This window comes from Hemiscyllium ocellatum (assembly GCF_020745735.1).
Source record: "Hemiscyllium ocellatum isolate sHemOce1 chromosome 27 unlocalized genomic scaffold, sHemOce1.pat.X.cur. SUPER_27_unloc_16, whole genome shotgun sequence".
Classification (NCBI taxonomy): Eukaryota; Metazoa; Chordata; class Chondrichthyes; order Orectolobiformes; family Hemiscylliidae; genus Hemiscyllium; species Hemiscyllium ocellatum.
Window position 1 is genome coordinate 55,774 of NW_026867483.1, and position 68,597 is coordinate 124,370.

General features: G+C 46.9%; 1 protein-coding gene and 11 non-coding genes across 13 annotated transcripts in view; 9 read left to right on the forward strand and 3 right to left on the reverse strand.

Annotated features, from left to right (window-relative positions):
* Positions 1-61, reverse strand: part of trnaw-cca (transfer RNA tryptophan (anticodon CCA)) — a 72-nt gene extending 11 nt beyond the window's left edge. Inside the window, exon 1 of the tRNA in view lies at positions 1-61. This exon is cut by the window's left edge and continues 11 nt beyond it. This is a non-coding gene — a tRNA (tRNA-Trp).
* Positions 62-2,444: 2,383 nt separating this feature from the next.
* Positions 2,445-2,516, reverse strand: trnae-cuc (transfer RNA glutamic acid (anticodon CUC)). Its single transcript has one exon. It is a non-coding gene; the product is annotated as a tRNA-Glu (tRNA).
* Positions 2,517-8,151: 5,635 nt separating this feature from the next.
* trnan-guu (transfer RNA asparagine (anticodon GUU)) lies at positions 8,152-8,225 on the reverse strand. Its single transcript has one exon. It is a non-coding gene; the product is annotated as a tRNA-Asn (tRNA).
* Positions 8,226-13,687: 5,462 nt separating this feature from the next.
* Positions 13,688-13,759, forward strand: trnae-uuc (transfer RNA glutamic acid (anticodon UUC)). The gene has a single exon. It is a non-coding gene; the product is annotated as a tRNA-Glu (tRNA).
* Positions 13,760-22,812: 9,053 nt separating this feature from the next.
* On the forward strand, positions 22,813-22,884 carry trnae-cuc (transfer RNA glutamic acid (anticodon CUC)). Its single transcript has one exon. It is a non-coding gene; the product is annotated as a tRNA-Glu (tRNA).
* A 655-nt stretch (positions 22,885-23,539) lies between these two features.
* Positions 23,540-23,611, forward strand: trnae-cuc (transfer RNA glutamic acid (anticodon CUC)). The gene has a single exon. It is a non-coding gene; the product is annotated as a tRNA-Glu (tRNA).
* A 655-nt stretch (positions 23,612-24,266) lies between these two features.
* Positions 24,267-24,338, forward strand: trnae-cuc (transfer RNA glutamic acid (anticodon CUC)). Its single transcript has one exon. It is a non-coding gene; the product is annotated as a tRNA-Glu (tRNA).
* A 655-nt stretch (positions 24,339-24,993) lies between these two features.
* trnae-cuc (transfer RNA glutamic acid (anticodon CUC)) lies at positions 24,994-25,065 on the forward strand. The gene has a single exon. It is a non-coding gene; the product is annotated as a tRNA-Glu (tRNA).
* Positions 25,066-30,572: 5,507 nt separating this feature from the next.
* Positions 30,573-30,644, forward strand: trnae-cuc (transfer RNA glutamic acid (anticodon CUC)). Its single transcript has one exon. It is a non-coding gene; the product is annotated as a tRNA-Glu (tRNA).
* Positions 30,645-31,299: 655 nt separating this feature from the next.
* On the forward strand, positions 31,300-31,371 carry trnae-cuc (transfer RNA glutamic acid (anticodon CUC)). The gene has a single exon. It is a non-coding gene; the product is annotated as a tRNA-Glu (tRNA).
* Positions 31,372-32,026: 655 nt separating this feature from the next.
* On the forward strand, positions 32,027-32,098 carry trnae-cuc (transfer RNA glutamic acid (anticodon CUC)). Its single transcript has one exon. It is a non-coding gene; the product is annotated as a tRNA-Glu (tRNA).
* Positions 32,099-48,409: 16,311 nt separating this feature from the next.
* LOC132807376 (zinc finger protein 239-like) lies at positions 48,410-59,055 on the forward strand. Of its 2 annotated transcripts, XM_060821595.1 has the most exons (4): positions 48,410-48,506; positions 49,204-49,294; positions 55,473-55,630; positions 57,797-59,055. In XM_060821595.1, exon 4 carries the CDS (start codon positions 58,139-58,141, stop codon positions 59,033-59,035), a length of 897 nt encoding a protein of 298 aa, XP_060677578.1. In that variant the 5' UTR covers positions 48,410-48,506; positions 49,204-49,294; positions 55,473-55,630; positions 57,797-58,138; the 3' UTR covers positions 59,036-59,055. The 2 variants fall into 2 exon arrangements, with proteins under 2 accessions (XP_060677578.1, XP_060677577.1); XM_060821594.1 differs by lacking the exon at positions 49,204-49,294.
* Positions 59,056-68,597: the final 9,542 nt, after the last annotated feature.

Consider the following 68,597-nt stretch of genomic DNA (forward strand, 5'->3'; position numbering starts at 1 on the left):
TGACTTGAACACGCAACCCCCTGATCTGGAGTCAGACGCGCTACCGTTGCGCCACAAGCGCACGGGGAGCTGGGGGTCTCTATTCATGCTTAAGGGAAGTGATTGCACTACAATGATTTTACGTCTGCGAAACAACTGAGATCAACAGTTCATGTCTGTTCTGTCTCTCCCCCTCTCCTTCTGTTTCTCGAAACAATTTCGAACTCTACCTCAATAAAAAGCTGAAAGAACTGTGGATGCTGTATATCAGAAACAAAACACGAACAGTAGTTGCCGGTGACCCTTCCATAGAACTGATGGTGATTGGGAAAACGTTGGTTTATATGCAGGAGATATTGTGGGAGGAAGGCGGATGCAGTAAATGATAGATCAGGACAGAGACCAAAGCGAGGGAAGAACTGTTGGACAGGAAAGGGAGTTGATAACGTTCTGTGTGGGAGGGTGAATGGAGACGGTTCGTGGCAGTCATAGGTAGTGTGTAATGACGGACTATGGGATAACAAGGCTTGGTGTGTGTGGTAGGGACGAGGATACGATGGATTTCAAGCCCTAGATTTATTGAATTCGATATTGGGACCGGAGGGATGTATGGTCCACAAGTGTAATATCCGGTGCGCTTCGTTCTGCTGGTGCTGGGCTTCGCTGGGACAATACAGCAAACCTGAGACAGAGATGTTGGTCAGGGACAGGTGGGGTGTGGAATTGGCAGGCAACTGGAAGCTCAGGGTCTTTTTTTTGCGGGCAGAACATAGATGTTCTGTGCAGCAGTCACCCAGTTAATGCCTCGGTTTCCCCAATGTAAATGAGCCCATATTGTGAGCAGCAAATGCAGTAGACTGGGTTGTGGGAAGTGCAGGTAAAGTGCCGCTTCACCTGGAAGGTAAGTTTGGGCCCTTCGATAGTCAGGAGGGAGCAGGTAAATGGGCTGGTGTCAAACATTCGGCAGTTGCAGGGGAAAGTGCCGTTGGACTGTTGGGGTGGGAGTGGAGTTAGGGTTGGTGGGAATGAAGGAAGAGTGAACCCAAGGTATAACTCCTGCCCATTTACTTAACCGCCAAATAGAGGAATTTGTTACGTGTGGACATGGAAGTTTTCTAATTCACAATGTGGATGTACATAAACAAAAAACTAGGTCTAAAGAATAAAACAAGCAAAATGCAGCACTGACCTGCTTCCCACAACGGCTCTTGTTATTAGGTTAGAGGAGGAGGGCGGGTGGGAGGCACTACCCCTGTAGTGCCTCGGGTTTCTCTCCTGCGCGCCTTTATTGGGGAAAAAAAACTACCCAGGTAATTTGCGCTACACCAGCTTCCGGGTCCGCTCCGCGCTTTTTTCGAAAAAGATATTTAAATTTAAACCGTGAAACAAACGTAACCGTGTCTACAAACAGACACCGCCAAACAGCCCTTACCTGCTCCGCCGGTAGAATGAGGATTGTTCACTCGTTTGTGGGTGTTGGGATGGTTGCTTCTGCGGTTAAGTATTTGGTTTGCATGTGTTGTTTTTCTGTCGACGCTAGTTTGAAGTTTCTCATTGACTGTTCGCTCTACTGTGACATCTAGGAATGGCACTTTGTTGCTGTTCTCCTCCTCTTCAAACCAGGAGCCCCCCTCAGGCCACAGTCTCACCACTTGGAACACCAATATACAGACTAGTCAAAGACCTCCACTGAGACTAAAACACCAAGTCGAAGACTCACGCCACTCCAGTTACTCCATCCAAGAATTCTTGAACACCAAAGACAACAAGATAGAAGACGATGGAATAATACTGTCCTTTGGCATACAGCCCTGTTCACATCCATTAACATCAACGTGACCAAAGAAAACTGAAGACACTACTTGAAGAACCAAAGACATAAACACCAAACAGCACCAACTTCATCAACAAAGATAACACTGTCAAGCTCGTGGAGCTGTGCCTTAGCTCCCACTTCCTATTCAGTAACAAGACTAACAAACAAATCAACGGAACACCCATGAAACCACCAATATCAGGATTCCTAACAAAAGCAATAATGCAGAGTTTTGAAAAAACAGCCCTTCCAAAGATCCAACCCAAACTTTGGGTCGGCTACAGTGATGACACTTTTGTCATTACAGCGTGAAACAACTTAGAGGAAACCTACAACACCATCAACAATCTCCTTACTGGCATAAAATTCACAAAAGACGAGAACAACAAAAAGTGCTGGTGTTCTAGATGTCACAGTAGAGCGAACAGTCAATGGTCAATTCAAAACAGCGTCTACAGGAAACAACACACGCGAACCAAGTACTTAAGCTGCAGAAGCAATCATCCCCACACATGCAAACAAATCTGCATCAGGATGTCATTTCAACGAGCTACATCACACTGCAGCACCCAGGTACGGTGAAGATCAAGAAACAACTGTAAAGCGCATTTCAGAAGAATGGACAGCCCGTAGGCCAGCTAAAAACTGCTTCCCTGACCGGGAATCGAACCCGGGCCGCGGCGCTGAGAGCGCCAAATCCTAACCACTAGACTACCAGGGAGACATAAAGCCGCCCTTGTAGCTCTGCTGAAAATGGCCTCGCTGCCCGGGAATCCAACCCGGGCTGCAGCAGTAAGAAGACTTTCACCGGTGCATCCATCAATGTAACTTTTTTGTTACATTGCGATCTCTATAACATTGGGGAGACTTAGAGTCAAGTCACATCTCCGGGACTCTCCTGCGCGCCTTTATTGGAAAAAAGCGCGGAGTGGACCCGGAAGCTGGTGTAGCGCAAGCTAACCTGGGTAGGTTTCTCTTCCTATAAATGCGCGCAGGAGAGTTTAGTTTGGCCAATTCACCAGAACATTTTTAGATTTTGGAAGTAAACGAGAGCACCCGGAGAAAACCCACGCAGACACGGCGGGGAGAATGTGCAGACTCCAAACAAACAGTCGCCCCAAACCTGGAACCGAACACGGGTCCTTGGTACTATGAGGCAGTGCTAATCACTGAGCTATCGTGCTACTACTGTGGGCAGAACGAGATTGGGACAGGGGTCTCTGTTAATTGTACCACACAGTGGATTGTTGAGTAAGGATAAATCTCACGGGATCTCGGGAGAGCTAACCAACTGGGTACAAAATTTAGAAGCGCGTTGTTGTAGATGCTGGAATGCTTCTTGAAAACAACCAATGCTGGAAATCACAGTTGGTCAGGCAGCGCTGTGCTACTCTATGACTGGATATTGTGGATGTGGAGATGATGTTTCCACTCGGAGAAGGGATGCCAAGTCATTGAGGGCATTTAATACAGAGATAGGTTCTTGATTAGGAAGGGGTCAAGGGTTATGAGGAGACGGCAGCAGAATGGGATGGAGAAACATATCAGCCGTGATCGACTGATGGAGCAGACTCGATGGGCCAAATGGCCTCATCCTGCTCCTGTATATTATGGTCTTAAAGCTGGGCAGATGACTTAAGGGGTTCTCACAAACTATTTCAGAATCCTGAAGAGGAGTTGTTGGACTCGAAACTTTAACTCTGCTTTCTCTCCACAGATGCTTCCAGTCCTGCTGAGTTTTTCCAGTGTTCTCAGTTTTTGTTTCAGATTTCCATCATCCACAGTTCTTTGTCTTATTTATCACAGTCATTTCTTGCCCTTCCCAAGTGTTTGGAACTTCATCTCCCTGATCTACAAACTGTTCACTTACCGTAGAAATGACCACTACCTCCTTATCAGAGTAGATCACTTTGTTGCAAAATGATTGCCCAATTCTGTGACCAAAATAATTGCATTCGTAATTACTTACACCAGGGACTCTCAATGTCTCAGGCAAGAACACAGCCAGATTGTTTCAGACAGTACATTTATGTGATTTGATACAATTCCTTATTCCCTACTTTACCAGGATGTTGCTGGGAATGGAGGGTTTGAGTTAAGAAGAAGCTGGGACATTTTTCCAACGGAGCCTAGCAAGTTGACAGATAACTTTATAGAGGTTTTTAAAATCAGGAGAGGTATAGATAAGGTGTCATTTTCAGGAGGCTCAGAATATTTTATTGCCCCAGAAGGTGTAAAAGGGGGTCAAAGCTTCAGCAGAAATCAAGCAGAGCTGAGAACAGACAACATCCAGCTCTGTGGGAACAGGGAGATCAGCTGACAGAGAAATCAGGACCTGAAATCCGAGCTGACATCAGACTACCGTGTTATCAGTGTTTTGATTAGCAGTGCCCATCCTCTACCGTTACTGAGCTTCCCACTCGTCTTGGATGCCACGTATCCCCTCGATATTCCGGATCCAATCCTTATCATTCTGAAGCCATACCTCTGTAAGGAGTCTCAGATCAGAATTATTCTCTTCAACATATGCAGTCAATTAATTCGCTTTTATTACAATGCAGCACACATTCACATACTGAGCTTTTAGTTTTAATTTTTGTGATGGTTAGAATCCAGTTTTGATTGCTAGTACATTTATTCTCCTTGTCCCTTTCTCTCATTCTCTGATGTTTATTTTCCACATCACTCCATTTCTCACCGGCCTTGATTTGGATTCGCCATGTTAAATTGCCCAGTGTCCAGGGTTGTGCAGGTTAGGTGGGTTAGCCATGGGAAACGCAGGGTTATCGTTTCAAAGTAATAGAAGCAGTAGGCCATTTGGCCCATCGACCCTGCTCCGCCATTCATTAAAATCATGGCTGATCTATCAATCACCTCAGCTCCTCCTACTTGCATTATCCCAACTACACTTAATTCCCCTACCACGCAAAAACCCATTCAACAAGGTCTTAATGAAGCTTTTACTGCTTCCTTGGGCACAGAATTCCATAGATGCACCGACCTCTGGGAAAACCAGCTCCTCCTCATTTCTGTCCGAATTCTACTTCCCGCTAATTTTGCAGCCTAGTCTCAACCGCCAGCAGAAAAGACCTGATGGGATAGTGATGGTGGAATGGTTGGGAGGTGTGTCTGGTTGGTGTATTTTTGGAGGGCTCCGTGTGGACTCGAAGGCCTGAATGGCCTTCTTCCACACTGTAGGGATTCAATGATATACTGCAGTTATGTTTGCCCCCGATCACAGCACCCAGAATTCCCCATCTTCCACAAATCGAAAGACAATTCCCACCCTACCCTCTTGTATGTGTACTATCTAAATGCTTAATCATTTCTAGTGAATACAGCCCACACCTCCCACTGCTGCCAGCGACCTTTACAATGCTGATGAAACAATGCAATACCTGCAGTACTGAAAATAGTAAGGCTTCTAACGATACCAGTTACTGATTCACTGTACCTTCTGATTGACAGCATTGGAAATATAATGTTGGAGCCTGACAGAAATGAACAGTTTAAACAAAAACCGACCTGACCCTTCACTAGGCTCCCCGCTCAGCACACTGTACTTACTGCCGGTAAACCTTAAAACACTACATCCCCACAGTGCAATGAATTCCCGCTTTCTAACAAAGTCCTGGATGTCACTCACTCAGCTGCTATCTTACAAAAAAAAATGAAGATTTATGCTCCTCGTAAGGGCAAAACATCTTTGAAAGCTGCTTCTGAAAGTCCACTCTTCACAGCGACATTTTTGCTTTCAGCAAAGATCATTAGAGTCATGCAGTACGAAAACAGACCCTTCGTCCAACTCGTCTGTGCCAACCAGACATCCAAAATTAATCTCGTCCCATTTGCCAGCATTTGGCCCATAACCCTCTAAACCCTTCTTATTCATATACTCATCCAGATGCCTTTAAATATTGTTATTGTACCAGCCTCCACCATTTCCTCTGGCAGCTTGTTCCATGCACACATCATCCTCTGCATGAAAATGCTACACCTCAGGTCCCTTTAAAGTCTTCCACCCCCCCTCCCCTCACCTCAAACTTATACTCTCTACTTTAGCACTCCCATATCCTGGGGAAAAGATCTCCGTTATTCACCCTATACATGCCCCTTATTAACTTCGAATGGTCACAGACGCTCCAGGGAATACAGCCCCAGCCGATTCAGCCTCTCCCTGTAGCTCAAACCCTCTAACTCTGGCAACAACTTCCGAAATCTTTTCCGAACCCTTTCACTTTTCATAACACCTTTCCGACAGCATAACACCTTTCCGACGGCAGGGAAACCAGAACTGAGTGCAGTATTCCAAAAGTGGCCTTTCCAGTGTCCTGTGCATCCACAATGTTACCTCCAAACTCCTATAACTCAGTGTTCTGACCAAGAAAGGAAAGCGTACCAACGCCTTCCTTGCTATCCTATCTACTTGCAACTCCACTTTCAAGGAACTATGAACCTGCTTTGCAAGGTTTCTTTGTTCATCAACACTCCCCAGGAATTTACCATTAATCACATAGGTCCTGCCCTGATTTGCTTCATCAAAATGCAACAGCTCATATTTGTCTAAATTAAACTCCATCCGCCACTCCTTGGCCCATCGGCTCATCTGATCAATTAAAATTTATGTCAAACTTTCTTTCCTCTCTTATTCCCTCAAAGCTGAAAATCTCCATCCTACACACTCTCCCTCCATTCTCACTTTGTTGAACCTAATCCCTGCTGTCCTCATCCTGAAGGGTCTGGTTCATGCTGATTAACAGGCCCACACTCAGGGGGGGATCTAACTGAAACGTACAGAATATTGAACAGCCTGGACAGAGTGGAAATTGGGAAGACGTTTTCATTGGGAGGAGAGACTAATACCCATGGGCATAGCCTCAGCATAAAGGGAGAATGGAGATTAGGAGAAATTTCTTTAGCCAGAGAGTGGTGAATCTATGGAATTCATTGTCACAGAAAACTGTGGTCACTGAGTATGTTTAACACTGGGATGGAGTATCAGAGGTTGAGAGTTGCGGGGAGAAATTGGGAGAATGGGGCTGAGAAACGCAACAGCCAGGATTAATTGGGTGCAGGAGTAAACCACATGATCTTTCCAGCCTGCACCAGCATTGAACACGTCATATCTGGACATGAATATACCTCCATATAAGGTGGATAGGCTGGAACTTTTCTCACTGGAACATAGGAGATTGAGAGGTGACCTTGTCGAGGATTATAAAATCATGAGGGATACGGATGAGGTGAACAACAGGTGTCCTTTCCCTCAGCTGGGGGTTTCAGGATCAGGGAAGCAAATATTTTGAGGTGAGTAGAGAAAGATTTTATGAAGGCAGGACAAGGATCTTTTTTTAAAGAGAGTGGTCTGACTGCAGAATGAATGTCCAGAGAAAGTCATAGAGTCATAAAGATGTACAGCACAGAAACAAACTGTTTGGTCCAACTTGTCCATGCCGGCCAACTATCCCAACCCAATCTTGTCCCACCTGACAGCACACGGCCCCATATCCCTCCAAATATTTTCTTTTCATGTACCTAACCAAATGCCTTTTAAATGTTGCAATCGTACTAGACTTCACCACTTCCCTTGGCAGTTCATTCAAAAAAGGCACCATCCTCTGCGTGAAAAAGATGCCCCTTAGATCTCTTTTGCATCTTTCCCCTCTAACGCTAAACCCATGCTCTCTCGTTCTGGATTCCCCAACCCCAGGGAAAAGACTTTGTCTGTTTATCATATCTATGCCCTTCATGATTTTATACATGCACAGTTACAACGTTTAAAAGACATTTGGATAAGTACATGAATATGAAAAGTTCGAAGGTTTATGGGCCAAACACTGGTAGGTGGGACGAGTTTAGTTTGAGGATATACTCAGCATGGAGTTTAGTTTGAGGATATACTCAGCATGGATGAAGGGTCTGTTCAGTGCTGTCTGACTCTGTGACTGACCTGTACTAGCCTTAGAACTATTTTCTTACCTCCCCCCAAAACCATCCACTTCTTTGTTGTTCAAAACTCAGATGAACTTAGCCTTGAATATGTTCATTGACGCCACTTCTGAACTCAATTCCTCTTCGTAATATATCACTTGCCTTGCTCATTGCCTGCTACATCTGCCCGACAACTGGCATTGACTGGAGGGTCTCTGAGACCCCTTTGTACATCCTTACATCATTCCTGGTGAAGGGCTTGTGCCCAAAACTCACTGTCCTGCTCCTCAGCTGCTGCCTGATCTATTGCGCTTTTCCAGTGCCACATTTTTCGACTTTCACCTCTTCTCCTCACTTTCTGCACATTCCAATATGACACCATTTAAACAATTCACTGATTTTGTTTTAAGAAAAACCAAACACTCCGTCTCTGGGTGGTCTCGAACCACCAACCTTTCGGTTAACAGCCGAACGCATTGACCAATTGCGCCACAGAGACAGATACCAGCGATGTCCCCGCAGTCTCTTTGAGGAAACTACTATTCAATTCATAATTCAACTTGCCCCGCCCAGAATTACCATTGTCTTCTATCAGTTTTTCTTTTCCATAATAAAGCCTTGGACATTCATTGTGGAAACATGTGGACAGTCTGATCCCACCATCTGCAGGCACATCCATGTCACGAAGAATTAGCTCTCCTACATCGGGGCCATTGCCTTCCGAGCCTTTCAGTGTTTTGCCTCTTACCGAATTTTCTCATTGGCCCCGAGCCACATTGCGGCACTGCACTTGCCATGTGTTTGCCAATTGAGACACAGACCTGGACCAACTTCGGGAAGAGGCAAATCACTGAGTTCTGAACAAAAACCGTAGCACACTCAAAACATCGGCTTTGTTTACCTTTCCACAGATGCTGCTCGACCCGTTGGCTTTCTGCAGTATTCGCTGTGCTTGTTCTACACAAATGCTGCTTTCCATTAAAGAACTTCAAACCCTGTCCTCTGGTAACTGACCCTGGTCAGTGGTAATAGGTTCTTCTGATCATTAACCTGCCCAGTCCCACCACTTCTTCTCCCATCATTACCAACAGCCCCTAGAAATCTCCAGTTAACCTTCTTTGTTCCAAAGACAACATTCCCAAATTGGGAATGTCTCAACAAAATGGAAATTCCTCATCCCTGGACATGATGCAAGTGTTACAATAGGGAAGAGATTTTGGCAAAATATTGTCAGTTAGCAGGTGGAATAATTTTCAGGAAGTAAAAGAGAAATCCCAGTCTCCAGCTTTGTGAAGCTTTAGGAACTCTTTGGGAAGTGGAATTAGAGGAGAATGAAGGATGAACTGTCCGACTGAGCAGAGACAGTCCAGACACCGTCCCCTTGTTTAAGAGGCCGGGAGATTGACTCTGATATTCTCAATAAAAAATGAGGTCTGCAGATGCTGGAGATCACAGCTGAAAATGTGTTGCTGGTTAAAGCACAGCAGGTTAGGCAGCATCGAAGGAATAGGAAATTCGACGTTTCGAGCATAAGCCCTTAGATGCTGTCTAACCTGCTGTGCTTTAACCAGCAACACATTTTCAGCTCTGATATTCTCAGGACATGAACTGATCTGAGACATTGAAAGAATTCTCTGCATATCAGGAATTCAAACCCCTTCACGGCTGGGGGTCAATGAGAAAATTCGGTAAGAGGCAAAACACTGAAACGCTCGGAGGGTGGTGGCCCCGGTGTAGGAGGGCTAGTTCCTTGTGACATAGATGTGCCTGCAGGTGGTGGGATCAGACTATCCCCGGTGTCTCCACAGTGAATGTCCAAGGCTTTATTATGGAAAAGTAAAACTGATAGAAGACAATGGTAATTCTGGGCGGGGCAGGCGGAATTATGAATTGAACAGTAGCTTCCTCAAAGAGACTGCGGGGGTGGGGTGGCCAATCCTGTCTCTGTGGCTCAATAAATCAGTGCGTTCGGCTATCAATCGAAAGGCTGGTGGCTCCAGACCAGCGAGGGATAGGGTGTTGTGCGTTTCTCGCTCCGACCGCTGCGAATTTCGCGTTTTTAATGGTGTCAGGAAAATGTTTCCCAAACGGAAATCTTCTCCACTGAGGAAGTACAAAGGAGTTTCTGAATTGGTTGAATTTCTAACGTAAAGGAATACGGATGCTGAGAATCCAAGACAGAAAGAGAAACTGCTGGAGAAATTCAGCGGGTTTGGCTGTACCTGGAGAAGGAAAAAAAAAGTTCTGAAATGTTGTCTCTGATTCTCTTTCCACGGATGCTGCCTGACCTGCTGAGTTGCTCCTGCAATTTCTGTTGTTGTTTTTAACTGAATGTCCATTTCATCTTTCGGGATGAAACACACAGACTCGCCATTTGCAGATATTTAATCCTTTCGAAAGCTGTGAAGTGGCTGGATTCAAACAAACTCTGCAATCATTCACTCTTTCTCAGCTCCACAGGCAGACAGACTTGGGAAGTGAAGCTGTCAGTGTGGTTTTGTACTGGTGGGCCGAGTGGTTAATGCGATGGACATGAAACCCATTGCGGTTTCCCCACGCAGGTGTGAACCCTGCCGACTACAGTTGAGAAACGTCGTCAAAAAGAAAGGGAGATTGCTCCACGTTTTTTTTAAAGATGCAAATCAGTGGAGGGGTTGAAATATTTCAATCACATTGGGACTGGTCGGGAATCTGCAACCCACCGCCTGTCAGGGTGGAACAAGCAGATACCCACAGAGCTGCTTTTGAGGCAATGAGTCAAGTGTTTGGAAATGAGACTAGAACAGTGAGGGACATGAAATCGTGATCGAAATGAAGCAGGCACCTGAGGACAAGGGTGTTTTATTTGCTAGTGAAAGATACTGCTTCACAAAGTTGGGACTATGGAAAGCATTCGGTTTGAAGCCAGCATTCGGTCTGAATTCCTGATCTGCAGGAACGAGACTCTTCACTGTCTCGCTTCAGTAAGTGTCCCTGAGAACATTGGAGTCAAGTCACAGCGCTGTCAGAGGAGAGGAAGCTGAAATAGCCCCACACGCTGCTCACGAGCACATTTCACTCTCCTTAACTCACCGCCCCAACCACTGTGGTTCCTGGGAGTGGAAAGGGAACAAACACCAAAACCCAGTCTCAGCTTTGTAAACCTTCAGAAAATAAGAAAACCGTACATCCCTTTGGATCTTCTATCGTGACATGACAGCGTTGATTTTAAATGGCTGTCCAGTCAGTGCCGATTCGTTTTGGCTGAAAAAATGTTCCTTATCTCATCCCAGCATTTCTTGCCACAGGGAAGTGTGTGGCAGAGTTCATGTACATATTTTCTTGTATGGTATAATATAAGGAAATATCCCAACAATTAGAGGGAGTCAGGGGGCTGAGTTGAGTATGGTTGCCATTACAAAAGAGATAGTGCTAGAAAAGTTAAAAGGTCTTAAAATTGATAAATCTCCTGGTCCCGATGGGATACATCCTAGAGTTATGAGAGAGGTGGCTGAGGAAATAGCGGAGGCATTGGTTGAGATCTTTCAAGAGTCACTGGAGTCAGGAAAGGTCCCGGATGATTGGAAGATGGCTGTTGTAATCCCCTTATTCAAGAAAGGATCAAGACAAAAGATGGAAAATTATAGGCTAATTAGCTTAACCTTGGTTGTTGGTAAAATTCTAGAATCCATCATTAAGGATGAGGTTTCTAAATTCTTAGAAGAACAGTGACTGATTAGAACAAGTCAACATGGATTTAGTAAGGGAAGGTCATGCCTGACAAACCTGTTGGAATTCTTTGAAGAGGTGACAAGTAGTTTAGACCAGGGAAACCCAGTGGATCTGGTCTATCTAGACTTTCAAAAGGCCGTTGATGAGATGCCACACGGGAGGCTGCTGAGCAAGGTGAGGGCCCATGGTGTTCGAAGTGAGCAGCTGGGATGGATTGAGGATTGGCTGTCTGACAGAAGGCAGAGAGTTGGGATAAAAGGTTCTTTTTCGGAATGGCAGCTGGTGACGAGTGGTGTCGCGCAGGGTTCGGTGTTGGGGCCACAGCTGTTCACTTTATATATTAATGATTTGGATGAAGGGACTGGGGGCATTCTAGCGAAGTTTGCAGATGATACGAAGTTAGGTGGACAGGCAGGTAGTACGGAAGAGCGGAGGCAACAGAAGGATCTAGACAGTTTGGGAGAGTGGTCCAGGAAATGGTTGATGGAATTCAACGTGAGCAAATGCGAGGTCTTGCACTTTGGCAAAAACAATAAAAGCATAGACTACTTTCTAAATGGTGAGAAAATTAGTAAAGCCAAAGTACAAAGGGATCTGGGAGTGCTAGTCGAGGATTCTCTAAAGGTAAACATTCAGGTTGAATCCGTGATTAAGAAAGCGAATGCAATGTTATCACTTATCTCAAGAGGGTTGAAATATAAAAGCAGAGATGTGCTACTGAGACTTTATAAAGCTCTGGTTAGGCCCCATTTGGAGTACTGTGTCCAGGTTTGGTCCCCACACCTCAGGAAGGACATACTGGCACTGGAACGTGTCCAGCGGAGATTCACACGGATGATCCCTGGAATGGTAGGTCTAACATGTGAGGAACGGCTGAGGATCCTGGGATTGTATTCATTGGAGTTTAGAAGATTAAGTGGAGACTTCATAGAGACGTACAAGATAATACATGGCTTGGAAAGGGTGGACGCTAGGAAATTGTTTCCATTAGGCGAGGAGACTAGGACCCGTGGACGCAGCCTTAGAATTAGAGGGGGTCAATTCAGAACAGAAATGCGGAGACATTTCTTCAACCAGAGGGTGGTGGGCCTGTGGAATTCATTGCCACGGAGTGCAGTGGAGGCAGGGACGCTAAATGTCTTCAAGGCAGGGATTGATAGATTCTTGTTGTCTCGAGGAATTAAGGGCTACGGGGAGAACGCTGGTAAGTGGAATTGAAATGCCCATCAGCCATGATTGAATGGCGGAGTGGACTCGATGGGCCGAATGGCCTTACTTCGACTCCTATGTCTTATGGTCTTATGGTATTTTGTAAATAACATACGTTTGCTGGTTGTTTGTACTGGGTATTTCTGGTTCATTAGCCGCTGTTTAATGCTGAGCGGGTTGAGTTGTCTGGACATCATTTCACAGATGTCTTTAATGTAAAGTAATGTGGCTAGCGTTTCTGCAGATGTTGTGTCTGCTTGTGTCAGTTTGTTGATGTGAAATTGGCACACTGGGTTTATTGGGTAGGCAAAAGTGAGGACTGCAGATGCTGGAAACCAGAGTTTAGATCAGAGTGGTGCTGGAAAAGCGCAGCAGGTCAGACAGCTTCCGAGGAACAGGAAAATCGACGTTTCGGGCTAAAGGCCTTCATCAGGAATAGAGGCAGGACGCTTCCAGGGGTGGCGAGATAAATTGGGGGGTGCTGGGCCGAAAGTAGCAAAGAGCACAATAGGTGAATGGTGGTGGGATGGAGGTGACAGATCAGAGAAGAAGGTGGAGCGGATAGGTGGGAAGGGAGATTGGCAGGTAGGACAGTTCATGAGGACAGCGCTGAGCTGGAAGGTTGGAACTGAGGTAAGGTGAGGGAGGGAAACAGATAAGGAAACAGATGCCCTGGGGTTGAATTCATCCCTGACGGAAGATGGGGCGTTCTTCCTCCAGGCATCGGGTGGGGAGGGAGCGGCGATGGAGGAGGCCCAGGACCTGCATATCCTCAGCAGAGTGGGACGGGGCGGGGGAGGTTGAAATTTTGGGCCATAGGACGATGGGGTTGATTGGTGCGGGTGTCCTGGAGATGCTCCCCCAAGCGCTGTGACTTGACTCTGCGAGGAGTCTCCAGTCCCCCCAATGTAGAGGAGACCTCATCGGGAGCAATGGGTACAAGAAATGACATTGGTGGAAGCCTTCTCACAACCGTGGCGTGGGTTCGATTTCCGGGCAGGAAAGCAATCTTTAGTAGAGCTGTCGATGTATGCAGATATATTCCTGGTGGTCTAGTGGTTAGGATTCGGCGCTTTCACCGCTGCGGCCCGGGTTCGATTCCCGGTCAGGGAAGCAGTTTTCAGTGGATATTTTGGCTACCCACTCTCAGTTACGTCTTGGTAGTTACTGGGTGCTGCAGTGTGTAATGGCTCGTTGAAATAGTGTCCTGATTCAGTTTGTTTGTATGTGTAGGGGTGATTGCTTCTGTAGCTAAGTACTTAGTTCGCGTGCACTGTTTTCCTGTTGAGGCTGTTTTGAATTTACCATTAACTGCTCGCTCGACTGTGACATCTAGAAATCGCACTTTGGTGTTGTTCTCCTCTTTTGTGAATTTTATGCCAGTGAGGATATTGTTGATGGTGTTGTACGTTTCCTCTAATTTGTTTCATTTTTTCATGACAAAAGTGTCATCACTGTGGCGGACACAAAGTTTGGGTTGGGTCGTTGGAAGAGCTGTTTGTTCGAGTGTCTGCATTATTGCTTCTGCTAGGAATCCTGATACTGGTGGTTTATTGGTTATTTCCTTTATTTGTTTGTAGGGCTTGTTACTGAATAGGAAGTGGGAGGTAAGGCACAGTTCCACGAGGTTGACAGTGCTATCTTTGCTGATGAAGTTGTTGCTGTGTTTGTGTCTTTGGTTCTTCGAGTAGTGTCTTCAGTTTTCTTTGGCCACGTTGATGTTAATGGATGTGAACAGGGCTGTATGTCAAAGGACAGTATTATTCCATCCTCTTCTATCTTAGTGTCTTTGGTTTTCAAGAATTCTTGGATAGAGTAAATGGAGGGCCGTGAATCTTCGACTTGGTGTTTTAGTCTTCAGTAGATGCCTTTGAATAGTCTGTGTATTGGTGTTCCAAGTAGTGAGACTATGGCCTGAGGGGGGCTCCTGGTTTGAAGAGGAGGAGAACAACAACAAAGTGCCATTCTTAGTTGTCACAGTAGAGCGAACAGTCAATGGGGAACTTCAAACTAGCGTCTACAGAAAAACAACACACACAAACCAAATACTTAACTACAGAAACAATCATCCCAACACCCACAAACGAAGCCGCATCAGGACATTATTTCAACAAGCCACTACACACTGCAGCACAGAGAAACTACGAAGAGTACAAGAGAAATACGTATATAGAGTATTTAAGGAGAACGGCTACCCAATAAACCCAGTCCGCCGATTTCTCAGTGATGCTTCCAAGCTGACTCTCAAAACTTCGGTTTGTCCTTCCACTCTTTCCTGTTTGTTTTTTGTGGGTTTTGAGAGGTTTCCCAATCCTCTGACTGTGTATTGGAGTTGGAAAGTTATGTTGTGGCTGTACAGGACATTGGTTAGACTACTTTGGGAATATTGTGTGCAATTCTGGTCTTCCTCCTATCAGAAGGATATTGTGGAAATTGAAAGGGTTCTAAAGAATCAATGGGTCCACAGAGGGGAAGAGGCCCTTCTGCTGCCCTGAGTGTGGGAAGGCCTTCAGTGATTCCTCTGCCCTGCTGACGCACCAGTTGGTCCACACCGGGGAAGGCTGTTCTCCGGCCACAAGTGCAAGGTGGCCTTCGCTGTTCTTCCCACCTGCTGAGACACCAGTGGGTCCACACCGAGGAGAGGCCGCTCTTCTGCCCCGAGTGCAGGAAGGGCTTTGCTCTTTCCTCCGACCTATTGACCCATTGGTCAGATGCCGTTCAGTTGCCCTCAGTGCAGGAAGGCTTTCAGCAATTCCATGGCCCTGCTGAGGCACCAGTCCATCCACACCGGGAAGAAGCTGTTCTCCTGCCCCGAATGTGGGAAGGTCTTTACCCGCTCCTCCACACTGCTGAAGCACCAGCTAGTCCACACATGGGGGGAGGGAGGCGGGGCGGGGGGGGGGGTTTGGGGAGGCCATTCTGCTGCCCTAAGTGCGGGAAGGCCTTCAGCAATTCCTCCGCCCTACTGAAGCACCAATGTGTCCACACCGGGGAGATGCCCTTCAGTTGGCCCGAGTATGGGAAGAGGTTCATGTATTCCTGCAACTTGCAGAAGCACCAGCGGGGGCACCAGTGCTTCCAGCAATCAGATCCTACCGGTGACTCTGCCTTGGGAACCCTCCAGGACTGAACCTCCTGCCAGCTCTGACAGTGGGTGCAGTGGGAGAGTAGGTGGGCTGTTTTTGTTTCTGATGGACTGCAATTGTCTCCCCCACCCCCCACAACCACAACCCCATGGTGGCTCAGGGTGTGCACTGCTGCCTCATGGCACCAGGAACCCAGGAATAATTCCACCCTTGGGGGTCTGTGTGCAATTTATGGAGGGTAGGAAAATGGATCTGAGTGGGTTAGTCTTTGGAAGATCAGTGCAGATGTGTTGGGCTGAAGGACCTGTTTCCACATTGTAGGAGTTCTTCGAACCTCTGAGCTTTGCTTTCAGTGGACACTGCTGCTCATTGAGCCAGGGACTGCACATTGCCAATGAAATGATCCAGAGAAAATAAGACCGCAAGACCATTGGAGCATACGTTAGGCCAGTCGGCCCGTCGAGTTTACTCTGCCATTCGTTAGTGACAAAAGTAGTGCAGATGAGATTAACTACAGTCTGGAAACAGGCCATTCGTCCCAACAAGTCCACACCAACCCTCCGAAGAGTAACCCATCCAGACCCATTTCCCTCTGACTAATGTACCTAACTCTATGGGCAATTAAGCATGGCCCATCCACATGACCTGCACATCTTTGGTTTATGAAAGAAAACAGGTCCACCTAAAGAAAATCAACGCAGACACTGGGAGAATGTGCGAACTCCTCACAGACGGCCACCCAAGGCTGGAATCAAACCTGGGTCGCCGGTGCTGTGAGGCTGCAGTGGTAACCACTGAGCCACTACATATTGCAACCCGATGTAGGCAAGCAGGAGGTTGGGAGAATACAGCAAGCCAGGCAGCACCAGGATGTGGAGTAGTCAGCGTTTTGGGTATTAACCCTTCTTCAGGACTGAAAGGTTGACTTCTCGATGAGAAACGACTTACGGGAATGTTGCTGGGGGTTGGAGGGTTTGAGCTACAGGGAGAGGCTGAATAGGCTGGGGCTGTTTTCATTGGAGCATCGGAGGCAGAGGAGTGACCTAATAGAGGTTACAAAATTATGAGGGGCATGGACAGTGTAATAAAGAAGGTCCTTTCCCTGGGATGGGGGAGTCCAGAACTAGAGAGCAGACATTTAGTGTGAAAGGCGAAATTAAAGGGACAACTTCTTCATGCAGAGGGTGGTACACATATGAAATGAGCTGCCAGAGTATATGGGTCAGGTGCTGTCAAATGGGACTAGATTAATTTAGGATATCAGGTCAGCATGGACAAGTTGGACCGGAGGGTTTGTTTCAATGCTGTACATGTCTCTGACTACTGGTCCTGATGTAAGTTTAAAATAGAGTCCAAGTAACATTGAATTTTTCAGTCTTGTTGAGCTCACCTCCTGAAAAGTTTTAAATGAATCCCTCAGAACGATACTGTTTAAAAATGCTGAGTTGGGCAAAGTATCCCATCAAGTTCAACACGAACCCAGAGTTGAAGAAGTCAGAAGTCAGAACATCAAGGGGACCAAAACTGATCACAATATTCCAGGTGCAGCCTCATCCACGTCCTGTATGACTACAGCATTACTTGCCAACATCTATCCTCAATTCCCGAACTGATGAAGGCCGGTGTGCTGAAACCTTTCCTCACTGCCTTGTGTACCGGTGTAATCAGAGTTTAGGACCTACTTTAATCTGATCCACAATCCAGCTTTTGGGTGCCAAGAAGCAGAGTAGTGCAGCGGGAGCGTGCTGGGCACATTAAGTCAGAGGTCGGTGGGTCAAAACCCTGTGATACTGTTGCTCAATGTCTCTATAAGCTGCTTTCATTTGCAAAGGTGCTCTGTTCTGTATCTTGCCTTTACACCTGCTTCCCAAGGCTTCTTCAGTGGAGGAGTAGCAGTAGCAGCAATCCCCCGGAGCTGGAGGAAGGCCCGAGCTCCAAGAAGCGGGGGGTAAGGCTGGAGGCTATTAACTCATTTAAATGGTACCTACTGTATAGGGCTATGGTTCACATTAAAACCGGAGGATCATGTCAGAGTGCTTGTTTATATTTAGCAGCTGTAGTTGGTAAAATACACTCCCTGGAGGAGCACCTTCTATGATGCTGCATTTCTTGCCTTCTGTCCTTCCCCCATTTCTTATCTCCCAGCTTGATTTTATATTTTTTTGGTCAAATTTAATTTCATAAGAATCAGACTTGGTATTCACTGTGTGCTATTAATTTGTTTGTTCGAATATTGTAAGTCAAAATTAATGCTGTAATTTCATTTCTGATGTCAGAGTTTGACATTGAATGTGCAGGTGTGAATACCAGTAAGTTGTGAAAATAAATCAAGAACTTGTGTTTTTTAACAAAAAGAGCAGTTCACTGATATTCATGGCATTGTCTCATTTGGGTGTGATGATTCAAATCTGACCATCAAACCGTTTCATGCAGTCACCCAATTTAATTAAAGTTTTCTTTAACTTAGTAAAAGAAAATAACTCCAGCAGGCTAAGATTTATGCAATCTATTTATAAGATTATGTCCATTGCTCGCAATATGGTCTCATCCACATTTAGGAAACTGGACGCCAACTAGCGGAATGTTTGAGGGAACAGCTCTGGGTCACAGAAACTAAACGCCTGTGGCTGAACACTTTATCTCCCCCTCCCCTTCCATCAAGGACATGCAAGTCCTGGGCCTCCTCCACTGCCAAACTCTTGCTACCCGACGCTTGTCGGAAAAACATCATCTTCTGCCTTGGGACCCTCCAATTACATGGGATCAATGTACATTTCATCACTTTCCGCATTTCCTCTCCCGTACTTTGTCTCAGTTCCAACCTTCCAATTCGACATCAACCTCTTGACCTGTCATACCTGTCCATCTTGCTTCTCACTTATTTGCTTCACCCTCATCTCTGACCTATCACCATCAATCCCTACCTCCATCTACCTATTACACTCCCAGCTGCCTTTCCCCCAGCCCTACGTCCTTCCCATTTATCTGTCAGCCCCTTTGGGCCACCCTTTATTCCTGATCAAGAGCTTAGGCTCTAAACCAAGACTGTGATGAAGCAACATCCTCAACAAATAGGAAATAGCTCCCAAGTCAGATTTCATCCCCTCTTCTGTTTCCCAGTTCTTTCAGAAATAAGAAATGTCTTTTTCTTCCACTAGAAAGTTGTCTTCCACTTTGCGCTGTCTGAAATGTTAAGCCACACCATTACTTCAGCCACCTTTTAAGAATCCTTTCAACCTGTTTTTCTAACAATTGTGGAGGTGACCAAAAGCAAACATTTCACTCCTCCTCAATGCCCCGTTTCTCCTCCTATCAGCCATTTTGTCATGTTGTCTATGTTACAAGCAGCCGAATGCACTTGGTTTCTGAATTGAAATTGGCCATTGAAGTGAACAGGATTAATATTTATCGATGGCTAGCTGTGTTTGCACTAACTGTAATTATCCACCAATACAATGTCTTTTGTTCCACCAAAACTGGAAACAATGATCTGTATTTATATTGCAGTCGGATGTAGAAAAATCATTCCAGCGATCTTCCCGTTATTATAGTTTACTGAGGCCATAACAGCATTGCGTGGCAGTTTGATGTGACTAAAACTTGCATGGAAAGAATGTAGATTGATGAGAAGTCAAAATGGCCGAGTCTCTGGCCACAATCGATCTGTCTGGCTTGGTTATATGAGTGGCGGCTCTTCACGAGCAATTTCCACTCCATCACTTTAACCAGCAAGAGGAGATAAGTGTGAACACAACATTCCAACTATGACATATACGCATTGCTTCGGTGTTATTAATCAAAATCCTGGAACTCGATCCTGAACCTTCATTATAGACCACATCATATTTGTGAAGCAATTTAAGAGGCAGCTCATCACCACTTTTTCAAGGACAGTTTGGGAAGACGTGCTGGCAGAGCCAATGATATTCACATGATATTGGAGACAGTCTAACCGTATGGATACATGATTGGCTAACCAATGATGCAGCAGGGATAAGAGGCATGTTCAGGATCGCAACTTGTAACTAGCAATGTGGCACAGGGATCAGTGCTGGGGCCAAAATTATTTACAATATGTATATGAATTACTTGGATAAGTGAAGTGAATGTACTATTGCCAAGACTGCAGTAGAGACAGTTGATGGGAATGCAGGTGGTGAGGATGACATGGAGAGGGATATCGACAGGTTAAGCAAAAGGTTTGGGCCTTTTAGCTAAGGGAAGATATACTGGCATTGGAGGCAGACTAGAGAAGGTTGTCCAGGACGATATCAGGAATGGAAATAATGTCTTATAATGAGAAATGAATAGGTTGGGCTTGTGGTTATTAGAAGTTAGAAGATTTCGAGATAACCTTATTGTCACAAACAAGATTCTGAGGAGACGTGACAGGATAGATGTGGGAACGTTAACCCTTGTGGGTGAGTTTAGAACCTGAGGGAATAACTTGCAAATAAGGGATTGCATATTTAGGACAGTTGTTGAGCCTGGATTGTTAAGTGCATTCAAAACTAACATTTTTTTTAATCAGAAAGGGAATTGAGATTATGGGGAAACTGCAGGAAAGTGAAGTTGATGTTTTCCAGAATAATAGTGGGAGACAAAGTGCGACATCCCATGAATAAATAAAGGAAAATAAATAAAGGAAAATATTCAGGAGAACACTTTCATTGAAGGAAAGACTGGGATCCAGTGATAATGATTGAGCAACCCAGAGATCAAGGTCTTCTGAGAACACAAATTGAAATCGTATCATGGCTTCTGGTAGAATTTATGTTCAACTAATTAAAAGATCTGGAAGTGAGAGTTTCTCTCGGTCTTGGCAAACAGGAAACAGATATTCACTAAAATAATGCCAATGTGGACCACGAATTCGGGCTGCTCCCCCACCCCCTTAAGGACCCGGAAAACACGATCAGAGACGTCACTTACCCTTGCACCTGGGAGGCAACATACCAATCGTGAGTCTCTCTCGCCCACACAAAACCACATATCTGTGCCCCAAACTATCGAGTCCCCAATAACTCTTGCTCTGCTCTTCTCCAACCTTCCCTTCTGAGCAACGGGATCAGGCTCCGTGCCAGAGGCCTGAACCCCATTGCTTACCCCTGGTAAGTGGTCCCCCCAACAAGTATCCAAAATGGTATACTTGTTCTTGAGGGGAACAACCGCAGGGGGTCGCTGCACTGGCTGCTTTCGCCAAGTCCCCCTCACTGTCACCCATCTGTCTGCAATCTTTGGAGTTACTACTTCCCTAAAGCTCCGATCTATGACCACTCTGCCTCCCGAATGATTCTAAGTTCATCCAACTCCAGCTCCAGTTCCCGAACACGGTCTTGGAGGAGCTGGAGATGGGTGCACTTCCGGCAAGTGTAATCAGTAGGGACGACAAGCAATGCCACACCTCCCCTTCTTTTACCCCCACCTCTGACCCTACTAACACATTTAAATACTGGAACCTGCAACAAACAATCCTGTCCCTGTTCTACCCATGTCTCCGTAATAGCCACAACATTGAAATCCCAGGTACCAACCCACGCTGCACGTTCACCTATCTTATTTCATATACTTCTCACATTGAAGTACATCCACTTCAAGTCACATTCCTGTTTAGAGGCACCCTCCTTCGAGATTGATGCCATGTTCCTAACCTCCCTACACTCAAGGTCCTGCACCCTAAAGCTACGGTCTCGGTTCCCATGCCCCGGCAGAATTAGTTTAAACTCCCCCCCACCCCCAAAGAGCACTAGCAAACGTCCCACCAAGGATACTGGTGCCCCTCAGGTTCAGGTGTATACCATCCTGTTTATAGAGGTCCCACCTTCCCCAGAAAGAACCCCAGTTATCCAGATACCGGAATCCCTCCCTCCTGCACCATCCCTGTAGCCACGCATTTATCTGTTCTCTCTCACTATTCCTCAACTCGCGATCAAGTGGCATGGGTAACAAACCAGAGACAACAACTCTGTTTGTTCCAACTCTGCGCTTCCAACCTAACTCCCTGAAAGTATGCATAACATCCTCATCCCTCTTCCTACCTATGTCGTTGGTGCCAATGTGGACCATGACTTCGGGCTGCTCTCCGACCCCCTTAAGGACCCGGAAAACACGATCAGAGACATCACGTACCCTTGCACCTGGAGGCAACATAGCAATCGTGAGTCTCTCTCGCCCACACAAAACCACATATCTGCGCCCCAAACTATCGAGTCCCCAATAACTCTTGCTCTGCCCTTTTCCAACCTTCCCTTCTGAGCATTGAGAACAGGCTCCGTGCCAGAGGCCTGAACCCCACTGCTTACCCCTGGTAAATCGTACCCCCTACAAGTATCCAAAATGATACACTTGTTCTTCAGGGGAACGACCGCAAGGGGTCGCTGCACGGGCTGCTATCTCCAAGTACCCCTCACTATCACCCATCTGTCGGCAATCTTTGGAGTTGCTACTTCCCTCAAGCTCCGATCTATGACTCCCTCTGCCTCCCGAATGATTCTAATTTCATCCAACTCCAGCTCCCGTTCCCGAAGATGGACTTGGAGGAGCTGGAGATGGGTGCACTTATGGCAAGTGTAATCAGCAGGGATGACCATGGCATCCCTCACCTCAAACATGTTGCAGAGGAACATTGCACTGTCTTCACTGCCATCCCTACAAAAGTAACCTTTAAAAAAAACTAGATCTGAAGAATAGAACAAGCAAAATGCAGCACTTACCTGCTTACCATAACGGATCTTATAAGGTTAGAGGAGGAGGGTGGGTGGGAGGGACTACCCCTGTAGTGCCTCGGGTTACTCTCCTGCGCGCATTTATAGGAAGAGAAACCTACCCAGGTTAGCTTGCGCTACACCAGCTTCCGGGTCCACTCCGCGCTTTTTTGCAATAAAGGCGCGCAGGAGAGTCCCGGAGATGTGACTTGACTCTAAGTCTCCCCAATGTTATAGAGATCGCATCGGGAGCAATGGACACAAAAAAGTTACATTGATGGATGCACCGGTGCAAGTCTTCTTACTGCTGCAGCCCGGGTTCGATTCCCGGGCAGCGAGGCCATTTTCAGCAGAGCTACACGGGCGGCTTTATGTCTCCCTGGTAGTCTAGTGGTTAGGATTTGGCGCTCTCACCGCCGCGGCCCGGGTTCGATTCCCGGTCAGGGAAGCAGTTTTTAGCTGGCCTACGGGCTGTCCATTCTTCTGAAATGCGCTTTACAGTTGTTTATTGATCTTCACCGTACCTGGGTGCTGCAGTGTGATGTAGCTCGTTCAAATAGCATCCTGATGCAGATTTGTTTGCATGTGTTGGGATGATTGCTTCTGCAGCTACAAACGAGTGAACAGTCTTCACTCTCTCGACGGAGCAGGTCGGGGCTGCTTGGCAGTGTCTGTTTGTAGACGCGGTTACGTGTGTTTTACAGTTTAAATTTAATTTTTCTTGTATCCATCAATGTAAGTTTTTGTGTCCATTGCTCCCGATGCGATCTCAATAACATTGGGGAGACAGGAGAGTCAAGTCACATCTGCGGAACTCTCCTGCGCGCATTTATAGGAAGAGAAACCTACCCAGGTTAGCTTGCGCTACACCAGCTTCCGGGTCCACTCCGCGCTTTTTTGCAATAAAGGCGCGCAGGAGAGTCCCGGAGATGTGACTTGACTCTAAGTCTCCCCAATGTTATAGAGATCGCATCGGGAGCAATGGACACAAAAAAGTTACATTGATGGATGCACCGGTGCAAGTCTTCTTACTGCTGCAGCCCGGGTTCGATTCCCGGGCAGCGAGGCCATTTTCAGCAGAGCTACACGGGCGGCTTTATGTCTCCCTGGTAGTCTAGTGGTTAGGATTTGGCGCTCTCACCGCCGCGGCCCGGGTTCGATTCCCGGTCAGGGAAGCAGTTTTTAGCTGGCCTACGGGCTGTCCATTCTTCTGAAATGCGCTTTACAGTTGTTTATTGATCTTCACCGTACCTGGGTGCTGCAGTGTGATGTAGCTCGTTCAAATAGCATCCTGATGCAGATTTGTTTGCATGTGTTGGGATGATTGCTTCTGCAGCTACAAACGAGTGAACAGTCTTCACTCTCTCGACGGAGCAGGTCGGGGCTGCTTGGCAGTGTCTGTTTGTAGACGCGGTTACGTGTGTTTTACAGTTTAAATTTAATTTTTCTTGTATCCATCAATGTAAGTTTTTGTGTCCATTGCTCCCGATGCGATCTCTATAACATTGGGGAGACAGGAGAGTCAAGTCACATCTGCGGAACTCTCCTGCGCGCATTTATAGGAAGAGAAACCTACCCAGGTTAGCTTGCGCTACACCAGCTTCCGGGTCCACTCCGCGCTTTTTTGCAATAAAGACGCGCAGGAGAGTCCCGGAGATGTGACTTGACTCTAAGTCTCCCCAATGTTATAGAGATCGCATCGGGAGCAATGGACACAAAAAAGTTACATTGATGGATGCACCGGTGCAAGTCTTCTTACTGCTGCAGCCCGGGTTCGATTCCCGGGCAGCGAGGCCATTTTCAGCAGAGCTACACGGGCGGCTTTATGTCTCCCTGGTAGTCTAGTGGTTAGGATTTGGCGCTCTCACCGCCGCGGCCCGGGTTCGATTCCCGGTCAGGGAAGCAGTTTTTAGCTGGCCTACGGGCTGTCCATTCTTCTGAAATGCGCTTTACAGTTGTTTATTGATCTTCACCGTACCTGGGTGCTGCAGTGTGATGTAGCTCGTTCAAATAGCATCCTGATGCAGATTTGTTTGCATGTGTTGGGATGATTGCTTCTGCAGCTACAAACGAGTGAACAGTCTTCACTCTCTCGACGGAGCAGGTCGGGGCTGCTTGGCAGTGTCTGTTTGTAGACGCGGTTACGTGTGTTTTACAGTTTAAATTTAATTTTTCTTGTATCCATCAATGTAAGTTTTTGTGTCCATTGCTCCCGATGCGATCTCTATAACATTGGGGAGACAGGAGAGTCAAGTCACATCTGCGGAACTCTCCTGCGCGCATTTATAGGAAGAGAAACCTACCCAGGTTAGCTTGCGCTACACCAGCTTCCGGGTCCACTCCGCGCTTTTTTGCAATAAAGGCGCGCAGGAGAGTCCCGGAGATGTGACTTGACTCTAAGTCTCCCCAATGTTATAGAGATCGCATCGGGAGCAATGGACACAAAAAAGTTACATTGATGGATGCACCGGTGCAAGTCTTCTTACTGCTGCAGCCCGGGTTCGATTCCCGGGCAGCGAGGCCATTTTCAGCAGAGCTACACGGGCGGCTTTATGTCTCCCTGGTAGTCTAGTGGTTAGGATTTGGCGCTCTCACCGCCGCGGCCCGGGTTCGATTCCCGGTCAGGGAAGCAGTTTTTAGCTGGCCTACGGGCTGTCCATTCTTCTGAAATGCGCTTTACCGGTTAGTCGGGATAGTGCAGTTTGGTGGAGCTGTGATCTTAATGAATGACGAAGCAGGCTTGCCCAAATGGTCTACTCCTGCTTCTGTTAATTTGAATCTGTAGCACTGTATTTCCAGCGGCGGGAGTTTTCCCACGGCACAAAGGAGGTTTCCTAAAATAAATTTAAACCCCTTGCTTTGCTTGAACTCAAACTGCATTGACTTGGAGGAGAGTGGGCTTTGCAAAGTGCCCTCCCCTCCACACGTGCCTCAACTGCAGGACAGCTGTCCGGCCCGCCTCCATTGTTGACGTCACAATGCGGATGCAGCCCCGTCAGTTTCAGAGTGAAACTTCCTCTCGCTGGGCAATATCTGGGAGCAAAGCAATGTCTCCCTCTTTCCATTCACCATCCTCCAGCAGCGAGGGGGGAGGGGAGGTACGGGTGGGTGAAACACTATTCATTTGTAGCAACTGGAGTGAACCCAGGGAGGGAGCAGACACTCCAAAGGTGCTCAAATACCTTCCATCTCTCTTAAAGCTATTTTCCTCGTGTATTCCCTCAGTTTGGCACGTATACAGTTTGCACCCTCGAAAAGGATTGCTCCTTTACTCATGTTCACAACTAAAAAGTTAGATTCCCAAGGAACTGGGCAGCATTTAAGGGATTGGCATATTATTAAAAAAAATGTAGAGCACCAACTGTATGTGGCTCGTTGGTCTAGCGGTGTGATTCTCGCTTCGGGCCTCCTGCTGCGTGGACGTGTGAGAGATCCCGGGTTCAAATCCCGGACGAGCCCTAGCTTCTTACATTACCTTGTGCGAAAACAGATAATCAATTTTCTCAAAAAGCAGCTTCGTTAAACGAGATCCGTCTTCCTTACTCAGGGATGGGGCAGAGCTGCCATTACAATGAACGCGGCAAGGGCAGCACTTATTCAAAGCGAAAATAAGTTTTAGTTCACACAGAGGATGGTGGGCGTTTGGAACGCGTTGTCAGCAGAGTGGTAGAGGCAAGCACGGTAGATTCATTTAAGATGCGTCTGGATAAGTGCATGAGTGGGTGGGGAGTAGAGGGATACAACACTTAGGAATTGACCAACAGGTTTAGACAGTACATTTGGATCGGCTCAGGCTTGAAGGGCCTGTTCCTGGGCTGTAAATGTTCTTTGTTCTTTGTTCTATATGATGTATATCTGATATTGTTGGCTGTTGTAAAGGTTTGTTTGAAATTATTATTCACCTTCTAATGTAATAATGGAGTTACGTCCTTTTTTGTCATTATTTTTTGTTTAATAGGCCAGCAGGAAGTCATTCAGCAATTTTACTGCCTTTCTTTTCTCAAGCAGCCTTAACATTTCATTTTCATATCCTTGATTCAGCTCCATTTCCAGCATCTTTGTAGGCAGTTTGTTCCATGTTATTGTCACTGGAATGAAGTTTTCCTCCATACATACCTAAGCCTATCTGGCTGCATGAGGGTTTTCAGGTTTCTGTGGCCTGGATAATATGTGATCAGCCGGCATCTGGCAATCTAAAGGAATTGCCACCTATGTTATGTTCATTTAACTGTACTGACAGTGATCACTTATTTTGTGATTTTTCTTTGCAGGAAGACGTGCAGAAAGAAATCTGAAAGCAAATGATGCATCAACTTCTGACAGAGCCACTTGATTCATTGGGCCTTGAATATCAGCAGCCATTCCAATCTAGAAGACATGTTTGCTTGAAAGATTTTGGACATTGGTGTGGCAGGAAGAATACTGAGACACCCGAGTGAGGGAGATTCAGTGCGCTGACTGTGAAAAGTGCTTCAAACCATTTACTCAGCTTAGGGGAATCAAACTCTCACCCCTCACGGTGGGGATAGACTGGTAATTTCAAACCCAGAACAACACAAGGAAAGCTCCTTCAATGGGGAAACCGTGGAAATGTGGGGACCGTGGGAAAGGATTCCCTTCCTCATCCGTGCTGGAAACCCACAGACTCATTCACACCGGGAGAGGCCATTCACCTGCTCAGTGTGCAGGAAGGGCTTCAGTCGGATCTGCCATCTGCAGTTGCACGAGTGGGTCCACAAGGGAGAGAAGCCATTCACGTGCCCCATGTGCGGGAGAGGGTTCACTCAGACAGCTGCACTGCTGACCCACCAGCGGCTCCACACCGGAGAGAGGCCATTCACCTGCTGTCAGTGCCGGAAAGGATTCACCTGCTCCTCCCACCTGCGGAGGCACCAGTGAGTTCACGCGCCATCGCAGGGGGATTGAACGAACGATGGCCGAGTGCCAAGTGCTTATGCACGAAACGCGATTCTCCTGCCCCTTGGATGCTGCCTGACCTGCTGAGCTTTTCCAACACCACGCTCTCGACTCTGATCTCCAGCATCTGCAGTTTTCACTTTCTCCTCGAGGGCAAGGTTGGACTTGTCTTTTATTCACTCATTCACTCCTTACAGCCTCTCCTTTGTTGTGGCCTAACTGCACATACATCAATGCAAGTTTCAGAAAGATTTTTGCAGCTTTTGTTTTGGAAAAAATAACATTCTTCCCGACTTTAAACGAAGTTTCTGAATATACGGTTTTAGTTATTCTCAATTTTAAATATCAACTATTTCCCACAAGCCGTGCTTCCCAGGTAAAGTCATCACCATCCATTCTCTATCTCCCCTGAGAAAGACTTCATACAGCGATCAAAGAGGGCTGAGGCACGAGAAAGGACGATTGTGGGGGTGCAGGGGATGAGGGGGTCGCTGGTGGTGGTGGAGAAAGGAGGGAAATGGACAGGGGAACAGACTGTGGTTCAGAGGGTTGTTGGGGGGGGAGAATAGAGGGTGCAGTGTGAGGAGAGAGAATGGGCAGGGGGCAGTGAATAGGGAGAAAATGGACAGGGGGGCAGAATGTGAAGAGAGAGACGGCACAAATGCCACCTTCTCCAGGCCTGGTGTCAATGTCCCATGAACTGGAACCCACTCCTCCTACATTTCTCACAATACACGTGGCTAACGCAGTGGAACCATATCATCCTTCCAGGCCATTCACACCAACCTTCCCAACAGCATCCCACTTAGACTCACTCGATTACGCTACAGCCCTGCAGTTTCCCATGGCTATTTCCTGATGAAGGGTTTTGCCCGAAACGTCAATTCTTCTGGTCCTCGGATGCTGCCTGACCTGCTGTGCTTTTCCAGCTCCACACTCTCGACTCTAATATCCAGCATCTGCAGTCCTCACTTTCGCTCAGTAAGGGGTGAATGTTCTATTCCTAGTCTTTTAGATCTTTTAAAATCCTTCCCCCATACCCTAAGCCTCTACCCTCTAGTTTTGGAATACCTCTGCCCTGGGGAAAGGACAGAAACGTTGAGAAGCCAGACAAAATGCAAAAGAAATAAAATGTAGAGGCACAGGGAAAAAAATTGGCAAAATAAAATAGCGTCGGCATTTGTCTCCCGTATTCGCATTTGGACGCTTAATATTTGTTATGATCGGGAGGTGCCTGTGTTGGACTAAGGTGTACGTGCTCAACTTTGGACTGCTGTGCTGTATCAGAGTTGAATATTGTGGCGCTGGAAAACCACAGTAGGTCAGGCAGCAACTGAGGAGGAAGAGGGTTGACGTTTCGGGCACGAGCCCTACATCAGGAGTGACGTGTGGATAGACAAAGGGGCCTCAGTGTCCTTCCACACCAGTCACTGCCAGTTGTCAGAAAGTGCAGCAAGCAATGAGCAAAGCAAGTAGTATATCAGCGAGAGGAATTGAGTTCAGAAGTGAGGATGTCTTCCTGCAGTTAGGTCGGTTATTGAATTTATTCAAGGCTGAGTTCATGTGATTTTGAAGAACGAAGAAGTTATGGGAGGAGGCAAGAAAATGGTTTTAAGACCAGTACAGAACAGTTACAGAGTCATACAGCACAGAAACAGACCACTCAGTCGAACACGTCCATGCTGATGGTGTTCTGAAACTAAACTGGGCCCACCTGCCAATGATTGGCCCATATCCCTCCGAACTTTCCCTATTCATGTACTTATCCAAATGTCTTTTAAACATTGTAACTGTACCTGCATCCAACAACTCCTCTGGACATTGATTCCTCACACGAACCACTCTTTATCTTTAAAAAAAAGGTGCCCCTCATGTCTTGTTAAAATATTTCTTTCTTCACCTTCAAAATTTGCTCCCTAATCTTGAAACACCCACACTAGGGAAAGAATACTTGCCTTTCACCTCATTTATACCTCTCATGATTTTATAATCCTATCTAAGGTCACCTCCCAACCTCTGATGCTCCAATGAAAAAAGTCCCAGCCTATCCATCTAGATGCAGGTATGTTTATATCCAGTTATGAACTGTTCAATGCTGGTGCCTGCTTCCAATTCTCTCACTGTATCCAGGACAGCAAGAGACCATATGACATAGGTGCAGAAAACCCCGTTTTGAAATATGGATTTTGGAAAGTCAGATCAGGGCAGGATCTACACATTTAATGGGGAGTGTTGTTGAATAAACATACCTTGGAGTGCTGGTTCATAGTGGAGTCGCAGGTAGACAGGATAGCAAAAAAGGTATTTGGTATATTTGCTTTTATAGGTCAGTGCATTTCAATATAGATGTTGGAGGTCATGTTGCGGCTGTACAGGACATTGATTAGGCCACTTTTGGAATCCTGCATTCGGTTCTGGTTTCGCTGCTACAGGAAAAGTGTTACGAACTTTTGCAAGGATTTGGAAAAGATTTACAAGGCTATTGCCAAAGTTGGAGGGTTTGGTCTATCTGGAGAGGCTGAATAGGCTGGGCTGTTTTCTCTGGACCATTGGAGGCTGAGGATGACTTTATACAAGTTCATAAGGAGCATGGATAGGGTGAATAGCTAAAATCTTTTCCCCAGAGTAGTTGCGTCCAAAACTAGAGGGAATCGGTCTTAGGTGAGATGGGAAACATTTCAAGGGAACTTTACAGGCACCTTTCTTACACAGAGCGTGCTGTGTGTATGGAAAGAGCTGGCAGAGGAAGTGGTGGAGGCTGGTATAATTAAAGCATTTTAAAGGGCATCTGGTAATAGGGAGAATTGAGAGGGATATGGGTTATGTGCTGACAAATGAGACTATGTTAATTTGGGATATCTGGTCAGCACGGACAATTTGGACTGAAGGAAAGCAGAAGTGTCATTGTGAAGACTGGACTGTCAGATCAGCTCTCCTGCGCGCATTTATAGGAAGAGAAACCTACCCAGGTTAGCTTGCGCTACACCAGCTTCCGGGTCCACTCCGCGCTTTTTTGCAATAAAGGCGCGCAGGAGAGTCCCGGAGATGTGACTTGACTCTAAGTCTCCCCAATGTTATAGAGATCGCATCGGGAGCAATGGACACAAAAAAGTTACATTGATGGATGCACCGGTGCAAGTCTTCTTACTGCTGCAGCCCGGGTTCGATTCCCGGGCAGCGAGGCCATTTTCAGCAGAGCTACACGGGCGGCTTTATGTCTCCCTGGTAGTCTAGTGGTTAGGATTTGGCGCTCTCACCGCCGCGGCCCGGGTTCGATTCCCGGTCAGGGAAGCAGTTTTTAGCTGGCCTACGGGCTGTCCATTCTTCTGAAATGCGCTTTACAGTTGTTTATTGATCTTCACCGTACCTGGGTGCTGCAGTGTGATGTAGCTCGTTCAAATAGCATCCTGATGCAGATTTGTTTGCATGTGTTGGGATGATTGCTTCTGCAGCTACAAACGAGTGAACAGTCTTCACTCTCTCGACGGAGCAGGTCGGGGCTGCTTGGCAGTGTCTGTTTGTAGACGCGGTTACGTGTGTTTTACAGTTTAAATTTAATTTTTCTTGTATCCATCAATGTAAGTTTTTGTGTCCATTGCTCCCGATGCGATCTCTATAACATTGGGGAGACAGGAGAGTCAAGTCACATCTGCGGAACTCTCCTGCGCGCATTTATAGGAAGAGAAACCTACCCAGGTTAGCTTGCGCTACACCAGCTTCCGGGTCCACTCCGCGCTTTTTTGCAATAAAGGCGCGCAGGAGAGTCCCGGAGATGTGACTTGACTCTAAGTCTCCCCAATGTTATAGAGATCGCATCGGGAGCAATGGACACAAAAAAGTTACATTGATGGATGCACCGGTGCAAGTCTTCTTACTGCTGCAGCCCGGGTTCGATTCCCGGGCAGCGAGGCCATTTTCAGCAGAGCTACACGGGCGGCTTTATGTCTCCCTGGTAGTCTAGTGGTTAGGATTTGGCGCTCTCACCGCCGCGGCCCGGGTTCGATTCCCGGTCAGGGAAGCAGTTTTTAGCTGGCCTACGGGCTGTCCATTCTTCTGAAATGCGCTTTACAGTTGTTTATTGATCTTCACCGTACCTGGGTGCTGCAGTGTGATGTAGCTCGTTCAAATAGCATCCTGATGCAGATTTGTTTGCATGTGTTGGGATGATTGCTTCTGCAGCTACAAACGAGTGAACAGTCTTCACTCTCTCGACGGAGCAGGTCGGGGCTGCTTGGCAGTGTCTGTTTGTAGACGCGGTTACGTGTGTTTTACAGTTTAAATTTAATTTTTCTTGTATCCATCAATGTAAGTTTTTGTGTCCATTGCTCCCGATGCGATCTCTATAACATTGGGGAGACAGGAGAGTCAAGTCACATCTGCGGAACTCTCCTGCGCGCATTTATAGGAAGAGAAACCTACCCAGGTTAGCTTGCGCTACACCAGCTTCCGGGTCCACTCCGCGCTTTTTTGCAATAAAGGCGCGCAGGAGAGTCCCGGAGATGTGACTTGACTCTAAGTCTCCCCAATGTTATAGAGATCGCATCGGGAGCAATGGACACAAAAAAGTTACATTGATGGATGCACCGGTGCAAGTCTTCTTACTGCTGCAGCCCGGGTTCGATTCCCGGGCAGCGAGGCCATTTTCAGCAGAGCTACACGGGCGGCTTTATGTCTCCCTGGTAGTCTAGTGGTTAGGATTTGGCGCTCTCACCGCCGCGGCCCGGGTTCGATTCCCGGTCAGGGAAGCAGTTTTTAGCTGGCCTACGGGCTGTCCATTCTTCTGAAATGCGCTTTACCGGTTAGTCGGGATAGTGCAGTTTGGTGGAGCTGTGATCTTAATGAATGACGAAGCAGGCTTGCCCAAATGGTCTACTCCTGCTTCTGTTAATTTGAATCTGTAGCACTGTATTTCCAGCGGCGGGAGTTTTCCCACGGCACAAAGGAGGTTTCCTAAAATAAATTTAAACCCCTTGCTTTGCTTGAACTCAAACTGCATTGACTTGGAGGAGAGTGGGCTTTGCAAAGTGCCCTCCCCTCCACACGTGCCTCAACTGCAGGACAGCTGTCCGGCCCGCCTCCATTGTTGACGTCACAATGCGGATGCAGCCCCGTCAGTTTCAGAGTGAAACTTCCTCTCGCTGGGCAATATCTGGGAGCAAAGCAATGTCTCCCTCTTTCCATTCACCATCCTCCAGCAGCGAGGGGGGAGGGGAGGTACGGGTGGGTGAAACACTATTCATTTGTAGCAACTGGAGTGAACCCAGGGAGGGAGCAGACACTCCAAAGGTGCTCAAATACCTTCCATCTCTCTTAAAGCTATTTTCCTCGTGTATTCCCTCAGTTTGGCACGTATACAGTTTGCACCCTCGAAAAGGATTGCTCCTTTACTCATGTTCACAACTAAAAAGTTAGATTCCCAAGGAACTGGGCAGCATTTAAGGGATTGGCATATTATTAAAAAAAATGTAGAGCACCAACTGTATGTGGCTCGTTGGTCTAGCGGTGTGATTCTCGCTTCGGGCCTCCTGCTGCGTGGACGTGTGAGAGATCCCGGGTTCAAATCCCGGACGAGCCCTAGCTTCTTACATTACCTTGTGCGAAAACAGATAATCAATTTTCTCAAAAAGCAGCTTCGTTAAACGAGATCCGTCTTCCTTACTCAGGGATGGGGCAGAGCTGCCATTACAATGAACGCGGCAAGGGCAGCACTTATTCAAAGCGAAAATAAGTTTTAGTTCACACAGAGGATGGTGGGCGTTTGGAACGCGTTGTCAGCAGAGTGGTAGAGGCAAGCACGGTAGATTCATTTAAGATGCGTCTGGATAAGTGCATGAGTGGGTGGGGAGTAGAGGGATACAACACTTAGGAATTGACCAACAGGTTTAGACAGTACATTTGGATCGGCTCAGGCTTGAAGGGCCTGTTCCTGGGCTGTAAATGTTCTTTGTTCTTTGTTCTATATGATGTATATCTGATATTGTTGGCTGTTGTAAAGGTTTGTTTGAAATTATTATTCACCTTCTAATGTAATAATGGAGTTACGTCCTTTTTTGTCATTATTTTTTGTTTAATAGGCCAGCAGGAAGTCATTCAGCAATTTTACTGCCTTTCTTTTCTCAAGCAGCCTTAACATTTCATTTTCATATCCTTGATTCAGCTCCATTTCCAGCATCTTTGTAGGCAGTTTGTTCCATGTTATTGTCACTGGAATGAAGTTTTCCTCCATACATACCTAAGCCTATCTGGCTGCATGAGGGTTTTCAGGTTTCTGTGGCCTGGATAATATGTGATCAGCCGGCATCTGGCAATCTAAAGGAATTGCCACCTATGTTATGTTCATTTAACTGTACTGACAGTGATCACTTATTTTGTGATTTTTCTTTGCAGGAAGACGTGCAGAAAGAAATCTGAAAGCAAATGATGCATCAACTTCTGACAGAGCCACTTGATTCATTGGGCCTTGAATATCAGCAGCCATTCCAATCTAGAAGACATGTTTGCTTGAAAGATTTTGGACATTGGTGTGGCAGGAAGAATACTGAGACACCCGAGTGAGGGAGATTCAGTGCGCTGACTGTGAAAAGTGCTTCAAACCATTTACTCAGCTTAGGGGAATCAAACTCTCACCCCTCACGGTGGGGATAGACTGGTAATTTCAAACCCAGAACAACACAAGGAAAGCTCCTTCAATGGGGAAACCGTGGAAATGTGGGGACCGTGGGAAAGGATTCCCTTCCTCATCCGTGCTGGAAACCCACAGACTCATTCACACCGGGAGAGGCCATTCACCTGCTCAGTGTGCAGGAAGGGCTTCAGTCGGATCTGCCATCTGCAGTTGCACGAGTGGGTCCACAAGGGAGAGAAGCCATTCACGTGCCCCATGTGCGGGAGAGGGTTCACTCAGACAGCTGCACTGCTGACCCACCAGCGGCTCCACACCGGAGAGAGGCCATTCACCTGCTGTCAGTGCCGGAAAGGATTCACCTGCTCCTCCCACCTGCGGAGGCACCAGTGAGTTCACGCGCCATCGCAGGGGGATTGAACGAACGATGGCCGAGTGCCAAGTGCTTATGCACGAAACGCGATTCTCCTGCCCCTTGGATGCTGCCTGACCTGCTGAGCTTTTCCAACACCACGCTCTCGACTCTGATCTCCAGCATCTGCAGTTTTCACTTTCTCCTCGAGGGCAAGGTTGGACTTGTCTTTTATTCACTCATTCACTCCTTACAGCCTCTCCTTTGTTGTGGCCTAACTGCACATACATCAATGCAAGTTTCAGAAAGATTTTTGCAGCTTTTGTTTTGGAAAAAATAACATTCTTCCCGACTTTAAACGAAGTTTCTGAATATACGGTTTTAGTTATTCTCAATTTTAAATATCAACTATTTCCCACATGCCGTGCTTCCCAGGTAAAGTCATCACCATCCATTCTCTATCTCCCCTGAGAAAGACTTCATACAGCGATCAAAGAGGGCTGAGGCACGAGAAAGGACGATTGTGGGGGTGCAGGGGATGAGGGGGTCGCTGGTGGTGGTGGAGAGAGGAGGGAAATGGACAGGGGAACAGACTGTGGTTCAGAGGGTTGTTGGGGGGGGAGAATAGAGGGTGCAGTGTGAGGAGAGAGAATGGGCAGGGGGCAGTGAATAGGGAGAAAATGGACAGGGGGGCAGAATGTGAAGAGAGAGACGGCACAAATGCCACCTTCTCCAGGCCTGGTGTCAATGTCCCATGAACTGGAACCCACTCCTCCTACATTTCTCACAATACACGTGGCTAACGCAGTGGAACCATATCATCCTTCCAGGCCATTCACACCAACCTTCCCAACAGCATCCCACTTAGACTCACTCGATTACGCTACAGCCCTGCAGTTTCCCATGGCTATTTCCTGATGAAGGGTTTTGCCCGAAACGTCAATTCTTCTGGTCCTCGGATGCTGCCTGACCTGCTGTGCTTTTCCAGCTCCACACTCTCGACTCTAATATCCAGCATCTGCAGTCCTCACTTTCGCTCAGTAAGGGGTGAATGTTCTATTCCTAGTCTTTTAGATCTTTTAAAATCCTTCCCCCATACCCTAAGCCTCTACCCTCTAGTTTTGGAATACCTCTGCCCTGGGGAAAGGACAGAAACGTTGAGAAGCCAGACAAAATGCAAAAGAAATAAAATGTAGAGGCACAGGGAAAAAAATTGGCAAAATAAAATAGCGTCGGCATTTGTCTCCCGTATTCGCATTTGGACGCTTAATATTTGTTATGATCGGGAGGTGCCTGTGTTGGACTAAGGTGTACGTGCTCAACTTTGGACTGCTGTGCTGTATCAGAGTTGAATATTGTGGCGCTGGAAAACCACAGTAGGTCAGGCAGCAACTGAGGAGGAAGAGGGTTGACGTTTCGGGCACGAGCCCTACATCAGGAGTGACGTGTGGATAGACAAAGGGGCCTCAGTGTCCTTCCACACCAGTCACTGCCAGTTGTCAGAAAGTGCAGCAAGCAATGAGCAAAGCAAGTAGTATATCAGCGAGAGGAATTGAGTTCAGAAGTGAGGATGTCTTCCTGCAGTTAGGTCGGTTATTGAATTTATTCAAGGCTGAGTTCATGTGATTTTGAAGAACGAAGAAGTTATGGGAGGAGGCAAGAAAATGGTTTTAAGACCAGTACAGAACAGTTACAGAGTCATACAGCACAGAAACAGACCACTCAGTCGAACACGTCCATGCTGATGGTGTTCTGAAACTAAACTGGGCCCACCTGCCAATGATTGGCCCATATCCCTCCGAACTTTCCCTATTCATGTACTTATCCAAATGTCTTTTAAACATTGTAACTGTACCTGCATCCAACAACTCCTCTGGACATTGATTCCTCACACGAACCACTCTTTATCTTTAAAAAAAAGGTGCCCCTCATGTCTTGTTAAAATATTTCTTTCTTCACCTTCAAAATTTGCTCCCTAATCTTGAAACACCCACACTAGGGAAAGAATACTTGCCTTTCACCTCATTTATACCTCTCATGATTTTATAATCCTCTCTAAGGTCACCTCCCAACCTCTGATGCTCCAATGAAAAAAGTCCCAGCCTATCCATCTAGATGCAGGTATGTTTATATCCAGTTATGAACTGTTCAATGCTGGTGCCTGCTTCCAATTCTCTCACTGTATCCAGGACAGCAAGAGACCATATGACATAGGTGCAGAAAACCCCGTTTTGAAATATGGATTTTGGAAAGTCAGATCAGGGCAGGATCTACACATTTAATGGGGAGTGTTGTTGAATAAACATACCTTGGAGTGCTGGTTCATAGTGGAGTCGCAGGTAGACAGGATAGCAAAAAAGGTATTTGGTATATTTGCTTTTATAGGTCAGTGCATTTCAATATAGATGTTGGAGGTCATGTTGCGGCTGTACAGGACATTGATTAGGCCACTTTTGGAATCCTGCATTCGGTTCTGGTTTCGCTGCTACAGGAAAAGTGTTACGAACTTTTGCAAGGATTTGGAAAAGATTTACAAGGCTATTGCCAAAGTTGGAGGGTTTGGTCTATCTGGAGAGGCTGAATAGGCTGGGCTGTTTTCTCTGGACCATTGGAGGCTGAGGATGACTTTATACAAGTTCATAAGGAGCATGGATAGGGTGAATAGCTAAAATCTTTTCCCCAGAGTAGTTGCGTCCAAAACTAGAGGGAATCGGTCTTAGGTGAGATGGGAAACATTTCAAGGGAACTTTACAGGCACCTTTCTTACACAGAGCGTGCTGTGTGTATGGAAAGAGCTGGCAGAGGAAGTGGTGGAGGCTGGTATAATTAAAGCATTTTAAAGGGCATCTGGTAATAGGGAGAATTGAGAGGGATATGGGTTATGTGCTGACAAATGAGACTATGTTAATTTGGGATATCTGGTCAGCACGGACAATTTGGACTGAAGGAAAGCAGAAGTGTCATTGTGAAGACTGGACTGTCAGATCAGCTTTCAAGGATGTTTTGTCCTTACTGGGAGCAGAAACTACAATGAAATCTTTCATTTGTGAGACAGCAACGGAGTGAGTGAGGACATTCATGATATTGGCGGAAAGTGGGAATTTGTTGCAATGTGGAGTTGAAGTGATTGAAGTAAAGTGTGCTGAGCAGGGAGCCTAGTGAAGGGTTAGGTGAGTTTTTGTTTTAAACTGCTTGTTTCTTTCAGCCTCCAACATTGTATTTCCAATGCTGTCCATCAGTGGGAGCGGTGAATCAGTAACTGGTAGCGTTAGAAGCCTTACGATTTTCAGTACTGCAGGTATTGCATTGTCTCATCAGCATTGTAAAGGTTACTGGCAGCAGCGGGAGGTGTGGGCTGTATGCACTAGAAATGATTAAGCAGTTAGATAACACACGTACAAGAGGGCAGGGTGGGACTTGTCTTTCGATTTGCAGAAGGTGGGAGTTTCTGGTGCTGCGGTCCATGGCAAACACAACTGCGGTAAATCATAGAATCACTACAGCGTGGAAGCAGGCCATTCATCCCATCAAATCCACACTGACCCATCCGACGAGCATGCCACCCAGACCCACGCTATCTAGTCGTTTCTGCCGGTGAGTGAGACTAGGTCACAAGATTTGGGAGTAGGTTTAAGACAGAGGAGAAGGGACTGCTTTTCCCGGAGAGTGGTGAATCTATGGTAATCTCTGCTCAAGGAAGCAGTAGAAACAGCCATATTCATGACATAGTTCGATGGGATTTTGTATGGTAGGTGAATTTAGGATAGTCAGGATAATGCAGGTAAGAGGAGCTGAGACGATGGATAGATGAGCCATGATCTTAATGAATGGTGGAGTAGCTCGAAAAACCAAATGGCCTACTCCTGCTTCTATTACTGCGAATGCATAAACATGCATTTTCATGGCCAATCCGAATCAAGGCAGGTGAGCAATGTAGTGATGTGGAAACTGAACATCAGAGAATGATAGAAAGATGGGCGGCACGGTGGCACAGAGTGGGCGGCACGGTGGCACAGTGGTTAGCACTGCTGTCTCACTAAATTGCCCGTAGTATTAGGTAAGGGGTAAATGTAGGGGTATGGGTGGGTTGCGCTTCGGCGGGTCGGTGTGGACTTGTTGGCCCGAAGGGCCTGTTTCCACACTGTAAGTAATCTAAAAAAAGGGACTCAGAAAGTAAATGTCCCAGTCCAAAGATGTGTAGGTCAGGTCAAATGACCATGCTAAATTGTCCATAGTGTTAGGTTCATTAATCAGAAAGAAATGGGTCTGGGTGGGCTGCTCTTCAGGGTGTCAGTGTAGACTTGTTGGGCCGAAGGGCCTGTTTCCACACTGTAGGGAATCTAATCTAATCAATCAAAACTGGATTCTACAGAACACAAAAATTGAAACTGAAGACTGTATGGCTGAATGTGTGCTGCCATGTAACAAATCTGAATGAATTGACTGCACAATTGAAGAGAATAATTAAGATCTGAGACTCCTTACGGGGACATGGCTTCACGATGACAAGGATTGGATCTGAACATTGAGGGGGCACGTGGCATTCAAGTTGAAAAGGAAGCGAGGTAAAGATAGAGGGTTGGCACTGCTAATCAAAGCACTAATAACATGGTACTCTGGTGTCAGCTCGGATTTCAGGTCCTGATTTCTCTGTCCTCTTCTCCCTGTTGCCACAGAGTAAGATGTTGTCTGTTCTCGGCTCAGCTGGCTTTCTACTGAAACATTGAGCCCCTTTTACACCTTCCAGAGCAATAAATCATTCAGTCGAACAAGGCCCAATCCAAATATTCTCAGTTTGATAACCATCCAGACTGAGAGAGTCATCTGAGCAGGGAATAAAACAAGAAAAATGAAACAAAATTAAACATAATTGCACATTTGGTGCTTAAAGTGTGTTAATTAGATAGTAGAACAGAATTAGGGGTCTCCCAGGATTCTTATCATCCTCTACTTGAGGAATTCTCTCTCCCTAACAATATTTATATCAACAGAAATAAAACATTTGTTATGAAATAGACATAGAGATATACAGCACGGAAATAGACCTTTTGATCCAACACATCCATGCTGACAAGATGTCCTATATAAATCTAGTATCCCATTTGCCAGCATTTGGCCCATATCCCACCAAACCTTTCCTATTCACACATTCATCCAGATGCCTTTTAAATGTTGTAATTGTACCAGCCTCTACCACTTTCTCTAGCCTATTTACCCTATCCATGCTCCTCATGATTTTATAAATGTCCATAAGATCACCCCTCAGCCTCCGACCCTCCAGGGAAGCAGCCCCATCCTATTCAGACTCTCCTTCTACCACAAACCCTCCAACTCTGGCGACATCCTTATCAAGCTTTTCTGCACACTTTCAAGTTTCACAACATCGTTCCTATCCTATCGTAGGGAGACCAGAATCGAATGCAATAATCCAAAAGTAGCCGAACCAATGTCCTGCACTGGGGCACTGACTAATAAACGCAGGCATATCAAACACCTTCTTCACTATCCTGTCTATGTGTGACTCCCCTTTCAAGGAACTATGAACTTACCATCGAGCCATACAGCATGATCATGGACCTTTGGTCCAACCAGTCCATGCCAAACATAATCCCAAACTAAATCAGTCTCTCCTGCCTGCTGTTGGCCTGTATCCCTCCAAACCTTTCCTAGTCATGTCCTAAAACAAATGTATTTTTATTGTACCCGCATCCACCGCTTCCTGAGGAAGTTCATTGCACACATCAATCACCATCTGTGTAAAATTAGTATTTGAATGGCAAGGACGAAATGGTTTATGAAAATAAACAGCTTCTACCAAACCCACTACAGCATGTATGGTAGGAACTCTGGAGTCTTTCAAATCGGTATTTCCATGGAGTGGAGGGGGGGAGTAAAGTGTTGGATTCACAGAGGTGGGCCTCTTCTGAGAGTGTAAAACTAAAATTAAACCCCGTGCTTTGCTAGAACTCAAACCGCATTGACGTGGAGGAGAGCGAAAGGAGTTTGCAAAGTGTCCTCCCCTCCCCATGTGCTTCAGCTGCAGGGCAGCGCAGGCGCAGTGCGTCCCCCCACCCCATTGTGGACGTCACAACGTGGAGGCAGCCCTGTTAATTTCAGAGTGAAACTCCCTCCCTCTGGGTAACATCTGGGAGTAAAGCAATGTCACCCCCTTTCCATTCCTCATCCTGGGAGGGGAAGAGAGAGAGGCATGGGGGGAGTGTAGGGTGAGGTGGAGACTGTTCACTTGTAGCAACTGGAGTGACTCCATGGAGGAAGCAGGCTCTCCAAATGTGCTCAGATGCTCTCTGTCCCTCTCAAAGGTATTTTCCTTGTGTATTCTCTCAGTTTGGCACGTACACAGTTTGCACCTTGGAAAAGGTTTGCTTCTTACCTCATCTTCAGAATTATAAGGGTAGTTTCTCATGGAAGTATTTAAGGGATTGGCACATTGATTTCAAATGTTGATATATGTTGCTTCATATGGTGTATATCTGATATTGTTGGCTGTTATAAAAAACTTTGTGGCTATGATTTTACACCTTCTAATGCAGTAATAGAGTTACATTCTATATTTCGTGTCTTTTTTTTATTTACTAGGACAGCAGGAAGTCATTCAGTAACTTCACTGGCTTTCTTTTCCCAAGCAGCCTTGGCATTTCATTATCATATTCTTGATTCAGCTCCATTTCCAGCACCTTTGTCGACAGCTTGTTCCAGGTTATTGCGATCTAAATTAAATTTTCCTCCATACACACTTAAGACTATCTTGTTGCATGAGGGTTTTTTGTGTCCTGCATAATATATGGTCAGCACTCATCTAGCAATCTACAGGAATTTCCACCAATGTTATGTTCATTTAACAGTACTGACAGTGATCACTCAACTTGTGATTTTTTTTTGCAGGAAGACATGCAGAAAGAAATCTGAAAACAAATGATACATCATCTTCTGACAGCGCCACTTGAGTCAATGGGGCTTGAATATCAGCAGCCATTCAATTCGAGAAGAAATGTTTGTTTTTGTCTGTGTGAGAGATTTTGAACACTGGTATGGCAGGAATAATACCGAGACACCCGAGTGAGGGAGATTCAGTACGCTGTCTGTGAAAAATGCGTCAAACAATTTACTCAGCTTGGGGAATCAAAATCTCACCCCTCACAGTGGGGAGAGACTATGCATTCATTCTGTTTTTAATTTCAAACCCAGTGCGACACAAAGAATGCTCCCCTCATGGGGAAACCATGGAAATGTGGGGTTCCCTTCCCCATTGGGGCTAGACACCCACAGATGCGTTCTCACTGGGGAGACACCATTCTCCTGCTCGGTATGCGGGAAGGGATTCAGTTGGCTGTGCTGCCTGCAGACACAACAGCGAGTTCACACCAGGGAGGGGCCGTTCAACTGCCGCCATTGTGGGAAATGATTCATTCAGTCGTCCCACCAGCAGACACACCAGCAGGTTCACAGCAGGGAGAGGCTGTTCTCATGCTCTCTGTGTGGGCAGCGATTTATCGATGCATCCCACCTCCTGAAACACCAGCGGGTTCACATGGGGGAGAGGCCGTTCACCTGCTCTGAGTGCAGGAGGGATTTGTCGATTCTTACACCTTGCTGACCCACCAGCAGGTCCACATCGGAGAGGCGCCATTCACCTGCCCTAAGTGCGAGAAGAGCTTCAGTCATGTGGGCAACTTGTGGAGACACCAGCTGATCCACACCAGGGAGAGGCCGTTCACATGCTCTGTGTGCAGGAAGGGGTTCACTCAGACATCTGCACTGTAATCTACCAAAGGGTCCATATCATGGAGAGGGCGTTCATCCGCTGTCAGTGTGGAAAGGGCTTCATCCGCTCCTCCCACCAGCGAGTTTTGGAATTTTTTGAGGAGGTAACTGAAGATGGACAAGAGAGATCCAGTGGATGTAGTGTACCTGGACTTTCAGAAAGCATTTGATAAAGTCCCACATAGGAGGTTAGTGAGCAAAATTAGGGCGCATGGTACTGGGAGCAAAGTACTGACTTGGATTGAAAACTGGTTGGCTGACAGGAAACAAAGAGTAGTGATAAACGGTTTCCTTTCAGAATGGCAGGCGGTGACCAGTGGGGTACTGCAGGGATCAGTGCTGGGCCAGCAGCTTTTTACAATATATATTAATGATAGGGTGGCAGGCTTTGGTTCATTAATATGTAAATCCCAGAACTTGTTTGAAGCACATTCTCGTCACAACGTAAGGTCTGTATCCCAATCTTAAGTGAGACTGGTTCGATTTCCAAAGTAGGAATTTATAAAATCTCACATAGATTGACTGCCTGTAGATTGTATTTGGCTCAAAAAATGGACAATGTATCTGCAAATACAAAATCACACCAAAGCCTTATATGTAAGTGTACATGCATGAGAGTGCGTGTGATTGTGTGCGTGCTTGATAAAGTGTGTGAGTGATAGAGTATCAGCCTGTGAGAGGGTGCATATGTGTGTGTCTGAGAGAGGGATCTGTGTGACTGTGAGAATGTGTGCTTTGTGTGGGTGTGAGAGAGCGTGGCAGTGAAGTGGGGTTACCTGTCATGTGACAAGAATCCAAGGTCCTGGTTGATGCCACCCTCATGTGTGGCCTCTGCTGCGCCACTAAAACTGAATAAGCAATTACATAGCACACATTGGAGAGGGCAGGGTGGGACTTGTCTTTCGATTTGCAGAAGGTGGGAGGTTCTGGGTGCTGGAAACTAGGGAAAACACATGCTGGAGGACCTTCAGCACAGAGACATGCAGCTGGAAGCCAGGCTGCAGACACGTTGGGGGAATCATCAAACCCCCTACACTGTGGAAACAGGCCCTTTGGCCCAACAATCCACACTTACCCCCCCCCCCGCCTTAGAGCATCCCACCCAATAACCTCCACAGCTAATCCCTCAATTTAGAACACCCAATCCACTCTAAGCTGCACACCTTGGGAGGAAACCAGAGCACCCAGAGATTGGGAGAGGGGGTTAGGAAAGTGCAAACTCCACACAGACAATCACCCTGAGGGTGGAATCGAACTCAAGGCCCTGGCACTGTGAGGCAGCGGTGCTAACCACAAAATTGCTGCCGCGCCGCTGGCAGTCTTGGACTGAAGGAATCGATTGGCTTCATGCCAGTCCTCGTGACACTCCAGGTAAAAAATGAGGTCTGCAGATGCTGGAGATCACAGCTGAAAATGTGTTGCTGGTTAAAGCACAGCAGGTTAGGCAGCATCCAAGGAATAGGAAATTCGACGTTTCAGGCATAAGCCCTTCATCAGGAATGAGGAGAGTGTGCCAAGCAGGCTAAGATAAAAGGTAGGGAGGAGGGACTTGGGGGAGGGGCGATGGAGATGTGATAGGTGGAAGGAGGTCAAGGTGAGGGTGATAGGCCGGAGTGGGGTGGGGGCGGAGAGGTCAGGAAAAGATTGCAGGTTAGGAGGGCGGTGCTGAGTTGAGGGAACCGACTGAGACAAGGTGGGGGGAGGGGAAGAGGAAACTGGAGAAATCTGAGTTCATTCCTTGTGGTTGGAGGGTTCCCAGGCGGAAGATGAGGCGCTCCTCCTCCAGCCGTCGTGTTGTTATGTTCTGCCGGTGCAGGAGTCCAAGGACCCGCATGTCCTCGGTGGAGTGGGAGGGAGAGTTAAAGTGTTGAGCCACGGGGTGATTGGGTTGGTTGGTCCAAGCATCCCAGAGGTGTTCTCTGAAGCGTTCCGCAAGTAAGCGGCCCGTCTCCCCAATATAGAGGGGGCCACATCGGGTGCAGCGGATGTAATAGATGATGTGTGTGGAGGTACAGGTGAACTTGTGGCGGATATGGAAGGATCCCTTGGGGCCTTGGAGGGAAGTGAGGGAGGAGGTGTGGGCGCAAGTTTTACATTTCCTGCGGTTGCAGGGGAAGGTGCCGGGAGTGGAGGTCGGGTTGGTGGGGGGTGTGGACCTGACGAGGGAGTCACGAAGGGAGTGGTCTTTGCGGAACGCTGATAGGGGAGGAGAGGGAAATATATCCCTGGTGGTGGGGTCCGTTTGGAGGTGGCGGAAATGACGACAGATGATACGTTGTATACGGAGGTTGGTGGGGTGGTAGGTGAGAACCAGTGGGGTTCTGTCTTGGTGGCGGTTGGAGGAGCGGGGCTCAAGGGCGGAGGAGCGGGAAGTGGAGGAGATGCGGTGGAGGGCATCGTCGATCACGTCTGGGGGAATCTGCGGTCCTTGAAGAAGGAGGCCATCTGGGCTGTGTGGTGTTGAAACTGGTCCTTCTGGGAGCAGATGCGGCGGAGACGAAGGAATTGGGAATATGGGATGGAGTTTTTACAGGGGACAGGGTGGGAGGAGGTGTAGTCCAGGTAGCTGTGGGAATCAGTCGGTTTATAGTAGATGTCTGTGTTGAGTCGGTCGCCCGAGATAGAAATGGAAAGGTCTAGGAAGGGAAGGGAGGAGTCTGAGATAGTCCAGGTGAATTTGAGGTCGGGATGGAAGGTGTTAGTAAAGTTGATGAACTGTTCAACCTCCTCGTGGGAGCACGAGGCAGCGCCGATACAGTCATCGATGTAGCGGAGGAAAAGGTGGGGGTGGTGCCGGTGTAGTTGCGGAAGATGGACTGTTCCACATATCCTACGAAGAGACAGGCATAGCTGGGGCCCATGTGGGTGCCCATGGCAACTCCTTTAGTTTGGAGGAAGTGGGAGGATTGGAAAAAGAAGTTATTCAGGGTGAGGACCAGTTCAGTGAGTCAAAGGAGGGTGTCAGTGGAAGGGTACTGGTTGGTGCGGCGGGAAAGGAAGAAGCGGAGGGCTTTGAGTCCTTCGTGATGGGGGATGGAGGTGTACAGGGACTGGATGTCCATAGTGAAAATAAGGCGTTGGGGACCGGGGAAGCGAAAATCCTGGAGGAGGTGGAGGGCGTGGGTAGTGTCCCGAACGTAGGTGGGGAGTTCTTGGACTAAAGGGGACAGAACCGTGTTGAGCTACGCGGAGGTGAGTTCGGTGGGGCAGGAGCAGGCTAAGACAATGGGTCAGCCGGGGCAGTCAGGTTTGTGGATTTTGAGCAGGAGGTAGAAACGGGCGGTGCGGGGTTGTGGGACTATGAGGTTGGAGGCGGTGGATGGGAGATCCCCTGAGGAAATGTAAAACTTGCGCCCACACCTCCTCCCTCACTTCCCTCCAAGGCCCCAAGGGATCCTTCCATATCCGCCACAAATTCACCCATACCTCCACACACATCATCTATTGCATCCGCTGCACCCGATGTGGCCTCCTCTATATTGGGGAGACGGGCCGCTTACTTGCGGAACGCTTCAGAGAACACCTCTGGGATGCCCGGACCAACCAACCCAACCACCCCGTGGCTCAACACTTTAACTCTCCCTCCCACTCCACCGAGGACATGCGGGTCCTTGGACTCCTCCACCGGCAGAACATAACAACACGACGGCTGGAGGAGGAGCGCCTCATCTTCCGCCTGGGAACCCTCCAACCACAAGGAATGAACTCAGATTTCTCCAGTTTCCTCATTTCCCCTCCCCCCACCTTGTCTCAGTCGGTTCCCTCAACTCAGCACCGCCCTCCTAACCTGCAATCTTCTTCCTGACCTCTCCGCCCCCACCCCACTCCGGCCTATCACCCTCACCTTGACCTCCTTCCACCTATCACATCTCCATCGCCCCTCCCCCAAGTACCTCCTCCCTACCTTTTATCTTAGCCTGCTTGGCACACTCTCCTCATTCCTGATGAAGGGCTTATGCCTGAAACGTCGAATTTCCTATTCCTTGGATGCTGCCTAACCTGCTGTGCTTTTACCAGCAACACATTTTCAGCTGGTGACACTCCAGCCCATTTGGGGAATTGAATTTGCTTCCACAGAGTTTCCACGGTGCAGGGGTCATTGCATCTCAGCAGCTTCAACGATCCAAAGAAGGGCTCGTCTACAGCGAGAACACTAGTCCACATTTCGCTACAGAGTTAAAGTTCTGTACACAGTCAGAACCCTGGAACACTCCCACGCAGGCTGCGTGTAATCACGGGGCTTCTCAAGTCACGTTGATGTTTGAAATAATTTCCCCTCCTGGATTCAAACACTGCTGATATTCAGGCCCTGAGTAAATTTATTGTGTGCGCCTGAACAGCAAATCCTCCTCTGCTAATACCTTGAGAAAACAGATCATTGCTGTCATTGCAGGGCAGGAAATAGGATAGGAAAATTCTAGTTTGTACCGAACAGCCTTCCCTATCTCCTACCCGAAATCTCTGTTTCCCAATTCCTCCACCTTTCAATGGATTCCAAAACGAATTCATCCTTCCATCCTCCTGTTTTTGCCCAGCTCCCCTCACCGGAAAGCGTTGACTCTCGGTTCAGTTTCTTAGTCACTTCTTGCCATTCCCAGTATATTGCCCACATCTTTATTTAGTTTTTAAAACAGAAAGGCAGTGGTTTGCTGATGCCAGGATCTGAGGGTAACTGCGCTCACACTCCAGATTCTCTCTCGCATCATTCACAAAAATCTGCACTGCACATGTGGAAAGAAGGGGATGCTGGGAGTGGGTGGGACGCATTCACCAACTCCCCATTCAATCAAGATCCAATCATGCCCACAGCACCCCCAGTCTATTCTCTCTCGCTATCCCTAGCTTCCCCCCGCCCTCTCACACACATGCCACCCTCTGCACCTCCGTCCATTCTATCTCCATACCCTCTGTCCCCTGTCCAATCCAGTCTCTCGTCCACCCTCTGCCTTCCTCCATCCAGTCCCTCTCCCCACACTCATTCTCTCTCTCCTCCCACTCTCTGCCCCCCCATTCTCTCTCTTCCCCCACCCTCTGCTCTCCATCCATTCCCTCTCCCTCCCCCACCCTCTCCTAACATGCATTGTTACTCTCTTTCTCCCCCACCCTCTGCCCCCCTTCCATTCTCTCCCCACCCACTGACCCACGTCCATTCTCTCTCCCCACACTCTGCAACCCCATTCTCTCTCTCTCTCTGACAAACGCTCTGCCCCCCACCCTGTGCACCCCCAGGGTTTCTCTAACTCCAATGCTCTGTTCCCGTGTCCATTTCTCTCTCTCTCTTCCGCCTAGCCTCTGTTTCCCATCCAATTTCTCTACCCGCTGCCCCACCCTCATCCTTTCTTGTGTCTCGAACCCTCTTTGTCCACTGTATCAGCCCTTCTCAGGACAGAGAGAGCGCGGATGGTGATGACTCTTCCTGGGAGATGGGAGGGGGTGGTGTGAAAAATGGCTGATCTTTAACATTGAGAATCGCTAAAATGATATTTTCATAAACATCATTAAAGTTTGAAAGCAAATTCAATTATTTTTTTTAAAAGCAGCAGCCATTTTTCTGAAACTTGCATTGAAATGTGTGCAATTAGGCCACAGTTGAGAATAGGCTGTAAAGATGGAATGGCCAAGTCCTCGTCTTGTGAAGTTGGTTCAGATTAAGTAGAAATAGAGTCATAGAGTTGCAGAGCAGGGAAACAAGCATTTCAGTGCATGCCAACACATACTCTAAATTAATCTGGTGATCCATTTGCCACCATTGGCCCATATCTTTCTCAACCCTTCCTATTCATATACCCATCCAGATGCCTTTTAAATGTTGTAATTGTTCCAGCCTCGACCACTGTCTCTGGCAGCTCATTCCATACATATACCACGCTCTGCGTGAAAATGTTATCAGTTCGGTTCCATTTAAACCTTTCCCCTCTCACCCTAAACCTATACCCCTCCAGTTTTGGATGTCCTCTACCTTGGGGAACGGACATTCAAAAGTTGAGCAGCCAGACAAAATGCAAAAGGAATAAACTGTTGAGCCCCAGGAAAACAAAACAAGTGTGGCTCCAGCCTGTTTTTCTCTCCGATTGGCAGTTGGACCAGCATCTCCACTGGGCACACTGCGCATGCTTTTCGGTGTCAGGAAGCATTGCGCATGTACGCTGGTGCCAGCAAAATACTGCGCATGCTCCTTACTGTCAGCGGAAACGGCTCGCAACATTCTTCTGATCGACCAATGGAAAGCCCTGTAGGACCGGAAGGAGTGCGGTCTTCCGGCCATTGAGAGCCTCCCCCCTATTGTCTGAATGCGGAAGTTGGACCATGCGCTTGTGAAGGTGTTGCTGCTCCTCTCTCTATGAATGAAGATTGAACTTCATCCCAGACTGCAACTTCTTTCTTCTGTCTAACATCTGTGAGTACAACTTACTCTTCTCACAGTAAAAAATGAGGTCTGCAGATGCTGGAGATCACAGCTGAAAATGTGTTGCTGGTTAAAGCACAGCAGGTTAGGCAGCATCTCAGGAATAGGAAATTCGACGTTTCGAGCATAAGCCCTTCATCAGGAATGAGAGAGAGTAGCCAAGCAGGCTAAGATAAAAGGTAGGGAGGAGGGACTTGGGGGAGGGGCGATGGAGCTGGGATAGGTGGAAGGAGGTCAAGGTGAGGGTGATAGGCCAGAGTGGGGTGGGGGCGGAGAGGTCAGGAAGGTGCCGGGGGTGGAGGTTGGGTTGGTGGGGGGTGTGGATCTGACGAGGGAGTCACGAAGGGAGTGGTCCTTGCGGAACGCTGATAGGGGAGGGGAGGGAAATATATCCTTGGTGGTGGGGTCCGTTTGGAGGTGGCGTTCTCACATACCACCCCACCAACCTCCGCATACAACGTATCATCCGCCGGCATTTCCGCCACATCCGCCACAAGTTCACCTGTACCTCCACAACATCATCTATTGCATCCGCTGCACCCGATGTGGCCTCCTCTATATTGGGGAGACAGGCCGCTTACTTGCGGAACGCTTCAGAGAACACCTCTGGACCGCCCGGACCAACCAACCCAACCACCCTGTGGCTCAACACTTTAACTCTTCCTCCCACTCCACCGAGGACATGCAGGTCCTTGGACTCCTGCACCGGCAGAACATAACAACACGACGGCTGGAGGAGGAGCGCCTCATCTTCCACCTGGGAACCCTCCAACCACAAGGTATGAATTCAGATTTCTCCAGTTTCCTCATTTCCCCTCCCCCCACCTTGTCTCAGTCGGTTCCCTCAACTCAGCACCGCCCCTCCTAACCTGCAATCTCCTTCCTGACCTCTCCACCCCCACCCCACTCCGACCTATCACCCTCACCTTGACCTCCTTCCACCTATCCCACCTCCATCGCCCCTCCTCCAAGTCCCTCCTCCCTACCTTTTATCTTAGCCTGCTTGGCTACTCTCTCTCATTCCTGATGAAGGGCTTATGCTCGAAACGTCGAATTTCCTATTCCTGAGATGCTGCCTAAGCTGCTGTGCTTCATCCAGCAACACATTTTCAGCTTACTCTTCTCACCCCCTTTTTCATTTTATTTTTTCACTCTGGTGTTCAGTTCTTCACTTGCAGCAAAGTTGGTTCAGGTATGTGTCTTAATTGGCAAACACATGGTAAATGTATTTACGCAGTGTGAAGTTATAACCTTCCCTATGAAATAAAACAGAAAGCAGGTACATTGTTTAAATGGTGATATATTGGGATGTGGAGTAAGTGAGGACTGCAGGTACCGAAAATCAGAGTCGACAATTGTGGCACTGTAAAAGCACAGCTGGTCAGACAGCATGCGATGTGCAGAACAGTCAACGTTTTGGGCAAAAGCCCTTCATCTAGGAATGATGTGTGGATGTACAAACGTGCCTCAGCTACCTTCTGCTCAGGCTTTCTACTCCAGTCAATGCCAGTTGTCACATAGGTGCAGCAAGCAATCAGCAAGGCAAGTGGTATATTAGCAAGAGGAATTGAGTTCAAAGTGGGGGTGCCTTCCTGTAGTTAGGGAGGTATTAAATATGTTCAAAGCTGAGTTCATCTGACTTTTGAATCTCAAAAATAGTTATGGGGGAAGACAAGAAATTAAAAAAATATATATTTTTATTCAAAACTTTTTCAAATCTCTCACAACACCTCTATATACAAAAAAGAACAATACCAAAATACAGAAATAGAGCAGTCCAACAATGTCGTATTATGATACTATTAATAATGAGCTACCTATTATTCTACTAGGACAAACTTAGCTTAAACTAAACTACAATCAAATTGAATAAAAATAAAATTAAACATAATTTAAGTTAATTTGAATTCTATCACATTACTTTATTCTATTTCACTCACCATACCTCCATTAAGGCTTCCATCCATGGGAGCACCAGTTATTGCACCCGTATTCTTTTCATTTAGCCTTGCCCTCCCAGGGCCCCATGAGCGCCCAGACTGATTCCCACAGCTATACCACAGCTCTAATTAATACTGCTGATCAGTCTGCATCAATATAATTTAGAAAAGGCTGCCACGTCTTGTAAAACTACTGTTTTGTAGTGCACCATATTTGTGAGGTCATCTTGGGGGCGGATGCTCCATCACCAGCCTATGCCTCCCCATAAGCCCTGGGGTTTTTTACAACATCCAATTCATTAAAATGTTCTTCCTTGCACAGTGCGTAAGAATGTTACACAGTCTGTTCCTGTGTTCTCCGAGAGAAGGCAAATTTGGCAACCCCAGAAGAAGAAATACCGGATTCACTTTAACTTCAATCCCCCAGGATGTCCTTCAGCTCCCTTACTATTGCACTCCAGTATCTCTGGATCTTACAACATGACCAATAGCAGTGTGTGAGTGCCTATACTAATTTTACATTTGGGACACTCTGGTGATGTTCCTCTCTTGAACTTAGCTAGCCTCTCTGGCGCCACATAAGCCCTGTGTAAAATCTTCAATTGCATGCCCTGTGCATTGTTACATTTTGAAATTTTCCTTAGATTTTCCCATTTATCTTGCCATACTGCTAATGAAATATCCCATCCAAGCTCCCGAATCCACATCCTGGAGACTCCCCCACATCCCCTAAGCTACGTCCCTTCTGTAAGTGATACAACGTACTAACTGAAAGAGCGCCTGTACACCAGAGTACTCTTTACTCCACATTTGACCTGTAAAACTGAGCCAGAAGTGCGGTCTTCCTCTGTATATAATCCCTTAGCTGAAAGTCCCGGAAAAGGTCCCTATTAGACAATGCATATTTCTGACTTAGCTGGCTAAATGACATCAAGACCTAACTCAAATAAATCTTCCCAGTAGGAGATTCCCTTATTCTCCCATGACTTAAAGCTGGAGTCCATTGCCCCAGGTTTAAATCCTTGGGCTGCCACCAGTGGGGTAATCAGCGAGGTCTTCAGCCAATTGCCCTTGTCTTGCCTCAGTGTCCTCCAGGCTTTCACTGTATTTAAAATGATTGTACTCTTACACTGCTCAGTCTCGGATTTCATCTTATCAATGAATAATAGATTAACTTAGGGGACATCTCGACTGCAATGCTTCAACGTCAAGCAAAATCGACCCCGAGACCCCCGTGCCCAGTCACCCACATATGCTAAGAAAGCGCTTATTTGATATTTCTTCAAGTCCAAAAGGTCCACCCCTCCTTACCCTTTGAGAGCTGCAATTGGTAAACTTAATTAGGGGGCGTCTGCGACACCAAATAAAAGAATCTCGCCAACCATTGAGCCTCCGTAATACTCATCTGGGTAGCAACAACAGGAGCATTCTCCTGGGGTACAACAGGCGAGGAAGAACATTCATTTTGTTCAGGGCTATTCGGCCTAACCATGATAACGGTAATCCGTCCCACTGCTGCAAATCCTGCTTTATCCTCTCCAGTAATTGTACATATTTAGCTTTATACAGCTGGTGGAAGGCAGAGGTAATAAAAATTCCCAAATATGAAAACCCTTTTGACGATGCATTCCATCCTGCAGATCAGGCACCTCCGCTAAATCTCTTCCCCCCACCCCAATCCCCCACCCCTTTCCCCGCCGCCCCCCCCCCCCATCGGCATGGCTTCTGATTTTGTAAATTTGATCCTGCAGCCTGAAAAACTTCCAAATAAATTAATTGTTTGAATCAATCGAGATTGGCCAAGAACAAAAGGACATAATCAGCATATTGGGTGATCTGATGCTCCTCCATTCCCACCCCTGGCCCCACTATTTCAGGATCCCTCCTGATAGCCTCAGCTAATGGCTCAATTGCCCAGGTAAATAGCAGCGGTGAAAGAGGACACCCCTGTCGACTACCTCTCCCACTATTAAATTTATGACTTTGTGCCATTTGTGATGACTGCTGCCTCAGGATCATTATACAATACCACCACCCATCTAGCAAAGATTGTCCCCAGATCAAAGCGCTTGAGGACCCCAAACAGGTACATCCATTCTATCTGGTCAAATGCCTTTTCTGCATCTAGGGAGGCCACCGAATCCAGGATCAACCTTTGCTGGCATTCCTGCACCATGTTCAGTACCCTCCTGATATTGTTGGAGGAGCTATGGCTTTTAACAAAACCCATCTGATCTTCTTTCACAATACAGGACAACACCTTTTCCAACCTCAGAGCCAGCGTCTTGGGTAGAATTTTAAAATCTACATTCAACAGTGAACTGGGTCTGTATGAAGCACATTCTTTGGGGTCTTTCCCCTTCTTTAAAATGAGGGAGATATTAGCCTCCCTAAGAGAGGGCGGAAGATAATCCTGTGCATATGAATAGCTGTACATCCACAGAGGTGGCTCCACCAACACATTTATAAATTCCTATAGAATTCACTTGGGAATTCATCTGACCGCAGTGCTTTTCCACCTTGGAGATGCTTTATTGCATCCTGCATCTCCTGTATCTTCATAGGCGTATTCAACAGGGAAACCTGTTCCGCGTTTATACTAGGGAGGCGCAGGATCTCAAAAAAGGCCTGTATTCTCGCCGCACTGTGTTCATCTCCCACCGACCAATATAACTCTGCAAAGTATTCCCTAAATCTAACATTAAACTTCTTTAACTCAGGGGTAACTGTGCCAGCCTTCTCTCGAACAGACATAATAGATTGGGAAGCATTTTTCTTTCTGGCCAGATATCTACCTGGCTTATCTCCAAATTCAAACAATTTTTGTTGAGCAAAGCAGACCTTTTTTTTCCCAGTGTGTGCAATGAGTTGGGAGCAGCCCGGAGAGCTGCAGCTTGACCAGTGAAGGCCTATTATCATATACTTCCTCAGCTATCTGCAGGCGGGTCTCCAGCATTTGTTGTTGCTCCTTCCTCTGCGTCCTTCTAGTTGTTGAATAAAAAATAATCAGGCCTCATAAATATGTCTTAGTGGCCTCCTACAGTATTTCCGGATTACTGGCCGTACCCGAGTTGATATCCCAGAAGGCTCTGAACTCTTGTAATATACTCAACAAATTTGCTATCCCTTAATAGGAATGGGTCCATACACCAGTGCTGTGCATCCATTCCACCACTCTTGATTTTACCGTCTAAATACATGGTCCGAGTCAGCTATATTGCCAAGTTCACAAGCCAATGTTCTGTCCAAGCAATCCAATGGCATTAAAAAGTGTCAGTTTCCATGTGGTACTTGTGTGGGTTGGAAGAGAAAGTAAAATCTCTCTTCCATTAGGGTGGAGATGCCTCCACACATCCATTAATCCCAACTCCTCGCACATGTCCACCAACTGCTTAGGTTGCACGGGTGTACCTGCCTGGCTCTGGCCCCTTGGCACCCTGTCTACCTCAGGATCTATTAGGCGATTAAAATCCTCTCCAATGAACATGCGGTGTAGCCCAAGACTCATTAATTTAGCAACTGCATCAATTAGAAATTTAAGAGGGTGCACCGGGGTGACAATACACATTCAGGACGCCATACTCTTCACCATGTATTAGAGCTTTAAGAATGACGGACAGTCCATATTCGTCCTTAATTTGCTCAATTTCCTGGAAAGGGAGGTTCCTTCTTACCAGTATAGCCACTCCTCTACATTTGGAGCTAAAAGAGGAGAAGAATATCCTATCATAACCACCTTGCTGCAGTTTCAGATGTTCCTTATCAGGTAAATGTGTCCACCCTTTCCTTCCTGAGGCTTGACAGCACCTTCTTTCTTTTTAATGGGGGAATGGCTCCCTTTTACATTCCAGGTGCACCACCTGAACGAATCAGTAGACATGGCCATTCAGGGCAGCCCGTGATTTCCCAAGAGGAGGAAACTTATCTGAGGTGCGGTGAACAACAAAGACATTAACTCTATAAAGCCTAAAAACTGCTCCTATTAAAAACTACTATAAATAAAAATCTAACCACCACATATAACTTGAGCAAACGCTCAAATAACCCGCAATTATTGATTAGATTACTTACAGTGTGGAAACAGGCCCTTCAGCCCAACAAGTCCACATCGACCCGCCGAAGTGCAACACCCCAGACCCATTCCATTACATTTACCCCTTCACCTAACACTACGGGCAATTTAGCATGGCCAATTCACCTAACCTGCACATTTTTTGGATTGTGGGAGGAAACCGGAGCACCTGGTGAGGAAACCCACGCAGACACGGGGAGAATGTGCAAACTCCACACAGACAGTCACCTGAGGCGGAATGGAACCCCGGTCTCTGGCGCTGTGAGGCAGAAGTGCTAATCACTCTGTCACCGTGCTGCCCACGGTAGAGATCTCTTCTCCCTCAACCCCCACCATTGCCACCAGCCTGGCTCCTTCCCACTGAGGCTGTGTCCCAAACGCCAGGCAATTCACAGATTGAAAAAAACATGTTATTTACATTCTGAGAGTTAACAATGTTGCCCATCTCCCCACACCCCTTCTCCATACATCTTAAACACAGGTATAGCCACCCCCAATCCAAAAACAAAAGGACAGCAGCTAAAAAAAAGGCTCCAGACAATACCTAACTGACCGATATACTAAATAATTCAGTCAAGGCAGTACGTATAAAGCCGATAACCACAACAAAAGGGGCAAAAAAGTAGCATTGTCTGGAATGATGTCCCTCCCGCCTTCACCCCGACTCGATTTCTTCAATTCAGAGAATTCGCAAAGTCCTTTTCTGCTGAATCAAAGTTATATACCATCCCTCCATGAGTGAAATGCAATACGGCCAGGGACCTCAAGGAATATTATATGTTCAGATCCCTTAATTTTCTCTTAACTTAATTAAATGCCCTTTTCTTAATCCAGGCTCCTGAGAAGTCCTGAAAATATATTATTCTGATCCTTTGTACATTAGAGCCTGTGGATCTCTTCCCAGTCTTCTTGCTGTTTCAATCACTGATTTTCTTTATAATGCAGGAGCCGCACTAGGACCACGCAGGGCTGTGGGTCCGACCCGGACCTGCACATTTCGATCCGGTGTGCCCGCTCCAGACTCAACAGGCCAGAGTACAACTCCAGCCCCAGGAATCCAATAAGGTCTTCGCCTTCCTCGCATTCCGGAAGACCCACGAGCTGTAAGACTTTTCTTCTACTTTAGTTTTCCAAGTTGTCCACTTGCTCCTGAAGGACCCGAACCTGGTCTTCCAGCGTTTGGATCCTTCCTCCTGAGACCTCCGCCACCATCTCCGATGCCACGGTCCTCTCCTCCGCTGCCTATTCTCTTCAGGCCAACACGTGAATTTCCTGTCCATGCTTTTGCAGCGTGGCAGATAGTGGTTCCATCGCTGCTTCAATCTTTTCTCAGAGATTGGCAAACTCCGAGAGTAACTGCTGCTGTCCCATTAAATCCACAGGAAGTTTGAGCAATGGCTCCAAGCACCCCCAATGCAGCTGGGGAGTGCCCTACCTGCTGCACCCCTTTCGGCCCCTTTCCTTCATTTGCTTTCATTCTGTTCCTAAAGCTGTCAAACCACAATTATAGCAGCTCCAGACATTCAGTAAGTTTATATTCGCAATTTTTTTCTTCTACGGATGGTTAATGAGGGGGGAGGGGTAAAAGTCCACCTTGCCGGGGGTGTGGCACAGAGCCCAGCACAGCAGACCACTCAAACCACCGCCATCTCGGATTTCCAAGAAAATGGTTTTAAGACCAGTACAGAACAGCTACAGAGTTATACAGCAGAGAAACAGATCCTTCGGTCCAACTAGTCTATGCTGACTATGTTCTCAAACCCAACTAGTCCCATCTGCCAGTGATTGGCCCATATACCTCCCAGTCATGTACTTTTCCAAATGTCTTTTAAACATTGTCACTGTACATGCATCCACTACTTCCTCTGGACACCCATCCCACACACAAACCACTCACTGTGTGAAAAAAAATGGAGCTCTTCGTGTCTTTTTAAAATCTTTCTTCTCTCCCCTTCAAACTTTGCTCCCTAATCTTGAAAGCCCCACCCTAGGAAAAGGACACCTGCCTTTCACCTCATCTGTACCCCTCATGATATTATAATCCTCTGTAAGGTCACCTCTCAATCTCCTCTGCTCCAGTGAAAGAAATCCCAGTCTCCACTGCCTGCAGGTATATTCATGTTCAGTTATGATGTGTTCGGTGTTGGTGCAGGCTCAAATGGCCAACTCCTGCTCCCAATTCTCACACTCTGTGTCCAAGACAGCATTGGGAAAGGGGAGGGATAGATATCTTGTTTGTTTTTATTTTTAAAATGCACTTGATTCCACAAATAAATGCAACAGGTACAAGTACAGCACATGCAGTATTCCTCATTGCAGCTTCAAGGTTTTGTGTCCTCTTCTTCCGTGTTGGCTCCAGCACATTCGGCTTCCTCCCACCCCCGCCCCCAATCCCCGCCCTGAGCCATTGATGCTTCCATTCTATAAAATAAAGAGAGGGATGGGTAGGGTAAATAGACAAGGTCTTTTCTCTGGGAGTGTAGAACTATACAGTAGTAGGTTTAGGGTGAGGTGGCCCGGGGAGGAGGCGAGGGATTTAAAAGGAACCTAAGGGGCAATTCATGCAGAAGATGGCGCGTGTAAGGAAAGAGCTGCCAGAGGAAGTAGTAGATGCTGGTATAATCATGACACATTTAAAAGGCATCTGGATAGGTTTATGAATAGGAAGAGTTTAGAGGGTTATGGGCCAAATGCTGGCAAATGAGACCAGATTCGGTGAGGATATCTGGTCAGCATAGACCATTTGGACCAAAGGACCTGTTTCTGTGCTGTATATCTAGATGACTCTGGCTTGCCAGTCTGTTCAATTTCTCTGTGGTGTCATAGCCTTGGTGTCTCATTCCAAAACTCCCCACCCCTGTGGGGGCAGGTTAACCATTTTGTGTCTGATTGGTTGTCAAGAAGCTGCTTTGCAGGTTCATCCTGAATTTACACACGAAATTTTTGCTTCCAAAAATCAGACCGGCTCACACTCAACAGTATCCCAATGTCGTGGAAGATATTAATTTTCAGGTGGAGGTATCCAAAATTCAGAGAGGTGTCAGTTGTGACTGTTTTGCTTTTCTGTCCCTGTCAGATCCTGAATCAGCACTTTCAGGAGAATTAGAATGGAGTGAGAACGAGGGAGAGAGAGAGAGAGAGAGAGAGTGGAATGGTGCTTTCAGTTTTGTGGAATAACAAAACAAAAGAATGTTCTGCAGAAAGTAGAATTGCTTGTTCTGAATTTCTACTCTGGACTGACAGTGATGACTTTTGTAATCTCTTTTCAGAGTATTTGATCTGAAGATGAAGTTTCAAAATCAACAGATGAAGGGCTTATGCCTGAACCATTGACTCTCCTGCTCCTCGGATGCTGCCTGACCCGCAGTTTTTGACTCTGATTCTCCAGCATTTGTGAGTCACTCAATCCATCAGGACTGCAACGATGTTCGACCTTGATCCAATTGGTTCCTGTTTCAGTACGTTTTCAGCATCAGTGGGACTGGAAGAGAGACCCGACTGTTGCAGCAACGCACGGAGTGTGGAGCCTGAAACAGTTAACTGGCCTGGAAAGAGGAATTCAAGGCTGGGAGAGGACATACACGCGTTTGTGTGCAACTGTAGCTTTGGCCATGGAGAAACCATGGAAGTGTGGCGACTGCGGGAAAGGTTTCCGTGTCCCGTCTGCCCTGGAGACACATCGGCGCAGTCACACCAGGGAGAAGCCATTCTCCTGTCCTGAGTGCGGGAAGGCCTTCAGTGATTCCTCTGCCCTGCTGAGGCACCGGCGAGTGCACACAGGGGAGAGGCCCTTCAGCTGCCCTGAGTGCAGGAAGAGCTTCAGCGATTCCTCCGCCCGGCTGAGGCACTTGCGGGTGCACACAGGGGAGAGGCCCTTCAGCTGCCTCAAGTGTGGGAAGGCCTTCAACGATTCCTCCGCCCTGATAAGGCACCAGCGGCTGCACACAGGGGAGAGGCCCTTCCGCTGCCCTGATTGTGGGAAGGTGTTCACTCGCTCCTCCCACCTCGTGATTCACCAGCGGGTCCACACCGGTGAGAAGCCCTTCCCCTGCCCCAAATGTGGGAAGGCCTTCAGCGATTCCTCTGACCTGCTGGCCCACCGGCGGGTCCACACTGGCGAGAGGCCATTCACCTGCTCTGTCTGCGGGAAGTGCTTCACATGCTCTTCCGACCTGCTGAAGCACCAGCGTGTCCACACTGGGGAAAGGCCCTACAGCTGCTCTGAGTGTGGGAAGGGCTTTACCCAGGCATCCCACTTGCTGACACACCGGTGGGTCCACACTGGGGAGAGGCCGTTCACCTGCCTCGAGTGCGGGAAGGGCTTTGCTGTCTCCTCCAGTCTACTGACGCACCAGCGGGTCCACACTGGAGAGAGGCCGTTTGCCTGCCCTGAGTGTGGGCAGAGGTTCACAATGTCCTGCAGTTTGAACAAGCACCAGCGGAGGCACCAATGCTCCCAACAATCAGATTCTGCCGGTAACGCTGCTGAGGGTCACCCCCAGGACTGAACCTCCTGCCCTTTCTGACAGTGGGGGTAGTGGAAGAGTTGGTAGGCTTTTTTGTTTTCTACTGGGGGAGTGGAGGGGGTTGGGGAGGTGGCTCAGTGGTTCGCACTGCTGCCTCATAGCGCCAGGGACCCAGATTTGATTCTATCCTCAGGGTAACTGTCTGTGTGGAGTTTGCATTTAATTCCCCCCAGTGTCTGCGTGGGTTTCCTTTGCGTGTTCCAGTGTCTTCCCAAAGTCCAAACGTGCACATGTTTGGGCGAATTGGCCAAGCTAAACAGTCCCACAGTGTTCAGGAATGTGTAGATGTGCTGCATTAGTTCGGGGTAAGTGCAGAGTGATAGGGTAGGAGAATGTGTCTGGATGAGTTACTCTTCATAGGGTCGGTCTGAACTTGTTGGGCAGAAGGGCCCGTTTCCACACTGTAGTGATTGTATGATTCCATGAACATTTCTTCCAGTGGGCACTGCTGCTCATTGAGCCCGGGACCCGCACGAACCTAAGACCATTGGAGCAGAAGTTAGGATATTTTGACCCATCGAATCTGCTCCAGCATTTGTTAGAGACAAAATAAAAAACTGCAGATGCTGGAATCTAAAATAGCCAAGCAGGGGCTGGGCACAACAAGGCAGGCAGCACCAGGAGGTGGAGAAGTCAGCATTTCAGGGATTATCCCTCAGGACTGAAGAAGGGTTCTACCCGAAGCGTTGACATCTCCATCAGAAATGATTTACCAGGATATTGTCAGAACTAGAGGACATAGGTTTAGAGTGAGAGGGGAAAGATTTAAAAGGGACCGAAAAGGAAAACGTTTCATGCAGAGTGTGGTGCGTGTATGGAATAAGCTGCCAGAGGAAGTGGAGGAGGCTGGTAGAATTACAGAATTTAAAAGACATTTGGTTGGAGACGTGAATAGAAAGGGTTAGAGGGATTTGGGCCAAGTGCTAGCAAATGGGACTAGATTAATTTAGAATATCTGGTCAGCGTGGACGAGTTGGACTGAAGGATCTGTTTCTGCGCTGTACCTCTCTATGACCACCGGTCCTAATGTAAGTTTAGAACTGAGTAACTTTGCATAATTCAATCTTGTTGAATTCACCTCCTGAAAGGTTTCAAATGAACCCCTCCAAGCGATATGATTTAACTACATCAAGTTGGATAAAGTATCCCATCAAGTTCAACATGAATGCGCAGTTGAAGAAGTCAGAAGTCACACAACACCAGGTTACAGTCCAACAGGTTTATTTGAAATCCCAAGCTTTAGGAGCATTGCTCCTTCATCAGTGCTGCTCCTTCATCACTTCACCTGATGAAGGAACAGTGCTCCGAAAGCTCCTGAATTCAAATCAATCTACTGGGATTCTCACCTGGTGTTGTGTGACTTCTGACCTGTCCACCCCCTGCACCTCTGCATCAGAGTTGACAAATGAGATCAGATTTTATTCAGCATGATTTAGTGAGATATTCACCTGGATGTCCTTATGCCTGAAACATCGATTCTCCTGCTCCTCGGGTGCTGCCTGACCTGCTGTGCTTTTCCAGCACCATACTCTCAACTCTGATCTCCAGCATTTGCAGTCCTCACTTTTTCCTGGTTCATGTGGAAACTCAACACTGTCAGAGTGACAAAGAGACGCCAGTCATAGAGTACTATAGCACAGAGACTGGCCCTTCAGCCCAAACCGGTCCATGCTGACCAAAATGTTTGTCAACACTGACCTCATTCCCTGCACTTGGCCCATATCCTTCTCAAGTTTTCCTATCCATGTATTCGTTGAAACACCTTTTCAATGTTGTTGATGTACCTGCTTCAACCACTTCCACTGGCAGCTGTTTCCCCAGGCGAATAGACTCTATAAATATTTTGCCCCACATCTTTTCTTCCATCTTTCTCCTCTCACCATAAAAACGCGCCCTTGGTCTAGAAATCCTCCCCCTAGGGAAGAGACAGCTACCATTAACCCAACTGTCCCCCTCATGGTTTGAAAATATTGCATCTCAACTTCCTCTGCTCCACTAGAAAAACATCCCAGCCTATCCAGCCTAAATTCTAATTTGATAATAATGTCAGTGATGATTTTGGCTCTGTGTGTGTCAAGGATCTCTCATTTCTCAGCCAATGCTATGCCTCTTAAGTTCACGTCATCTTCAAACGAATGGCACCCCATTCATTTAAAATGTCCATGTTTTCTGTGCAAAGTTGGTCCTGGTCAGGAAATAAGCAGCGGTGTCTTTTATTCCCGTAGACTGCTCTGTTTTGAGATGTATGAGTAAATTTTCAGAACAAAAGACGAATGCAGCCTTTATTCATGTCTCATTATTAAAAACACTCTCTCCATTTACAGATGTGATTGAGAAGCTTCTCCCAATGAATCTTTGACTGATAACAGCATTTGTCAGGCTTTTGAAAGTCACTGTAGCTCTGTCACAGCACACAGGAGGGCTCTTTCAGACACAACGCGTCATGCAGAAAATTCTCCCACATTAGTCGAGCAAAGTTGACGTCTTTTTAAGGCATTGTGAAACTTGAAATGGTTCAGAAAAGGTTTGGAAGGACGTTGCCAGGGCTGCAAGGTTTTAGCTACAGGGAGAGGCTGAATACGCTGGTACTATTTTCCCGGAAGCTTCAGAGTCAGCCAGAAACATCTGTTGAATCAGGAAACATCTCTTCCTGCAGCAGCTTCAGACAGACTGCTTGCTAAAACCAAAACCAGTGGAAAAGAATGGGACAACTGCCCTTTCATTGTAGAAGTATTTTAGAAAAAAAAAGTCAAACCCTTTTCCCTGATTGTTGCCTTAGCCAGTATCTGTTAACCATTAGTGAAAACCTTAATCCTAGACGAATGGGAAGCTGTGCCATTTACAACCTTTTCTGAAAATAAACCAACAACATAATCTTCTTAAAGGAGCAGCATGATCACAACAAAAAGCAGCTGAACTGAAACATTTGAATCAAAAGGTTATGCAGTTAGCAGGACAAGAAACAGGTTTTCAATTTCACCAATCAATTTAAATCAACCCCATTGGCTACCAAAAACTTATTAAATTTAAATCCTAAAGTTTTGACAACAGGACCAATCCTATCATAAAGAATCCGTGCTCTCAGTCATCTGTGTATTAGAGAAAGCATCATTTAGAAAAACAGAGAAGAGCATTCCTGACAGAGGAATCGGAGGAGGCATCCCCGACAGAAGATGGCACAGAATATTCCGGAAGACACACAACCTGGTTGTAATCTGAGCGATTAAATTCTATTTTGTGTTATCTGAGTGGGACATGTATTGATTGGAACAGTATACCAGAGAATCTTGATTTATTCCAGAATACTTAGTAGTTAAGAAGGATTTATTCCAGAATACTTAGTAGTTAAGAAGGATTTATTCAGTTTGTTAGTAGCTTTGTTCATTTGTTCACTGTGAGAGTTGGGTAAATAAATTGCTGATTGTTGATTTTAAAGTGTCGGAGATTTATTTTTAACACTACAGCAGGTTACACCACTTATCACACTGACTTTACAGATTAAAGGGCAACGTGCCACTCTTTAGACGTTTTGGTTTGAGATCTTGGAGAGTGGGGGGGTGGGGGCGGTTCAGCCTTCGCTTTATAACAGTATTGATGACATTCTCTTGAATGCAATAGAGTCAATATTAATCCCAGCCTCTTGGTGTGGTTGTGGGTGAATCACCTTAATTTGGCTCCTGACTCAAACTGCACAGAGAACCAACTGCTGAAACAATGATTTGCACTTTATTGCACTTAGCAACCACAAATAAAACCCCTCAAGTTCATTCAGCTTTACCCCCCAAACTTGGCTATCACCCAGTTGATAGCTGAATTTAACTGGGTTTCCACTGACAGTGCCCATCTCTGGAAGTGTCTAGGGGTTTGATGCAGTATTATTCTTCTAAGTACTACTGCTGCAGCATCGTTCTGGAGTTGAATTTTGGTGGCATTTCCTCATTTTCAAATCTGTGGTGTGACTATTTTTTAAGACTCTAACATCACCTCCCATTGCTGGAGACCTCAGCTCTGTAGCTTCCCTTCTTATCCTTGAGGGTTAGCTGTCTGTTTGAAACAGCCTGCTCTGCAATTAACCCCTCTATGTCAAGGCTTTCCTTCCACAGGCAGAATTAATTGTCCTTTTGTCACACCATTATTAAACATTATCTTGCCTGTCCCAAGAAACAACTTATTGTGTTGCCTCCTTCTTCCCAGGGATGGTTAACTAGCAGAAATTAGTCCATTTATCGTATTGAATCTGCTCTGCCATTCAATCATGGCTGATATGTTTCTTAACCCCATTCTCCCTGTAACCTTTGAACTCCCTGTAACCTTTGAACCCCTTGATACTCCAGAATGAGTGAATGGTGGAGCAGACTCAATGGGCTGAATGGCCTAATTTCAGTTCCTGTAGTGTCACAGTTCTCGCCGGCCCTTTCGTTTCTTGGTCAGAAAAAGTTATTGTTGACTCATGAAGTTGGGGGAAGTTCTGGAGTTTACAGGTGCACACCACGCTCCTCTCTGCCTCCTCCCGGAATACCGATTCTTTCTGAGATACTGGCAGTTCTTGAGATCCTTGGATATCCCTGAATACAAATCGATGTGTCTGGAACTCTCTGCTGCTACCTTGGAACAGAAGGATTATGAGGAGAAAATTCAGAAATCTGAAGAGTAAAGAGACTTGGGACTTCTAGCTCAGGATTCTGTCAAAGTAAACTTACAGGTTGAGTCAGTAGTGAGGAAAGCAAATGCAACAATGGCATTTATTTGGACAGGACTTGAATATAAAAACAGGGATGTACTTCTGAGGGTCTATAAGGTTCCGGTCAGGCCACAATTGGAGTATTGTACGCAGTTTTGGGCCCTATATCTCAGGAAGGATGTACAGGCCCTGGAACATGTTCAGAGGAGGTTGATGAGAAAAGTCCCAGGATTGAAAAGCTTAACATATGAAGAACATCAGAGGACTCTGGGTCTATACTCAATGGAGTTTAGAAGATGACAAGGGAACTAATTGAAACCTACAGAATACTGAACAGCTTAGACAGAGTGGATGTTGGGAAAATGTTTCCATTGGTAGGAGAAACTAGGACCCGAGGGCTCAGCCTTCAAGTAGAGGGAAGACCTTTTAGAACGGAGATAAGGAGAACTTCTTCAGGCAGAGAGTGGTGTATCTATGGAATTCACTGTCCCAGAAGGCTGTGGAGGCCAGATCACTGAATACATTTAAGATGGGAATAACTAGGTTCTTGAGTATCAAGAGGATCAAAGGTTACGGGGAGAATGGGGTTGAGAAACTTATCAGCCGTGATTGAATGGTGGAGCAGACTCAATGGGCTGAATGGCATCATTTCTGCTCCTATAGTCTTATGATATGCTGATGAGTGGAGGGGGTGAGGATTGGGGAAAAGAGATAAAGAGGGGAAAAGACATAAAGAGGGGAATACAATTAAGGTAAAGCTGGATACAGATACATAGGAAATACAAGAATTGTACGATAAATTTCAGACCACATAGAAGCACCGGCATACAGAGAGATCTGGCCATATAGATCTCCAAAAGTGGCAACACAGGTGGGTAACGTGATCAAGAAGGCACACAGCACGCTTGCCTTGAGTGTAAGAGTTGGCGAGTTATGTTACAGCGATTTATTCCGTTCACATTCAGAATATTGCGGAAGGACATGGATGTTCTGGGGAGAGGGTATAGAGAAGGGTCACTAGGACATGGATAACATGGACATGGATGCTCTGGGGAGAGTGTATAGAGAAGGTTCACTAGGACATGGATGTTCTGGGGAGAGGGTATAGAGAAGGGTCACTAGGACATGGATAACATGGACATGGATGCTCTGGGGAGAGGGTATAGAGAAGGTTCACTAGGACATGGATAACATGGACATGGATGCTCTGGGGAGAGGGTATAGAGAAGGTTCACTGGGACATTGCCTGGTCTGGAGGTCTCATTATGAGAAGAGATGGGGTAAACCTGAATTATTTTCACTGTAAAGATAGAGGCGGAGGGATGACCTCGACAAAATGATGAGACACACCGATTGGCTGGATGGGGGTGGCATGGTGGCTCAATCATTAGCACTGATGCCTCACAGCGCCAGGGAAACTGGTTCGATTTCAGTCTCAGGCAACTGTCTGTGTGGAGTTTGCAAATTCTCCCTGTGTCGATATGGGTTTCCTCCGGTTTCCTCTCACAATCCAAATGTGTAGGTTAGGGTGGAGTGGCTATGCTAAATTACCCACTGCCCAGGGATTGGCAGGTTAAGTTGGATTGTCCGTGCTTAAATTGCCCCACAGTGTTCAAGAATTGAAAGTTAGGTACATTAGTCAGGGGTAAATGTCGAGTAATAGGGATAGGGAAATGGGTCTGTGTGGATTATTCTTTGGATGTTTGGTGTTGGGCCAGATAGTCTGTTAGATAGTCAGAGGCTTTCCCCCTCCCCAGAGTGGAAAAGTCAACTACAAGAGGGCACAGGTTCAAGGTGAGAAGGGGACAGTCTGGGGGAGAATTGAAAGGGAAGATTTTTCACACAGTTGGATGCTGGATGCCTGGAATGCATTGCCATTGGATGGAGTGGAAAGAGGCACCTTAGCAACACTTAAGGTATATCTGGATAGACACATGAATGGGAGGTGAATACAGGGACAGGAACCACACATCAGCAATAAATAGCAGATCTAAGTTAGGATTAAGAATTGGCACAGGCTTGGATGGGGAGGGGGTAGGGGGTAAAGTGAACTTTCAAAAACAGGGGATACCTGTATGCTGATGAAGGGGTGGGTGGATGCTCAGGTGTAGCATAAACACTGACAGAGGCCAATTAGATCGACTGTGCTGGAGACTCAATGGGACAGAGACAAATGTATCTATTTCAGATCTAAATGCACTTCAGCCACTTCTGTGGACTGTTCCATAGGGATGGTGCAATCCCAGGCTCAGAGAGCATCAGCCCCCATTGGAAGTAAAGTGGGTGTGAGAGCGACCAGTCAGCATAAAGGAACCCCTTACCCCTCCCACTTCACCCACTAAACAGGGTTCAAGATGTGACTCTCAGCAGCGGTAACAGCAGAATCCAACCCGAATCCCTGCGCAATCTCACTTGTGAAGTTGCTGGTGTCTCCACAAGTTGCACGACTGGGTGAAGCCCTTCCCACACACTGGACAGGTGAACGGCTGCTCCTTGGTGTGGATGTGCTGGTGTTTGTGCAGGGTGGAGGAATCACAGAAGTCATTGCTCCACACGGGACAGGTGAACGGCTTCTCCCCAGTGTGGACGTGGAAGCCGAGCAGCAGGTGATACGACCGGGTGTAGCCCTTCCCGCACACGGAGCAGGAAAATGGTTTCTCCCCGGTGTGCATCCGCTGGTGCGGCAACAGCTGGTGTGACTGAGTGAAGCCCTGCCCACACACGGGGCAGATGAACGGGTTCTTGCTGGTGTGGACCCGCTGGGGGCCAGGAGGTGGTGTAACTGAGGGAAGCCTTTCCTGCATGAGTACAGGTGAATAGCCGCTGCCCGACGTGCAAACGCCAATGAATCTCCAGCGCAGATGGCGAAGGGAAACCATTCCCACACTCCCCACATTTCCACGGTTTCTCCATAGTGCAGGTGCCCTCGTCTGTCTCTGACCTTAACAATCAGTTGAAAACTCGCTCACACTTACAGCATGTGTGTGGTGTTACTGGTGAACCTCTGATAATTGGAACACTCTCATTCAGTCTGTAAAGCTTGTTCCAGTCACTACTCTGGTGTGTGGGTATGTGAGACTCTAAGGTTCCAGTCACACTGACGTTTAAAACCTAACTAAGCAGACAGACTTTCTCCTCTTTGTTTTCAAGGTCATCAATATCCACGTCCTCGTGAATCAAGTGACTGTCAGACTTTGATGTGATATTTGGTCTGAGATTTCTGCCTCCAAATTCTTCTCTTGTAATATTCTTGTGAAGTGATTGCAAGGATCATCACAGTCAGTCCATGACAGAAAATCTAAACGTAATTCTAGTTACTGTGGAACATTCTTTCCTCTCAATCCCAAAGATCTTTGTGTAGATCTATATGTAACTGTAAACCAACAGGGTTATGGGGCAGACTGCATACCTCAACAAAGAGTTCACATGGACTCAAGTTGCTGAATGGACCTCTAGTGCAGTATTGACGTTCTTACTGAAGATCTACAATATGCTGCAGTACGGTATTACAAGCCCAGAAACAACTGCAAATCAGACAAGGTCTTTTCAGAAGTTGGACCATGAATTTCTGAAGCTGCTGCTGCTCTTCTTCTCTCTCTGAATGAAGATTGATCTTCACCCAAACTTCAACTTCCTTCCTCTGTCCAAATATTTGTGAACACAGCCCTGTTTTTGAAGGATGGCATGTTTCCTGATCATCACAATTAAAGGGGTGTCTTCCCCCTGATGTGCAAAGGGACAGTCAGTCAGGGGAGGACAGGGTCACATCTTGTGTTATGTGAAATCTGTGACAGCTGCAACAATTCATCCAACTCCTGTACTCAGTGCTCTGACTGATGAAAGCAAACATGCCAAAAGTCTTCTTCACCGCCCTGTCTACCCATGACTCCACTTTCCAGGTGCGATGAACCTGCATCCCTACATCTCTTGGTTTGAAATCCTGCATATGAAACAGATTTGGTGCTTGTTGGTATGTGTTATTATTTGGTGCTTATCTCGACTCTAATTTGCTAGAGTCCTTCCAAGATCCCTACGTTCCATTACACTCCTTAAAGTCCTACCAGTCACCATGAAATTCCGGTCTTGATTTGACGATACAAAATATAAGAACTCACACTTATCTATATTAAACTCCATTTGCCATTAACCTTAAACCTATGCCCTCTAATTTTGGATTCCCCCACCCAAGGGAAAAGACCTTGCCTATTTACCCTACCCATGCCTCTCATGATTTTATAAATGTCTTTAAAGTCACTCCTCAGCCTCCAAAGCTCCAGGGAAAACAGCCCCAATCTATTCAGCCTCTTCCTGTAGCTCAAAACCCTCCAGCCCTGGCAGCATCCTTGTAAATGTTTTCTGAACCCTTTCAAATTTCATAACACCCTTCCTGTATCAGAAAGCACAGAATTGCATGCAGTATTGCAACAATGATGGAACCAATGTCCTCGCGCTGAAGAAGATTTAAAAACAACATTTATAACTACAAGAAATCAAGTTAGTTGGGGATGACCTTCCCATAGCAGTTTGTTTTGGCTGTCCTTCATTAACTTATGCTTTATAATATATAAGAAAAATATTTTGAGGGATGGGTTGTGCTCGCATGTCCAACCATCGCCTCACCATCCTTCATGGCCTTTGGACCGAGCAATTGGCTACATGCTAGAACTTAGTTGAGAGTCAACCACATTGTAGTAGGTCTGGAGTCACATGATGTGAGCGTGCGCACACATGTGTAGGGTTGTGAATGGTAGATTTCCCTCCCGAAAAGAATACTTTCACAACAATCAGTAATGATTGGACAAAGCAATAGTTCTGGCAGCATCATATGAGGAGACAACAGTGTTACTGTTTTGAGTCCGGTGG

Coding starts and splice junctions, on each gene's coding strand:
- LOC132807376 (XM_060821595.1), top strand. CDS start 58,139: ATGGAGAAACCATGGAAGTGTGGCGACTGCGGGAAAGGTTTCCGTGTC.